Here is a 52899-nt window from a genome sequence, read left to right on the forward strand (position 1 = left end):
GAGGGCTCCAGAGCCTTCGAGAACCGAGGCTAGGAGCAGAGGAAAGCCAGAGGGAGGGGTGGGCCCAAGGGCCCCGATCACGAGGCCTACCTGGTCCCCCTACCCCTGGGGGACCAAGGGCCACTTTGGCCCAAACCCTCCTCAGGGCCCAGCAAAACCCGCAGCCACTCCTTGCCATGGATTGACCAGGTTAGACCACACTAGACAGAGAGGTCTCTGGGCTAGCCCCACTGACCTACTGCAGGAAACAGGCCCAGCTGATGAGGCTGTCCTGCTCACATCCTGCCAACTGGCTTTCCTAAGTGGAAGAGAGCGCAAGAGAGGCCAAGGGACCCCAAGCTGCACATCAACACCGCCTGTGTCCTCTGTTTCAAGGCCCAGGCTCTGGCAGAACCAGCAGCCATTACACATTAATTCATGATTGCACGTTAATTTGCCCCATGGATTTCTGGAGCTATTTGGTCAAATTCCAGGTGTTATGGACTAAACTGTGTCCCTACTCCCCCGCAATTAACTTCTCAAAGCCCTAATTCCCATGCGACTGTACTTGAAGGTAGAACCTTTTTTTGTTTTTGTTTTGTTTGTGGTACTGGGGATCGAACCCGGGGTGCTCTGCCCCTGAGCCACATCCCCAGCCCTTTTTCATTTTTTGTTTAATTTTTTTTAATATTTATTTTTTAGTTCTCGGCGGACACAACATCTTTGTTGGTATGTGTTGCTGAGGATTGAACCTGGGCTGCACGCATGCCAGGCGAGCGCGCTACCGCTTGAGCCACATCCCCAGCCCCCTTTTTTCATTTTTTATTTGGAGACAGTCTTACTATAGTGCCCAGGCGGGCCTCAAACTCGTGATCCTCCCACCTCAGCCTCCTGAATCACTGGGATTACAGATGTTCACCCAAGCACCCAGAGAGAAAGAATCCCGTGACTCAGGAGGCTGAGGCAGGAGAATCCCAAGTCCAAGACCAGCCTGGGTAACTTAGTGAGACACTGTCTTGAAAATAAAATTTATGAAGGGCACCCTGTGAAAAGCTCAGCGCGATCCTCCTGCTGGACTGAGGAGGGCCCACAGGGGGCTGCGTGGATCAGGACTCCGCACATCACTAAGGACACCCAACAGCAGCTACCACAGCACCTGCGTCTGCAGCGCAGGGTGTGCAGAGACACCCCCCCCCCACCCCCCACCCCCCGAGATCTCTGCCCACAGCGTTGCTGCCTGAGGTCCAGGGATGAAAGCTGGTCCTGGTCCAGTCTCTCTCCTGCTGCCACACCTAAGAAAGGGTGGGGGACAGTCTGCTGGCTGGAATCTGACACCCCCTGGACCTTTCGCCCTGGGTTTGGGGTCAGCACACCACACTAGCCCTGGTCCCATCCCGGAGGCCCCTAGAAATACTGACAGCCAAGTCAAATGGGACGGGAACTCTTGTTCAGGAGAGGATGGGGGTGAGGGTCTCTAGGGAAGGTTGGGAGTGGGGCAGAATCCTGGGCTCTGTCCCCAACTCTTTTGAGTGGCTTTGGACAGGTTCCTCCCTCTCCCTGACCATCCTTGTCCTTGATTCATAAAGTTGAGGATGGGGTCCTGCATTTGCTTAGTAAACTGCTTTGGATTCAGATTATAAAATATTATGCATATAACACAGCCAGGCGAGGTGGCACACACCTGTAATCCCAGCAATTCAGGAGGCTGAGGCAGGAGGATCGCAAGTTTGAGTTCAGCCTCAGCAACTTAGCAAGACTCTTCCTCAAAACAAAAATGTAAAATATGATGTTGGCGTAGTTCAGTGTAGTGTGCTTGCCAGGCATGCATGAGGCCTGGGGTTTGATCTGCAGTATTGCAAAATAAATGAATAAATAAATAAACAAAACCCAAAACCTTCTCTGTGCAAGTGGCCTGCCTCAGGCATTGTGTTGCAGCTACGCAAGCCGGACCACCACGGGTCACTTCCGCTTTGGCTTGGGCTTCTGGTGTTCTGGTTTTGCTGTTGGCAGGAGGGTCATCTCAAGGTCCCAGAGAACATGTGCCTTCCCTGATAATTCCACAGTGTTTCCCAAGTGGTGTTCTGGTTGACATTCTTGGAACAGAACGTGAGCTCCTTTCTCTAGAATCCATGACACTTTGCAGATCTTTTCATTTGTTCTGGTCTAAAGTGCCAAGGTTATGGGCTGGGGATGTGGCTCAAGCGGTAACGCGCTTGCCTGGCACTGGGTTCAATCCTCAGCACCACATAAAGGTGGAATAAAGATGTTGTGTCCACCAAAAACTGAAGGATGAATATTGAAAAATTCTCTATCTTAAAAAAATAAAATAAATAAATAAAGTGCCAAGGTTGGCCTCAAAGTTATGATCCTCCTGCCTCAGCCTCCCCTGGCTGGGAATACAAGGTGTGTGCCACTGTGCCCAGCAGTTTCTAGGAATATTTATTCCTCCATTAGTTAGAAGAGTCACCAATAACATCCCTGGCATGAGGCTGATCAATTTTACTTTGTTTATTGTGTCTCTGGATGGACAGACGTTTTTAATTTTAAGTGTAGTTAAATTTACCATCTTTTCCTTCATCGTCACAGTCTCTGGGGCCTTGTTGAAATCAGAGGTTTCCAGTGGATTTTTAGCACCATGTCTCTGTGTTCAAAAAAACCCTGCAAATGGATCCCAATAGAATGCCCACCCAGCTGCAGGAAATTCCTTCCTCAAGGGACATTTCTTGGCCAGAGCTGGAGAAGCAGCTCAGTGCTAGAGAATCTTAGCTCGCATGAAGCCACGGTTTAATCCCCAGTTTGCCATTAAAAAGGGGGAAAAAAAAGAAAAAAAAATTAGGCAAAGTATCATAAATCAAAGACCCAATATTTAAGTAATTATTAAACCTTTTTTTTTTCTTGTTTGTTTTTGGTGGTGCTGGGGATTGAACCCAGGGCTTTGTGCAATAAGGCAGGCACTCTACCAACTGAGCTATATTCCCAGCCCAAGTGATTAAACCTTCATTGCAATAATAACAAAATTCAGAAGAATAAAAACAAAAGAAAGCTATTACTGCAGGCTCTGTGGCACAGGCCTGTAATCCCAGCAACTCAGGAGGCTGAGGCAGGAGGATCACAAGTTGGAGACCAGCTTCAGTCACTTAGGGAGACCCTGCCTCACAAAGGGCTGGGGTGTGGCTCAGTGAGACAGCACCCCCACTGGCCCTCCTCACCCCCCCAAAACAAACATCAACTAAAGAAGGAGATTACTGTCCTGCCAGAGCCACAAGAGTTTGCCCAGTGGGCTGGGGTTGTGGCTCAGTGGTAGAGCGCTTGCCTAACATGCATGAGGCACTGGGTTCGATCCTCAGCACCACATAAAAATAATAAAAGATATTGTGTCCACCTAAAAACTAAAAAATATTTTTTTAAAAAAGAGGTTGCCCAGTGCACACCTGGCCACCCCAGAGGCTAGCCACCAGCGGACTGTTTCTTCTTCTGCCACTTTTGTCCAGATAAAATTAAGTTTGTGGATTTTACAAAATCATTCTTTCATCTGCCGAGTGATTTCTTTTTTTTATAATTAAAATTTTTCAGTATAGGTGGAAACAATACCTTTATTTTTATGTGATGCTGAGGGTCCAACCCAGTGCCTCACACATGCCAGGCAAGTGCTCTCTGAGCCACAACCCAGCTGCAGAGTGATTTCTGAACACAGTCGTCCTTTGGTATCAATGGGGGATTAAGTCCCCTTCAGATCTGAAATCTGAGGGTGCTCAGATCCCCTATTTTTTTTTGTGGTGCTGGGATTGAACCCAGGGCCTTGTGCATTCGAGGCGAGCACTCTACCAACTGAGCTACATCCCAGCCCCAGATGCCCTATATTTAATGGTATAGTATCTGCATAGACTGATGTACCTCCTGCTGCGTACTTTAGTCTCTAACCTAAAATCCTTAATGAAATGTAAAATGCAAAAATGTTTTTTGCATTGCTTTTCTCTTTTTTCCCCCCAAATATTTTAAACCTGCAGTAGGTTGAATCTGAGGTTGGGTGAACCCACAGATACAGAGAGTTGGTGGTAAATAAGTTAGTGGTCAATAAGCTCTGCTCAGGCACTTTAAAATATAGATTTGTCACCAGATGCAGTGGCACATGCCTGTCATCTCAGTGACTTAGGAGGCTGAGGCAGGAGGATCCCAAATCTGTGGCCAGTCTCAGCAACTTAGCAAGCCTCTGTCTCAAAATAAAAAATCAAAAGGACTGGGGATGTGGCTCAGTGGTAGAGCACCCTGGATTCAATCTCCACTCACACACACATATAGTGTGTGTGTGTGTGTGTGTGTGTGTGCGCGTACACACACGTGCACATACGTTAGTCTTTTGTGTTTTCTTTTTTTTAAAGCAGGAGCAGGAACACACAATGTACTGTGTGCCTAAGGCCTGGAGCACTAGAATCCTAGGTTTATTTTTAATTAAAGCTCACAGAAAGTGATTTAGAGGAGACACGTGCTTTAAATAACAAACTGTAAGTGCCATAAAGCTAGGACCTTGGGATGCCATGGCACTGTGGAACATTTGGGCTAGTGCCGCAGTCTGGCAGGGCACAATTCACGAGCCACTTATCAAGCAGGAACGAACTTTATTTTTAGAACACACGTGCACCACACAAGCTCTTCAGGAATTCCCTCAGACTCCAACTGCCACCAAGGGCTCTTCCAGCGAGCCTCCCAACCCCCCACCCCTCCAGCTCTTGAGGCCGATTGGCTGGGTCGTGTGGGTGGAGCCAAAAGAGTCCCCCAATGAGCAGCTCTGTGGTCTGAAAGGGCGGGGAAACAGCCCAATGAGCATCACCGCAGAGGAGCCAATCAGCTGGCAGCTGGAAGTTTACTGGGGGCACGTGAGCCAATCAGCTGGAAGTTTGCTGGGGCTCCTTCGGCTGTGGCTCTCAACAGGCCAGCTTCCTCATTTTCATCATAGGGGACTAAGGGCCACCTGTGGCCACCTTGAAATGGAAGAAACCACTCTGGGATAATGGAAGCTTCCTGGAAACCAGGGCCCGTGGTAAGTGAAGCCCAGCCACTTAGGTGGGCTTCATGGCTCATGTCCGGGTGTAATGGACTGTGAAACGGACCCTCTTGCAGGGCAGCAGTGGCCAGCTCAGCCCCTCACTCCTTGGGGGGGGGGCGCCTGACCACTGTCCTCTGGCAGTGGACGTGCTTGGAGCCTGGTCATCCTGGCCGCCCAGCAGCGCCCCCTGCAGGCAGAGCTCTGTTCCATCTGACTCACATTCTGTTAAAATCTAGATTTGTCTTCCTGCTGGGTGGCTCTGGGTACAAGGCTGGCGCCTCTGTGTGTGGGGCAGGATGGAGAGGGCTTGGGCCCGTGGGTCAGAGGACGCCAGGACTGGGATAGAAGCCATGTGTCCTGTCTCCCCAGGAAGCGTCTCCCGTGGCTGCACCTGGCTCTCTGGAGGACTCCTTCCTGTACCCAGCAAGCCACCACTGAGCCAGGCTGAGGCCACAGACATGGGTAGCCCTCACCTGCTGTCTCCGCCTATTTTTAGCTCAGGAAGGAAATGGGGAGACACTTGAGACCCAGGCAAGGGTACTTCCTGGGAAAGCAGGCCCTGGGGAGGTCCTGGGGGTCATTTCAAAGAGAAGGCTTTAGGGTGAGGTGAGAGCCTTCAGGGAACCTCAGCCTCCATGGGAGCCCTGGTGCCATCTGCCATCTGTGCCACCTAGAAGAAGAGCCTTCCCTGTGCAATTCAGTTTCCCTTTGTATAAAATGCGGCTATGATTGCACTCACCTTTTAGGGACATTGGGGGAACAAACTAGATAACCCCTTCTCTAGAGTTCTGCACACCACAAGTACCATTGAAGCCAGATTTAAAGTTAGGTAGTCAGTGTAGTTAGGTAAATCGGGTCCAATATCGAGTAAGATCTAAAATGGAGGCCATGTTGAATGAATTCCGGGAAAGCAGGACAACTCATGGAATGTTAATGAAGTCCCAAGAAAAGCCCTAGGCCCAAAGTCCATCCAAAAGGAATGTTAATGGAGCCCAGAAAATAGCCCCCAACAGATTTGGAGATAGCCCATCCCAAAGAAGTGTTAATGAAGTCCTTCCTGCCCAGATTACTTCTTTGGCCCACCTGTGTCCCACCCCTCTGGCCTTCCAACCTACCTTCCATCACTGAAAGAACTATAAAAAGGGGAAACAACCGCACTTCCACGGATTCCACCTCTTGGTCCCCTTCTTCCTCTGGGAAAAGTCTTTTCTGCTGTCCTTTAATAAACTTCTAATTTCCACTCTGACCTTGCCTCGGCGTGCTTCTCTGGTGTTATTCTTCAACATTGGGGAAGCAAGGACTTGTCACCGGTCAACAGCAGTAACACCATCCACCCCCCATCTGTATTTCACTTTGAGGTTTCAGTTACCCACAGTCAACTGTGGCCCAGAAATATTAAATGGAAAATTTCTAGAGATAAATAATTCATAAGTTTTCAATTTGTGCTGTGCTAAGTAGCATGATGAAACCCTGCACTGTTCCCCTCCACCTGGCCCGGGATGTAAAGCATTCCGTTGGTCCAGTGTTTCCCCACTGTATATGCTACCTTCTTGTTAGTCACATGGTACCCGGCCCAGCTATCAAATCCACTGTCCTGGTGCTTCTATTTTTTTTTTATTGTTGGTTGTTCAAAACATTACAAATTTCTTGATATATCATATTTCACACTTTGATTCAAGTGGGTTATGAACTCCCATTTTTACCCCATATACAGATTGCAGAATCACATCAGTTACACATCCATTGATTTACATATTGCCATACTAGTGTCTGTTGTGTTCTGCTGCCTTTCCTATCCTCTACTATCCCCCCTCCCCTCCCCTCCCCTCTTCTCTCTCTACCCCCTCTACTGTCATTCATTTCTCCCCCTTGTATTATTTTTCCCTTTCCCCTCACTTCCTCTTGTATGTACTTTTATATAACCCTGAGGGTCTCCTTCCATTTCCATGCAATTTCTCTTCTCTCTCCCTTTCCCTCCCACCTCTCATCCCTATTTAATGTTAATCTTCTTCTCCTGCTCTTCGTCCCTGCTCTGTTCTTACTCTCCTTATATCAAAGAAGACATTTGGCATTTGTTTGGTGCTTCTATTTTATTATTAGTTATTACTGCTGATCTCTTGCTGTGTCTGACTTATAAGTTAAACTTTATCATAGATATGTATTGTAGCGGGGGAAAACAGCATGTGTAGGGTTCTGTAACTATCTACAGTTCCAGGGATCCACTGGGGTCTTGGAATGCATCCTTGAGGATGAAAGGAAATAACTGAAATTCTATAGGAAGCAGTAATCATCACTGTCACAGAGGGAGGGTGGTCAGGGACATTTTTATACCAGAGGCTAGAAATGAGGATAGGTAACCACAGGACAGAGTCCCTGGGAGAGAATGACATGTGCATTCCAGAAACCACGGCCAGACGGCTCCCATCGGTCCTTTTGGTGCATAAATCTGCGGTTCATGCCTCCCCAGCAGCCCTGAGGTCTGCTCTCCCAATCCCCAACCATGTTGTTGCCCCATTAGCACGGTGGCCCCTGGCCTCCCACCTTCTTGCTTCCCTCCATGAGGACCTCAGGCCCACCGCCCCCTCCCCCCGGGGGAGGGCACACACACACACATATACACACACACACACACACAAACACAGCCTGGTCCACAGCAGGACTGATTCTAGCACATTCCCAGATGGTCCTCTAAGCTGGGAATGTTTAACTTCCTGTTTTGTTTTTCATCAGCAATTCTGAACCAGAACTTTTATTTCCCATAAAAAGAAAAAAAAAATGAGATTCTCGGGTTACAGACTCTTTGAAGGAGGGAAATTGGAACACTTTATTTGGCTTAAAATTAAAATGAGGGCTGGGGTTGTGGCTCGGTGGCAGAGTGCTTGCCTAGCATGCCTGAGGCACTGGATTCAATCCCCAGCACCACATAAAAATGAATAAATGAAATAAAGGTATTGTGTCCACCTGTTACCGCTGTTGACTTTGCTTCCCCAATGTTGAAGAATAACACCAGAGAAGCACGCCGAGGCAAGGTCAGAGTGGAAATTAGAAGTTTATTAAAGGACAGCAGAAAAGACTTCTCCTGGAGGAAGAAGGGGACCCAAGAGGTGGAATCCGTGGAAGTGCGGTTGTTTCCCCTTTTTATAGTTCTTTCAGTGATGGAAGGTAGGTTGGAAGGCCCGAGGGGTGGGACACAGGTGGGCCAAAGAAGTAATCTGGGCAGGAAGGACTTCATTAACACTTCTTTGGGATGGGCTATCTTCAAATCTGCTGGGGCTGTTCATTAACCTTTCTTTGGGATGGACTTTGGGCCTAGGGCTTCTCTTGGGACTTCATTAACATTTAAAGAGTTGCTCAACTTTCTGGAATTCGGAAATTCGTTCTCAACACGGCCTCCATTTTAGATTTCACTGGATATTAGACCCGATTTACCTAACTACACTGACTGCCTAATTTTAAATCTGGCTTCAACCTTAGGCAAGCCCTTCGCCCTCTGAGCCTCAGTTTCCTAACCTTTAAATGAGGGCACTGAGCACGTCCCTCTTCAGGGCTGGGAAATGCTCCACCTGGATTATAACACTTTAGAAGGATAAATGAAAGAAAGCCTGCATTTCTCAGGAAACAGATGTATAAATAAAGCTTAGTGGTTTTGTTCCAGGAAACCCCTGCAGTATCAGGAAAAATAAAAAAAGATAAGAAAAAAAATTCCCGCCTTTGGTCACCTTGACTGGCCAATTACAATTTTCTCCAAACACCACGCGGGAGGCCACGGCAACCCAAACATTAAACTGCCTGCAGTCCCTGCCGGCCGCGGGGGTTTCTTCCCTTCTAGGCTGGGCCTAGAGACTCATATTTTATTCATGAAAATCGAGGCCCTGGGAGGCCTGGGGATAAACAGGATGTAAATATTTGCGGGTGGTGTGGGGGGGGGGCGATGATATTTGAGCAGAGGTCTTCCAACGTGGGGACGTCCAGGACAATGCTCACTTGGGGACCCGCCCACCTGCATCCGTGTTGTAGGGTGAGGGTGGGGGCCCGTGCAGGCTGCACCCCTGATTGGAGAGGGGTTTGGGATGCCGTGCCCTTGAGGGGAGCAGGGAGGTACTGTGGGACCCCTTGCATTCCTTCCCCTGATCCAGGGGTCTCCCCTGCCCCCTCCCCCAGCCTCGGATTTGGGATTGGCTTCCTGTCACTTGGAAAAGTGTCCCTACGCTTCTGCAGCCCCCATCTGCCTCTGTGCACCGGGCACCCTTTATCTCAGCTGCCCCCAGTTGCCGGGGTCCCGGTTGCTAGGAGGGTGTGACCCTAACCCTGCAGGGCCTGGGCTGGGCTCCAAGACTCCTCCAGGTCTTTGCATGGACTCCACTCTCTCTGGGCACCTTGGCTGCTCAGCCATCAGCCTGGCCCAGGCGTCACTTCCTTCCTCCAAGAAGCTGTCCCCTGTAAACCTGGGTTCAGAATCCCCTGCATCCCCACAGCCCCCCAGAGCCTGAGATCCCCACATGTTTTAGCATGCACTTCGCGGTACAGACAGCCCCACAGGATCCAGACTTTTCTGTCCTGTTCTCTCAATAAGTACTTGTTGAACAAGTGGATGGGTGGCTGGTTGGGCGTCCCTGGCCCACTCTGATTGGCCACCACCTCTAGAGGCACATTGTGTATGGATTCCACCTGGGCCCAGGAGCTCAGATCTCGGCCTGTGTGCTCTTCCCAGGCCCAAGACAGTTCCTGGAGAGTGGGAGTGGCAGTCTGCTTGGGACCCGGAAGGCAGCTAGGATTTTCACAATTACACCCTGCACCCAGCAGCCTCAGGTATGAGGAGAGCATTCCTGTCTGTGACGCACCTTGGAATTGACACCCTCAGGGCTTCCGAAGAATGAAGAATGAGGTGAGCTGTTTGTGCACATGTGTGGACTCACAGGACTAGGCTTTTGAAACACTCCCAATATGGCATGATGAATCCCACTCTTATGTTTAATTCTAACACACCAATACAAACAGATAAATAAATTTAAATGGAATTAAATGCTTACAATGCCTTTTCTAGGTAATCTCACTAAGGGGTTTTTGGGATTAGGGAAAACACCAACTATTCCCTCCCAAATTGGAGTAACAGCTGGCCAGATTGGACCCAGGTGCATCACCCCATATAGGGTGGATGTGGTGCTGGAAGGGTGGTGTGACCTCACCTTGAGAAATCAGGAGATCTCTGTTGAAAAGGAATGTCACACAACTCAGGTGAGGTGTCGTCTTTTTAGAGTGTAGTCCCTCAGCCAGGTGCAGTACACCTATAATCTCGGTGATTTGGGAGGCTGGGGCAGGAGAATGGCAAGTTTGAGGCCAGACTCAGCAACTTATCGAGGCCCTAAGCAACTTAGTGAGACCCTGTTCTCAAAAATTAAAAAGGGCTGGGGATGTGGCTCAGTGGTTAAGCACCCTGGATTCAATCCCTAGTACAAAAAAAAATATATGTATATATATATATATAATTTATATATATAAATAAAAATATGTTTTATATATAAAATATTTATGTATAAATAAATATATATATATATATTTTTTTCAATATCAAGCTTCCTTGCTTAAAATGGGTTCTCTCTTCTGTGCTCATATATGAATGCACGACCACTGTAATGTCACATTATAGACACCACAAGAATGGGAAGTCATATTCCATACATGTATAATAGCTCAATTACATTCTATGTCATGTATAACTAAAAAGAACAAATTTAAATTTTTTTAAAAGTATTTTTTAGTTGTAGTTGGACACGATACCTTTGTTTTATTTATTTTTATGTGGTGCTGAGGATCGAACCCAGGGCCTCGCACATGCTAGGTGAGCACTCTACCGCTGAGTCACAACCCCAGCCCCTAAATTTTTTTTTTAAATAATAAAATTTTTTAAAAGAAAAAAAAAAGCACTCTCTCCTCTAGCCACTGAACCACTCCATGCCCCAGAGAACCCAAAAGGAAGCAAAAATTGACCAGGGAGCTACCTTAGAGCTGCCTTAGGGCATGCCCTGGCACTTGGGGTCTCGCTGGGAGTCCCCAATCCCCTTCCCGTGGCCCTGAAACACAGCAGGGTTCCCCAGGCCAGGGCCCCCAGAGCTGTTACATCAGAACCTTGGTGCAGCCCTGTGTACCTGGTTCCAGCTACAGGAGAGGCTGGGGTGGGATGATCCCTTAGAGGACCCAGGGCTTCAAGGCCAGCCTGAGCAGCATAGACCCCGTCCCCAAACTAACCAACCAACCTGAGGTGTGGCTCAGTGTTAGAGCTCATACTTAGCACGTGTGAGGCCCTGGGTTTAAGCCCCCACACCAAATAAATAAAAGTTTAAAAAATCAGAACCTGCGGGGTGGAACACTGGCCTTAGTCTATGTGACACTCAGCTGGGAGCCCATGGCTGGACACACACTCCCTGGGATTCTGTACTCCAAGGAACTTCCAGTGACGCCCATCTGCCCATCTGCTGATCCCCAGCCTGCATGTGATGTGCCAAAGATTAGAATATTTTTTACCTGTAATGTTCACAAGTAATTCCTGCCCAAGGAAGTGCACAGAGGGGGCCACCATGGATTGGATTTCCCGTCTCCCCCGCCCCTGCCCCTCCACGCCCCCCTCCTCCTGAGGGCCTGCTCCCGGAGGACTTATAATTTCTAATGTATGTAATTAGGGTTATATGCTTTTTTTGGCGGGGAGAGGGGAGGTTTATAGCTTTGCTGGCAAAGAAGCAGCACAGGAGCCTCCTGTCCCAGAGGCTGGGATTCTGCCCTTCAGCAGGAACAGGGGGCTTTTAAGAGGTGACTCAAAGGCCACACTCCAACGTGTTCTCTGTCTGGAGTCGTATGTCACTTGTTAGTTTGGGAGATGGTCATTTCTGAGACCTTCTGGTGCCATCCCCAAGTCTGGATGGCTTTGTTCCCATGGTGGGTGGTGCTCAGGACAGAGAACTCTGCCTTGGATGGGGAGGAAGGTGACCTGTTTCCCCTGAGACTGGGGACAGGGAGGTTAGGGAGGATCAGGGAGAGGAGGAGAAAGAAGTGCGTCCTTTTTTTTTTTTTAAAGAGAGAGAGAGAATTTTTTTTAATATTTATTTCTTTTAGTTATTGGCGGACACAACATCTTTGTTTGTATGTGGTGCTGAGGATCGAACCCGGGCCGCATGCATGCCAGCCGAGCGCACTACCGCTTGAGCCACATCCCCAGCCCCAGAAGTGCATCCTTTTAAAAATCAGTTGCAGTGGCAGAGAAGCAAGGGCTGTGTTCAGAGCGTAAAGAGGACACTGTCATGTTCCCCACTGTCAATCTCTATATTCTATTTATGTTGAAAAATGGGCAATGACATCTCCAAGCTGCTTCCTGCTGAAAGAGGGGGAGGTTGGGGGAGGTGACCCAAGTCCTTGTTTTCCACCAGGAGGGATGTGGACAGCTAAGGGCATTCAGCATCAGTCCAGAGGTCCCCAGGGGCAGATGGCAGGTGACTGGACAAGGCCTGTGTAGGCCGGGCTCATGCTTGGGGAGGCTCTGCCAGCTGGGAAAGACCACCTTGCTTTGGAGCATCTGTCTTGCGTCAAGTCAGCCCGAGTCCACATAACGCAGAGTTTGTGGTGGCTTGTTTTGAAAAGTCAAGGCCAGTGCTCTGGGTTAGATGCTTTTTTTTCTGTGACTTTTTATTTATTCATTTTTGCAGTGCTGGGGATGAGCCCAGGATCTTGCCCGTGCTGCACAGGCACCTTACCACTGGCTACCCCCTGGCTCCAGTGTGACAGGTGGCTCCCCAACAGGGCTTTGTTTATAGTTTGTATAGAAAGGAAACATGGATAGACGGATGGGTCACAAAAAAGAAATACAAAAGGCCCACGCACATAATTAATTGTGCTTATCAAGAAAATAAAAATTAGCTGGGCGTGGTGGTGCCTGCCTGTCATCCCAGTGACTCAGGAGGCAGGGGCAGGAGGATCCCAAGCTTAAGGATAGCTTCGGCAACTTAGCAAGGTCCTTAGCAACTCAGCGAGACCCTGTCTCTAAATAAAATATAAAAAGAGGCTGAGGGCGTGAGGCTCCCTGGTTAAGTGCCCCTGGGTTCAATTCCCAGTACCAAAAACAAAGTGTAGGGCTGGGGTTGTGGCTCAATGGTAGAGCACTCGCCTAGCATGCCCAAAGCCATGGGTTCGATCCTCAGCACCACATAAAAATAAATAAAATAAAGATATTGTATCCAACTACAAAAAAATAAATATTTTTTTAAAAGTGTAAATAGCAATTATATGTACACACATGTGATAATATTACATGTACTGTGTACATTACATCACACACACAAAGTACATATGTTTGCATAGCAGGTTGGCAAACAAATAAATATGCACCCCTGTCACTCGTCCAGCACTGGTGGGGGAATAAATGGGACATGGGGCCAGGGCAGGCAGGCTGGCTGAGGACAGGAAGAAGGGAATGAGTCAACAGACCAAAAAGAGAAGTCAAGTTTCCGCCAGCTTTGCACCCCGCCCCCAGCCCGAACAGCGGCAGGGGCAGTCAGCCCACCCACCCACAGGCTCTGGGTCATCCACTGCCACGTGGCCTCTGAGCGGGTGACACTAAGGCATTTGGAAAATTTGTTCTTTTAAAAAGGATTATTAAAGAGGGCCAGGAAGTGTGAGTGAGGCCTTTCTCAGAGTTTCCAGATTGTTACAGTCGAACAAAGCAGCGAAGAGGAAGACCTTGGCATGTCTTCTCGCCACAGGCTCCCTGCTCCAGGAGGTGATCTAAGAAGCGCTCCTGTGGCTTACATGGAAAGCAGGACAGGTGCCCTCTGAAATCGCCAGCCTTCACTGCTTTAAAATGCCACCTTGGAAGCAAAGTGTCTTTTAAAAGATGCATCTGAAGATGGGGCTGGCCCTTCCCTGTCCTGCAAAATGCAGGGCTCCTGCAGATAAGAGGTGCTGAGGCCATTGAAATGGAACAACAAGGGGCTGGGGCTAGGGCTCAGCAGCAGAGTGCTTGCCTTGCTGTATGGGGCCCTGGGTTCCATCCTCAGCACCACATAAAAATAAATAAATAGAATAAGGGAATTGTGTCCATTGTGTCCATCTACAACTAATATATACATATTTTGTTTTTTTATGGAAAAACAAGCCAGGGGAGGTGGCACATGCCTGTTATCCCAGCCACTCAGGTGGCTGAGGCAGGAGGATCCAAAGTTCAAAGCCAGCCTCAGAAATTTAGTGAGGCCCTAAGCAATTCAGTGAGACCCTTACTCTAAATAAAATATTTTTTAAAAGGGCTGGGGACATGGTTCAGTGGTTAAGTGCCCCTGGGTTCCATCCTCAGCATCATGTAGGGTGCAGCTCAGTGGTGGGGCACTTGCCCTATCAGGCATCCCCCTGGGTTCCATCCCCAGCACCACATTAAAAAAAAAAAAAAAAAAAAACCAAACCACAGAGCAAGAAGGTTTGCTTTACTTTATCACATGTGTGCTCCTGCAGTGCCCTGATTAGTCACCCACTCAGCAGACCTCTGCTGATGTTTGCTGAGGCCCAAGCACTGTTCAAGACCTTCAGCAAGAGCAGTGGCCAAGATGAATAAAACCCTTATTGTCTCGGAACTTCTGTGTTAGTGGGGACGCACACCACACATACAAACATATTTACCTGCTATGGGTGCATCTTATAGAGAAAAGAAAAGGTAGACAGGAACACAATGGCTGGCAGGGAATAGGGGAATCTCAATGAGCCAAGTCCTGAGTGGGACCAGGGCACAAGCCACATGGACATCACAGGAAAGGACATTCTAGAGTGAGGGGACAATGCATGCAAAGGCCCTGAGGTAGCTTAGAGCAAGCAGGCCTGTGTGGCTGGAATGGAGAATGTGAGGGTAGGGGAGCTGGAACTGGAGGCCAGGGAGATGCTGTGTGGAGGCCAGACCTTAGGGGCCTCGTGGGGCCTGGACTTTTGCTCTACCTTGACCCTGAATTTTTCTTTTAGAATTTATCAAAATCAGTTCTGCAAAACGTCATCCTAACAACACTTATTAAGTTGAAGGTGTCTGTCCCTGGGGTCCAGCAACTCCATTTCCAGGCATCTGCCCTACATTTACTATCTAAGAAGCACAGTGGACCCCAGCACAGGACACAGGCTCATCCATTCATTCAGCAAGTGAGCAGGAGGTGACAATTCATAGAACTTACACTCTACAAGAAGAAATACACCTACACACGTGTGTCAGAGACAGTGATAGTGAAATGATTCAATTTGTAGAAAATCTGAGTACATCATAGGGATGGATCATCTGCCTCAAAGTACAAAACATACAAAACATCCAGCCCTAGCCCTCCACAGAGACTCAGGAGGCTGAAACAGGAGGATCACATGTTCGAGGCCAGTCTCAGCAACTTAGAGAGGACCTAAGCAACTCAGCAAGACCCTGTCTCTAAATAAAATATAAAGAGGGCTAGGGATGTGGCTCAGTGGTTAAGTGCCCTGGGTTCAATCCCTGGTACCAATAAAGAAACAAAAAGAAACATGCAACCCTGGGCTTGACCTCCTGGTGACATCCAGACCCCACCTCACACTCCCCAGGAGACCTCAGGGACCAGAGTTTGACCTCCTTGTGCTCAGTTTCCTCTTTCTTTTGGCGCCGAGGATTGAGCTCAGGGGCACTTGACCATTGATTCCCTCCCCAGCCCTATTTTGTAGTTTGTTTAGAGACAGGGTCTCACTGAGTTGCCTAGCACCTTGCTGTTGCTGAGGCTGGCTTTGAATTCGTCATCCTCCTGCCTCAGCCTCCGGAGCTGCTGGGATTACAGGCGTGCCCACCGCACCTGGCTCAGTTCCTTTTCTGTAAAGTACAGGTGGAAAAAGGAAGAGGAGCCAACTGGCTGGAGAGCTTCAGTGGTATCCAGGAGGCGTTACCTCTTGGTTGTTGGTTTTGTTTTTTTGTTTGGTACCTTGGATTGAGCCCAGGGTGCTTAACCACTGAGCCACATTCCAGCCCTTTTATTATTTTATTTTGAGACAGGGCCTCACTAAGTTGCCAAGGCTGGCCTCAAACATGCAATCCTCCTGCCTCAGCCTCCTGAGACACAGAGATGACAGGCGTGCACAACTGTACCCAGCCACCTCTTTTTTTAAAAAAAGGAAGCAAAATTTTGCAGGATCTTGTTGGTAAGGCGCAAGAGTGTTGGTGTGACTCTCAGGAGGCCTGAAAAGTCTCATAACTGTAAACTCAGAGACTACGTGATCTAGCAGGGCGTGGTGGTGCTTGCCTGTAGTCCCAGCCACCTGGGAGGCTGAGGCAGAATGGCAGGGGCCCAGGAGTGCCATGCCAGCCCGCAGCACAATGAGACCCCCTTTCAATCAGTCAACATCCCACAGCAAACACAAACTTGTCCACACATAGTTCCTCCTTGCTTCCCCCAGGCCACTTGCCACCGGAAGGAGAGTGATCTAAAATACAAACTGGGTCAGTGCCTCTGGCCTGACACCCTCAGGGGCATCTGGATGCTCTTAACAGGCCATGGCGACCTTGCTGGCCCCCAACGGCCCCCTCTCTTGATCCCCATCTGCCCTCCCCAGTGATCTAGCCATGATGTGCTCCAGGACCCTCTTGCTGAACGATCACTTCATTCATTGATTTGTTGGTGCCTTCAGGAGACAGGCAGCTCCCTGACACTGGGCCAGGTGTGACAAGGACCCAGGGCACAAAGGTGCACAGGACCAAGAAAGTTCCGTCAACCAGGGAGAAGGCCACCATAAACAAGGTCTAGATCATTATCGACTGGGGCAGGTACAGTGAAGGAGAAGCCAGGGTCACGGGCAGGAGCAGGGCAGGCCGCGGCTAGCAGGCCTTCCAGGCAAGCCACCAAATTCCAGATGTGCAGTTCAGATCTCAGGTGGGCGGCCCTCCCCACAAAGCCTTTCCCACCCTCCTCAGCAGGGCTGTTGACTATTGCTGACACTAACAAACAGCCAGTCCCTTTTCTAACTCTTAGGTAATTAGAATTAAACAAAAATCTGGTTGCTGCTTGGACTGGCTGTCCCTCCCTACAATGGCAGTGGCCACTTGGCCAGAATGTGTTAAAAGGCAGAGAGCAAGACCCAGGCTAAGCGATTTTTAACCAGCTTCTAAGTGCCATAACCCTGATCAGAGCAAAATTCAGGCGCAGTTTACCCAGATAAGAAGTCCTTGTACTGCAGTTATATTTAAGAAATAAGATTTTTCACTTCATGACGAACCTTTAATATTGAAAATGCGAATGAGAATACTAGAAAACTTAAGGACATGGGACACTGTTTAGGGGAAACATTTTATTTTATTTTTGATACTAGGGATCTAACCCAGGGGTGCTTAACCGCTGAGCCACACCCCAGCCTTTTTTATGTGTTATTTAGAAACAGGGTCTTGCTAAATTACTTAGGGCCTTGCTAAGTTGTTGAGGCTGGTTTTGAACTCATTATCCTCCTGCCTTGGCCTCCTGAGCCCCTGAGATTTCAGGCGTGCACCACTGCACACAACTAGTATCACCATTTGAAAAGAAAATTAGCTCAAAATCATAAAAAACTAGATAACAAATTTAAAACTCCAATGTACACAAGGCCAGCAGCCAACCGGCTTGGTGTCTGGGCCAGAGGAGGCTGCAGTGGGCAGGAAGCAGGGGAGTCTGGTAGCCCTGGGTTTGGGACGTCAACAGATTTTTAGCGCTGAATTCTGCAACATCACCCAGGAAGGGGGCGATACTCTAATGGTGAAAGTTAAAGTGTCATTTTAACCAAGATCTGCTGCCTGTCCTATTTGAAAATATTACTGGGCCAGGCACCGTGGGGCACACCTGTAATCCCAGTGACTTGGGAGGCTAAGGCAGGAGGATTGTAAGCCAGTTCAAAGCCAGCCTCAGCAACTTAGTGAGACTCTGTGTCTCAATAAAATATAAAAGGGACTGGGAATGTGGCTCAGTGGCTGAGCACCCCTGGGTTCAATCCCCAGTACAAAAAAATTATTGGAAGTTCTGGTTTAGGTTGAGGGCTCTGTTTTTCAACCCCAACTCCTATCACCCTCTTCCCCTTTTGTCTGCTTTGCCCTCTGGTGATGAGAGCCTGGGAGCCCAGCTTCGGGGTGATTTCACAAGAGTTGTGGTCTCCCAACACTCCTGGGTCCCCAATATTGCTGCCGTGTGGCCCTGGGGGAGTGGCTGAAGTCTTCAGCTCCCAGCTCTGTCTGGGCCCAAGTCCAGGAAGTGGGGAGGCTCAGTCTAGGGAAGAGAGGAATGTCCTGAGAGTGCAGTTCTGCCCCAGAGGTCACCTCCTCCCCAGGCTCTCCTAGAATTCCAACACATCAGGGATAGGCTCTGAGTCCCTGCAGCTCTAGGGGGCCTCTTGTGGAGCAGGGGCTTTGGAGAAGAGCCATGAAAGGAGAAGGAAGTACACACCATTTTTTTTTTTTGGTACTGGGGATTGAACCCCCGGGGTGCTTAACCACTGAGCCACATCCCTGCCCTCCTCCCTTTTATTTAGAGATAGTGCCCTTGATAAGCTGCTGACACTGGCTCTGGACTTTCGATCTCCTGCCTCTACCTCCCTAAACACCATTTTCTGCAGACTGAAAGTGTGTTATGTGGTAGGAAGAGAACGTGTGACAGTTGATTTATAAGGGAAATATGAATATTGCTACATGGGAACCATCCCAAGGACAAGCCACAAAGAGGAATTTTAAGCAATGTTTACATTTAAGAAAAATGTGTATTCCCCCCCCACCCCAGAATGGCGAATGGCGACTTTAAAGCCATCCAAGACAGCTCCGTCAGTTGAAAGGGGAATATTCGGGAGAGAGTCTTCATCAAGCCTTATTCTTTTTTTTTTTTTTTTTTTTTTAATTTTTTTAGTTGTTGAGTGACCTTTATTTATTTACTTATATGTGGTGCTGAGGATCAAACCCAGTGCCTCGCCTGTGCCAGGTGAGCGCTCCACCGCTGAGCCACAACCCCAGCCTCAAGCTTTATTCTCTAATCATAAAAAAGAAAAAACAGTTGGGGCTGGGGACATAGCACAGTTGGTAGAGCGCTTGCCTCACAGGCACAAGGCCTTGGGTTCAGTCCCCAGAAACAAGCTGAGAGTCCTGGATCTAGAGACCTGAATGATTACTGTCATTAAAAAAATGCTCCAGAATGTGAGTCATTTGAGGTGTCTGCCCAACTGGCAAAAATGTGAACAGAATGAAGAAGCACATTGTTCCCCCACACCTGGGAGGACACAAAGGGAAGCTGTGCCCACCTCTTGCCAGGCTGTGCCTGCTGCATATAGAGGAGCAGACAGGGTCCAGGGTCTGTGGCCAGTCTTCCAGGAGCCACACAGCTTGGAAAGATGAAGCACTGATTTAGGCGTGAAAACGTATGACAGCAGCCATGTTCTCTCCAATACACTCTAGAATAAACGGACATTTCTTGGCAGGGGTAGGGGGAGAAAACTCAAAAAAAGGGGTAAAAATAGAAAAAGATCTGCAGTACAGATTCTGGAACCCATTATTATTTGAATGACTAATCAGCTGTCTGTGAGAGAAGGTCAGCTACCTCTATACATGAGAATTCTGAGGATGGGGATGTGATCTGTCCTCTCTGGTCAAAGCGACCCAGTTCTTCCCTGTAGATCTAGTTTATGGAAACATAGTTCTCATTGATCACTAAGGACACTGAACATTCAGGGCTCTCCAGGCCTGTGCTAAGCACTGCGCCTCAACAGGTCCCAATCCTTGCTTCAATTCAGAAACTAACATTCCCTCATTTTCACAGGTGTGAACCCAGGGTCGCAGGTATGCTGGGCAAGTGCTCTCTTATGGAGTCACTCCTAGGACAACTAGTACTAATTTTTATCAGGAAATTACGACGCAGCCAGGTGACTCGGGAGGTTGTGGCAGGAAGATCCCAAGTTCGAGCCAAGTTCGAGGCCAGTCTCAGCAAATTAGCAAGAGCCTCAGAAATTTGGAGACACTTTTTCAAAATAAAAGGACTGGAGATGTAGCTCAGTGGTAGGGTGTCCCGGGGTTCAATCTCCAGGGCCTCCCTCTCTGCAAAAAAAAAAAAAAAAAAAAAAAAGACAAAAATCACATACAACATGCTAAGTGCAATAAAACAGAATTTTACACCAAGAGCTTTGGCGCCGTGGTGGGGAATGAATGCTGGCTCCAACACTTACAGCCCAAATGACAATGGACAAATTAACTACTGCCAATCTGGATGCTGGTCTGCCAGCTGGGCATAACACGAGCACCCACCCAGCATGTACGGCACAGCAAGGGCGCAGTGACAGTCACTTTCATCATCGTTCATTATCGTTCCTGTGACACTTGAGCTACGGTAGAAATCAACCCCGAAGAACTGTGCATGCGAAGCGTCCGCTTCTCGGGAGTGACCGCCGAGCCCTCTGCGGGGCAGTCTCCCGCTGCGGACAGGCGGTGCGGGCTCCCACCTCGCGGCCGGGCGGGAACCGCGGAGAACCAGCGTCCGGCGCAAACGCAGCCGCGGCGCAGACGCCACCTCCGGGAGCTGCCCGCGGCCGCGCTCCCGCCTCCCGGCGCCGGACGCCCGCGCCCTCCCGTCCGCGTGCCGGGCGGCGGTCGGGCAGCGCCGCCCACAGGGCGTCGCAGGCGCTGGGAAGACGCTCTGGGCCCGCGGCGGGGCGTCTCGCGCCTAGTCACGCGGTTGTCAGTTCGCGGAGCGACCTGCCTTCCCTGAAGGCGGCGCGGGCGGAGCTTGGCATCCGGGGCTCAGCATCCGGGGCTCCCGGGCAGGCGCCGGGTCTCCCATCGCAACTACGGCCTCTAGCGGTCGGCGCGCCGGCGGGCCTGAGCCGTCTGCGCAGGCGCGGAGACAGTGGCGCCCGCATCCCCTGGGGAAGGGGGTGGGCGTGCGTGGTGACGTCAGGAGACGGGGTCTCGGGCGGCGCGAAGTGGAGGCGCGAGAATGGAGGCGCAGCCTGGCGGCAGTGGCGCAGCAGACCGCGGGGCCGAGGACTCTGCGCCTGGCCCCAGCAAGGCCTCTGGGGGCTCCGGCCACTACGAGCTGCCGTGGTGAGGGCCCAGGGCGTAGATAATGGGCTCATATGGACGTGAGGATGGGCGAAGAGCGGGCCGTGCCCCGGGGGAACACGATGGGGGACCCGGGCTGGTCCTGGGGACCCTTGGAGAGCCGGAGGGCCGGGGGGCGGCGAAGGGATTGTGGTTTGCAGAAGGCGAGGGACACGGGTCTCCGAGCCCACTCGGGGTCTGCAGTGGCCGGTCCTGCACAGCAGTGCTAAGGACAGTCAGGACTACCCGGGTGATCACCCACTTTTTTGTTTTCTTAGTCGCAGTTTGTTTGTTTTTGTTTTAATATTGGTTGCATGTTGACAACGAGGGTACTCTGATTGCGTATTAGGGTCGGTTAATGGTACTGTGAAAGTTAGCTTTACCCATCTTCTTTCTACCTGTTAATACGGCCACCAGAAAACTTTACACACACGGCCCACGTTCTGTTCCTCTTGCACAGCGCTGTCCAGATGCCTGAGAGACTCGGGAAGGGCACATCCACTGCTGTCAAGGAGCTCACAGTTGACAGAGAGGCAAAGCGAATAGACAGACAAGGGCAGGCTGGGGGTGCAGCTCACCTTCACTGGCTGGGTCAGGCCCTGGGTTCAGTCCCAAGCACCGATAAATAAATAAACCAATAAACAGACCAGTAAATGCACTGTGTGTTTGATAAGACAGGTGCTCCGAGGGAGAAATCAGTAGCTCTGGTGGTCAGGAAGGCCTCTGATGAGGCTCTGACAGGTGAACAGGTTGTGTGCTGGAGGAGCTTCCAGCAGGGGCAGCCTGCAGAAAAGTGGACTTGCCCTTCAGGGAACAGGTCCAGGTCTGCTCCTGATGCACCCAGGACTAATTCTCTCCCTCCTCTGGGACTCCACAGCCCTTGGTTTATGTAACCAGACTGGCACTGTAGTGGGCTCTGCTAAGCTCTGTCTCCCTGTTGGTGGTGAAGTCTTGGGGGCAGGAACATGTCCTGCTCATCCCTGTGTCTTCTGCTTTCCTCTTGTTGAGCCCCTACCTAACTCCTTCACAGTGCTTGGCCCCTGGAAGAGGCGGAGTCTAGAGAATGAGTGGGTGGGAGCAGGTGCTCTCCTGCTAGCCTCTGAGAATAGCTGTCTCTGGAGCTGGAGTAGACCCTCCTTACCTGTACAGGGTGCAACACAAACCAGGGAGTTTAGTAATGGGCAGGCTGGGGTGTAGCTTGGTGGTAGGGTGCTTGGGGAGCCAGAATAAGGGCCTGCACTTGATCACCAGCACCTCATTAAAAAACAACAAACAAAAAATATACAATGCAAAGGAGGGGTCCTGATGGTTAAATTGTTACAAATACACTGCCACACCTATGCTCAGAGCTGGGGCAAGGCATTTTCTTTCCGCACATGGTTTGCTTGTTTATTTCTTGTGGTTCCCAGGGGTCCTCTACCACAGAGCTCTAGCCCCAGCCCTTTCTTATTTTTATTTTGAGATAGGGTCTCACACAGTTGCTCAGGCTGGCCTTGAACTTGCCATCCTCCTGCATCAGCCTCCTGAGTCGCTGGGATTACAGGTGTGGGCCATTCAGCCCTGGCATAGCTTCTTATTTAAAAGGCCAGTGGTGTGAGTAGGCCACTTTCCTGTCCACTTCACAGGCTCATGGGATGACAGGGTGGCCTTGGTTTCCATCTAGCCGTCATGGCTGTGTGTATGGCACCTACCTGTGGAAACTGGCAGGTAAGGGATGAGAGAGTTCCAGGTGCGCCACATCTGTCAGACCTGACGATGTCGGGCTGCATGTGCAGACCGTGTCACCTTGCACTGTCACATTGCTCCATGTAGTCGGTGCTGGCCCCTGTCCAGCTGTAGCGTGTTTCTCTGCCTTGATGGGCGTCGGCTGTGGTGGACGGACCATCTTCATGCACTTCACTTTTCAAACGAAACTTGGACACCTCACTAAATGAAACTTGTGTCCATTGGCTCTGGTTATTTCTTTGGTAGTGGTGATTGGCCCAGGGTGCTCTACCACTGAGCTACATCATCAGCCCTTTTTCATTTTTGAGACAGGTTCTTGCTCAGTTGTTAAGGTTCTTGCTAAATTGTTGAGGCAGGGATTGAATTTGTGATCCTCCTGCCTTAGCCTCCAGAGTTGCTGGGATTATAGGCATGTACCATGTTGCCTGTTCCTTTTAATGATTTCTTTTGGGTTGCATGAAGATAACCTTGTCGGTATTTTTATACATTTTCTTAAAAACAGGGTTGAAAAATACAGGCCAATAAAGCTGAATGAAATTGTTGGGAATGAAGACACTGTGAGCCGGCTAGAGGTGAGTGGCTTTTAAAAAATGCTGTCTTTTGATGTCCTTCTTTGACAAGCTCAAAACATTTAGAGGAAGACGGTCAACTCAGTGAGGGAAAAGTAGACCAGGAATCCAGAAGAATCAAGGGATAGAAGACATTCAATCTGAGGGACACTGGAAGCTCTGGTGGCAACCATCAGTGGTTTTAAAGGACTGGCTTTTCAGAAGTTTCAGACTTGATCTTATCCATCTCTAGCAGAAGAGCCAAACTTTTTCTGTAATGCCAGATAATATCTTCAGCATTGAGTCCCCAGCACCCTCGTAACAAAACAAAACGAAATAACAATGCTTTAAAAATGTGAAAACCAGGGCTGGGACTGGGGCTCAGTGGTAGAGCGCTTGCCTAGCAGGCGTGAGGCACTGGGTTTGATTCTCAGCACCACATACCAATAAATTAAAGTCCCTTGACAACTAAAAAAAATATTTTTAAAAAAATGTGAAAACCATTCTTAGCCAGGAGACTTACAAAAACAGACTTCGTGGAGGATTTGTCCACCCTCACCCCCAACTGGCTATCCTTTGCCAGCCCCCTGCCTGGAGGAGCTAGATGGCTAAGTGACAAGGCAGCCTCCTTCAGGACGACACGAGGAAGAACATGCAGAACCATTTGGCCGTAGAGCAGGCTTTGAATTCTCAGCCTTGGAGGTCTTTCCGTGCAATCTAGAAGCCCAGCTGCTTGAGAAATGACAGAGATCGTCTCTACAGTAAGCGGGGGCTTAACTATCAGGTTTATTTTGATTTATTAATTTTACAAATACTTGAAGCCAGGCACAGTGGTGAGTGCCTATAATCCAGCAGCTCTGGAGGCTGAAGTTCAAGGCCAGCCTTAGCAACTTAGAAAGGCCCTAAGCAACCTAGCAAGACCCTATCTCGGAAAATTAAAAAAGGCTGGGGATGTGGCTCAGTGGTGGACTGCTTGCTCAGCATGCGTGAGGCCCTGGGTTCAAGCCCCAGTACTGCAGCTACAATAAAAAACGTTTGGGCTTCAGGCCGAGGGAGCTTAGTGGGGAGCACCTGCTTGGCATGTAGAGGCCCTGGATTCTGTTCCCCAGCACTGAAAAAGAAGGTGAGGACAGGAAGGAGTCACCCCAGGGTTTCAGTTAGGTAAAATTGGAGTTTGAATGGGTTGGTGGGTGGGCTTTGCTATACTGCAGATTGAACCCAGAGCTTGTGCGTGGCAGGCAAGGGTTCTGCTACTGAGCTGCGTTCCTCAGCCTTTATTTTCCTTTGGTCTTAGTTTGAGACGAGACCTCCTTAAATTGCCCTGGTGGTCTCGAATTGGCCATCCTTCTGCCTCAGCTTTGGAGAAGCTGGGATTCCAGGTGTGAGCCAACGCGCTTGGCAAAGCTTTCAGTGGTTGTGTAGTTTAGAAAAATAATTGTACTTACAGCATGAAAAATGAGTTGGCCTGGGGCAGAAGGAGAAGCAGGAGACAGTGACCCTCCTCCAGGAGGGGACAGCGGGCGCCACAGGGAGAGGAGCTGGGGCGCAGGAGGGAAGGCAGGCCGCAGAGCTGTGGTGACGGTGCCGTGAGGCCAGGGGCGAGTGTGGCCTCCAAGCCCATCCAGGTCCCATCTGGATGGGCCTGGAGGGCTGGAGAGTCCGTGGGAGAAGAAGCACAGGCTGGGCTTCAAGTTTGTAGGGCTGATGAGTTCCGTTTTGAATGGGCTGAGGTGCAAGTCCCACGAGCCATCCTCCTGGAGAGGTGAGTCACACGTGTTTCACCACATGGGTCTGTGCGCTGGGAGACTCGGCCCCTGGGCCTACGGGTTAAGTGTTATTTTTTTTTTTCTTTTTAAATATCTTTTTTATTTTTCTGTGGTGCTGAGGGTCGAGCCCAGTACCTCACAGGTGCAAGGCAGGCGCTCTACCACTGAGCCCCAGCCCCAGCCCTTTTTAGTTTTCATTTTGAGACATGGTCTTGCTAAGTTGCTGAGGCTGACCTCCAACTTGCAGTCCTCCTGCCTTAGTCTCCCAAGCTGATGGGATTACAGGCTTGTGCCACTGTGCCCAGCTTGGATTAGCCAATTCTAATCAGCCTCTTTCCCGCAGGTCTTTGCGAGAGAAGGGAATCTGCCCAATATCATCATTGCGGTGAGTGCCCTGCTCTGGTGCTGCCCACGGAGTGCCTCTGCACTCTGTCCTTCCTCCCCAGAAAGGCCCTGGGCCATTTCGATCCTGTTATGGGGAGGCCTGTGGGTCGCTTGCTGTACTGTGCGGTTGTGTGCTGAGGGTGGGGCAGGGTGGGAGTTGGGGGTGGCAGTGGCCCAGGAGCACCCTGGGGGCCTTCTGGTGGCCTGAAGCTCTGACAGGAGCCCTCATTCCCAGGGTCCCCCGGGAACTGGCAAAACTACCAGCATCCTGTGTCTGGCCCGCGCTCTGCTGGGCCCTGCGCTGAAGGACGCTGTCCTGGAACTCAACGCCTCCAACGACAGGTGGGCCTGGGCTGGGTGTGAGGTGGGGATGGCGGTGGGGTCCGCCTTCGCAGTTCCGGCTGCGCCTCAGCTCGCTGCCCAGCCCTGTGCTTCTGGTGCCCGCCTGTCCAAGTGCCGACTGAGAGTCTTGCTGTTTTCCTTTGTGTTTTGGTGGGAAGTTTTGAAAAATCATTTTAAATTGTGGTGAAGTAGACATAACGCGAAAATGGCCACCGTCACCCTGTGCTCGGTGTGCACCAGGCAGGGCCAAGCATGTCCCCAGGATTGCACTCCCTGCAGGTGGCATCTGGCAGAGCTGGAGCCCTGTGCCAGAACCAGCCTGCTCCCCGCCAAGCCCCGCTGCCTGGCTGCCTGCTAGAGCCCACAGGTCTGAGGAGTGGAGGAGTCGCGCCACCGTCCCTGGTCCCTGCTTGGTCAGGCCATGTGGCCGGAGCACCAGCGAGCTTGCCGCCCTCCTCTTGGCTGGGGAATGCCTGCCCCGCGTGTGTCCTTCCAAGTTGTGTTTATTGTCTCTGAAAAGGACAAGAGCTGCCTCTGTCCTTTGGCAATGGCAAGTGGCGGCTCTGTGACCCTGGGGGACAAGCATCTCTTCAAGTCCCTACCTTTGATTCTATGGGGAAAGGGTTGACACCCAGAGTGGACCTGCCTCGTCCTGTGGCTTGTTTGGTTTTGGTGGTTGAGCGGCCGCCTTGCTCTACCAGGTGGCTGTTCACACCCCTGCCAGCTGTGCACAGGGTCCCCATGTCCCCACGTCCTCACCAACACTGGGTATATCTGTTTAGGGTTTGCTCCGTCCTCTCAATGGCGGGCATCTGTTCCCTTCCTGTCACCTGTAGGGACACACCCGCTGCCAGCTCTCAGTCATCACACACCACACCACACAAGTGCTGGGCGGGAGCATCATAAAGACAGGGAACCCTGGCTTAGTCAGCTTTCGTGCTACTGTGACCAAAGATGCCACAAGAATCGTAGGAGAGGGAAAGTCCACCTGGGGCTCTCGAGCCATAGAGCCATAGACGGCTGACTCCATCACTCTGGGCCCAGGTGGGGCGGAGCATCATGGTGGGTGGGCCCAGGGGAAGAGAGCAGCTCTGGACATGGCTGCCAGGAAGCAGAGAGAGCTCCACCCACCAGGTACAAAATGAGTCCCAAAGGCATGTCCTGCCCCCAGTGAGCCACCTCCTCCAGCCATTCCCCAGCTGCCCACAGTCACCACCCAGCAGATCAGGTCACAGCTCTCTCATCCCCTCCCTCCACCTCTGATCCCTCTAGTGCTGTGTCACTGTTAGCTCCTGGGGGACACCTTGGGTCTAGCCCACAGCCAGCACACTGGTCAGCAGACTGTGAGTGCTGATTCATGGGCGTCCTGAGGACAGAGGAGGACTATCGTATGGGTGAGCAAGATGCGGTGTCCAGGGGGTGGTGTGACCAGGTCCTTCCTGTCCTGTGTCTACAGAGATGGAAAGAGATTTGTTTTTTCTCTTTAGAAATACATTGTTTGGGGCTGGGGACGTTGTTCATGGCTGGGGACAGAGCACTGTTGGTCGAGCGCCTGCCTTGTGTGCACAGGGCCCTGGGTTCAGTCCCCAGCACCACACAAAAAGGAAAAAAGAAACATGCTGTCCAGCCTTGATTGAGTTACTGGAGTCACGGCCTGAGGTGGGGCCACCCGTCAGTGTCACACCAGTGGCATCCCTGGTGCTGCAGCCAGGGTCTGGGCAGCCTTTGGTGATTATCTGACCGTTATGAAAACTGCTCATTTTTCCCTTTGCTGAGGTGAACAAGGCCTCAGTGTGCTGTTCTGGTGGCCAGGGCCTTGCTCACCCGGCACACCCCACCCATGAGCCCAGGCCCGGGCAGTGGCCATGTAAATTCTCAGCCATGGTCCACGAAACCTCCCGGACCACGAAGATGGCAGTCTAGGGCTGGGTGTGGCTCGGTGGCCTAGGTGGCCTGGTGTGTTTGAACCCTGATTCCGTTCTAGCACCACAGTACAGGCTGGCCCAGCCCCTCCCGCACCAGGAGCAGGCCCTGCGGGGCGAGCACCGCCAGCGTCCTTCCCCGCGGTGTCCTCGGCCGCCCTGGCCTCCTTCAGCACAGTTGGGAATAAGCGATGGAGCAGTCCCTGGCATGACGGGTGGCCAGCTGCTGCGCCAGGGCACAGGAGGAGTGAGCACTGAGACCCAAAGGGACCCTCGGCTGTGAAGGGCCCCGGGGTCCCGGTGGTGGTTCAGGATAAAATGAGTTTTATTTTGTCCAAAAGTCAGGACATGGTGGTTTTGGTCCTTGGAAGCCCTGCAGGGGAGAAGAGAAGCCCTGAAATATCAGTCCTCCTGAATCGTGAGAATTAACCCAAAAAGAAATTAAAAAACTAAAATTGAGTCCTGTAGTCCCTGGTGGTTGAGAAGGTTTCAGAGTCCCTGTGAAGGGGACTGAATTTGCCTCAAAAGGTGACTTACAATTCTGGTTTATTGTTCCAGGGGCATCGACGTTGTGAGGAATAAAATCAAGATGTTTGCTCAACAGAAGGTCACCCTTCCCAAAGGCCGGCACAAGATCATCATCCTGGACGAGGCAGACAGGTGTGCACCTGGCCGAGGCTCCTGCTGGGCTTTGTTAGAACAGGAGAAGAATCACCTTTGTGGGGACTGGGTACATACTGCAGTTGGTAGAGCGCCTGCCTCACATGCACGAGGCTCTGGGTTCAACCCCCAGCAGCACACACACAAGAAAGAACCACCTTTGAGGTGGGTTTGCTTACCACATCTTCAGACAGCAGTTGACCAGGGGCCTCAGACCTTGGCTTTGTAGCTAACTTAAAGCCACTGGTCTAAAAGCCGGGCATGGTGACAAACACCTGTGATCCCAACAGCTCAGGAGGCTGAGGCAGGAGAATCTTGAGTTCAAAGCCAGACTCAGCAAAAAGCCAGGTGCTAAGCAACTCAGTGAGACCCTGTCTCTAAATAAAATACAAAACAGGGCTGGGGATGTGGCTTAGTGGTGGAGTACCCCTGAGTTCAATCCCTGGTACCCCCACCCCCCAAAAAATGTCATCATCACCATGCATTATTTCTTTTTCTGCACTTTTATTTTTACTAGTCGAATATCTCTCATTTGTGGGTCCTACATCTTCCTTTTAACGTTATAAGCCATGATCCACACCCTTAGAATCTTTTTTGTTTGTTTGTTTTTAGTACCAGGGATTGAACTCAGTGGCTCTCGACCACTGAGCCACATCCTCAGCTCTGCTTGTGTTTTATTTAAGACAAGGTCTCACTGAGTGGGTTTAGGGCCTCACCATTGCAGAGACTGGCTTTGAATTTGTGATCCTTCTGCCTCAGCCTCCCAAGCTGCTGGGATGACAGGCGTGTGCCACCGGGTCTTGCCCATCATTATAATCTCATTATGGATGTGTTTTGTTGTCGTTCTGTTTTGTTCTTTTTTTTTTTTTTAATTTTATTTTTAGTTGTAGTTGGACACAATACCTTTATTTTATTTATTTACTTTTACGTGGTGCTGAGGATTGAACCCAGAGCCTCACATGGGCTAGGTGAGTGCTCTACTACTGAGCCACAACCCCAGCCCTTGTTTGTTCTTGTTTTTGAGACAAGGTCTTTCTGTGTTGTCCAGGCTGGCCTCATTTCCTGGGCTCGGTGATCCTCCTGCCTCAGCCTCCTGAGTAGCTGGTACTGTGTATGTGCACCACTGTGCCAGCTGCCAGTTGCAAACAGATTTTTTATTTTTTTTATTTAACTTTTAAATTTGTTTTTAATATTTTTAGTTGTAGCTGGACACAATATTTATTTATTTACTGTCATGCTGAGAGTTGAACCCAGTGCCTCACATATGCTAAGGCAAGCGCTCTACCACGGAGCCACAATCTCAGCCCTATTTTTTATTTTTTGCGGTACTGGGGGCTGAACCCAGGGCCTCATACATGCTACTGCTGAGCTACACCGCCAGCCCTTTGCATTTTATTTTGAGACAGAGTCTCGCTAAGCTGCCCAGGCTAGCCTTGAACTTATGATCCTCCTGCCTCAGCTTCCTAAATAGCTAGGATTTCAGGCATGAGCCATCACGTCCAGCCATGGTTTTGAATCGTCATGTCATATTCTATGGTGTGGATAGATGCTAACCATTTCACTGTCTAGAGTACTAATGACAGATAACACCTATTAACACTTGGGTGTTAATTTACATTACGCTGGGCGCTTGCTAATCACTGCACACAGCAGTATCTCATTTAATTGACAACCTCTGAAGTAGGCAGCCTCATTATCTCCGACCTGTAAGTGGTAACACTGAGGCTGGGAAGATCTGCCTGAGTCCCAGGTCCAGCAAGTGATGGACGCAGGGCCTCTGCACTGAGGCCTGTGTGTAGCCTGCCCTCCTGAGGCCCAGACAGATCCTGGGCAGGCATGGCGGCAGCAGCCCTGGAGACAGTGGCCTCATGCGTTCACCAGGGCGCTATTTCTGGTGCTGCAGGCGCCGGGTGCCATCTGACCCGGAGAGTGGCTCGTGGGCTTTCCCACTGGGGGGGGTGGCCTGGTGCTGGAGACCCCTGCCCAGGGCTGGGGTGTGTGGTGCATGCTGAACTGTTGTGGGGAGGCTGTGGCCTGGGCCCGAGCCCAGGTGTAACTTCCTCCTCGTGTGTCCCCTCCCAGCATGACGGATGGAGCCCAGCAGGCCTTGAGGAGGACCATGGAGATCTACTCCAAGACCACGCGCTTCGCTCTGGCCTGTAACGCCTCCGACAAGATCATAGGTGAGCTGAGCCTGCGTGGCCGGGCCTGCGGCTGGTTCCCTGGGCAGACTCAGGCCCCGGCGTGGGGCGAGCTCTGCCCCGCAGGCTGCACCCCTGCTCTGGCCGGGCTTCAAGCAGCAGAGAGGCCTTCTTGCCCGCCAGGCCCAGCCGCCGTGGGATCTTCACAGCCAGCTCCCCTGGATGTCCTCAGAACTGAGAAGTGACGCGTCCATCACGTACGCGTGACATTTTGAAATGCAGTCAGGCCTTAGGTGGAGCTCTTTGTGGCGACGCTGTCAGCTTCACTTCCTGTTCTGTGGCCGAGCTGGGGACTGAACGCGGGTCCTCACAGGCCAAGCAGCGCTCTCTGGCCGAGCCACACCCGGCCTTCAGCTTCACTTGATTTATGTATTTTTTGTGGAGCTGGAGATTAAACCTGAGGACTCCAGCATTGGAGGCGAGCACTCTGTCGCGGAGCTGCGCCTCTAGCTCCTTAGCTTCTCTTTGTAGAGGAGAAAGCAGGCTCAGAGGGGCTGAGTAGTTTGCCCAGTCACACAGCACAGAGGAGAGCTGGGGTTGAGCCCCTGCTCCGTGTGCTGCCCTCTCCCGCTTCTGCGTGTGTGCGAGGTATGGGATCAAACCCAGGGTCCCGCGGGTGCTGGACAAGCACTGGGCCACATCCCCTGCCCTTTTTATTTTGAGACAGGGTCTCACTAAGTTGCTTAGGGCCTCTCTACATTGCTGAGGCTGGCCTTGAACTTGAGATCCTCCTGCCTCAGCCTCTCAGCTGCTGGATCGCAGGCGTGTGGCACTGCGCCCAACTTTGCCCTGGATTCTTACACTCGATCCTGTCTCTGACCTCAGCGTCCGCCTGCCCCCTTGCTCAGGGCCTTTCAGTTGCCGCAGCTCCAGTGGGTGACCTCAGCGTCTGCCCTGCCCCCTCGCTCCTGGGCCTTTCGCAGTTGCGGGGGGGGGGGGGGGGGGGGGGGGGGGTGTGTTCACTTCCTCCCCTTTATGCTGCAGGCTTCACGCTCAGCTGGTGTCCTCAGGGCTCTCTTGTCCCCGTACCTGTCTCACTTCTGCCCTGCTGATCCCCAGCCATGGGAACTCACCTGGCACTCCCTTCTCCACCCAGGCCGTGCGTGCAGCTGCGTCCAAGCCTGCCGGCAGTGCCTGGGATTGGGGCTCTCAGCCCAGGATCAGGGCTCCCAGCCCCGGCGCCCAGTGCTGCTGGAATGCTCTGTTCTCCCACCTCCCATGGGGCTCAGAGATGCGGGAGCAGGTCTGAGTGTGGAGGTGTCTCCCTGACGTTGCAGGGACCGGCCTCTGAGGGCAGAACCACCCCTCCGTGCAGCTGCAGCGGCCTGTGCTGCCGAGCTCGCTGGGTGCTGGGCAGCTGCATTGGTGGTTGGGAAAGGCTCTGGCCTCCCCTTCCCGGAGATTGATCTCCGATACATTCGCATTCAGACTGTTTGATCATTGTTTCTTTCTTTTTTTTTTTTTTGGTGGTGCTGGGGATGGAGCCCAGGGCCTGAGCCTCTAGGCACTCCTTGTGCGACTGGGCTGCAGCCCCTGCCCCCGTGACTATTTTCATTTTCAAGAGGGGTATACAGACATTTGGGTTTTTGCCTCAGAGGAAATGGTCCATGGTCCGGCTGCTGCAGAGCTTGGGGGGCTGGGGGCGGCACCAGGGATTGGATTCAGGGGGTCTCAACCACGGAGCCACATCCCCAGCCCTATTTTGTATTTTATTTAGAGTCAGGGTCTCACTGAGTTGCTTAGCACCTTGCTGTTGCTGAGGCTGGCTTTGCACTCACGATCCTCCTGTCTCAGCCTCCCAACCCGTGGTGCTTTCTTTAAGGAAGGCCATGCCTGCTTGATTCCTCGTCTTTTTAAAATTTCTGCGAATTAAGCTTATGGTACATCTTAAAAGAAAAATCACACAGAGGGAAGTCCCAGTTAAAAGAGGCTTATTTCTTTTTCTTTATTTTATTTACTTATTTTTATGTGGTGCTGAGGATTGAACCCAGCGTCTCACAAGTGCTAGGCGAGCGCTCTACAGCTCAGCCCCAGCCCCAGCCCCAAAGAGGCTCATCTTAAGAGAGAGAAAGAGCTCTATCAAAGGAAACTTCTAGAGTAGCTTGAATATTAATTGCTTTTTTTTTTTTTTTTACATGTTTGTTGGTGGTGGTGGGGATCAAACCCAAGGGCATTCTACCCCTGAGCCACGCCCCAGCCCTTCTCATTTTATTTTAAGATGGGTTTGCTAAGTTGCCAAGGCTGGCCTCGAGCGAGCCTCCTGCTTCAGCCTCCCTGTCTCAGGGGTCACAGGCGCACATCACCACACCTGGCCTTAGGCTTTCTCAAAGGTCTCACCCCATCTGCAGCTGGTCGCATTTTACGTACAGACCCCATGGTGGAGGCCACCTGCCTGCTGTGGATGGACGTGGTAGAGCGGAGCTGCCCCAGCACTTCTGTCCCCACAGGCCACTCCCCAGCCGGACGAGCCAAGTCCCCCCATGTTCTCCTTCCAGTGCTCACGTCCCCTCTGTCCTGGTGCAAGTCAAATCTGAGGGTCTCCCGGTGCAGTGGCCTCCCCAGCCCCTGTTGCCCCCAGCCCAGGCCGGGGCTCCCTCCTTCCTTTCGACCTGCTGCTGTGGCCCAGGCTTCTACCCCGGTGGCTGCCAGGGTGGCCCTGGAGCTGCTGGGACCCTCTGCCCCGCTCACCTTCCCATTGCTGCTCAGCGGTGGCCTGGCACGAGGTGTGTCTGCCCCAGCCTTGGCCCCTCCCCAGCTCCTGTCCCCTGCCCTGGGCTGTGCGGGTCCCTCGTCCAGCCTGGGGCCCTTAGCCTGGGGCACAGCTCTGCTGAAGCACCGTCTCCAGGCTGTTCCAGCCTCCGCGGCTCCAGAGCCCGCGCTGAGGGAGGCCGTGGGCGCATCCTGCACCCACAGAGCAGCAGGGTGCGTGACCTGGGGTGTGAGGACCTTGAGGGGCGCTTCAGACTGGAGATCGGGTTGGCCAGTGTTACGCCATGTGTGGGAGCCGGTGTGGGGGTGCTGTGTGAGGTGGTTGTGACTTGATGGGACAGACTGGGAAAGGGGACGTCGTCAGTGGGAAGAGCCCTCAGGGAGGGAGGTGGGGCGAAGAGCGAGGGGCCAGCGGGAGGTCAGGTGCAGGGTGAGAGGCAGAGAGTTGGCCTTGGGGACTGGTGAAGCTTGTCCTTGGCAGAAGCGCAGGGGTCGGGGGACCTTGCTGGTGTGGACAGGTGGGTGGCCCCGTGTCAGCCTAACACGCAGGACAGGCAGAGCTGCAGGGGGCAGCGCTCATCTCCGGCCCTCGGCCCTGCCACGCAGAGGCTGCGTGGTGTCCGCTGCCACCCCCGCCTGGCCGAGCTGTAGGCCACCTGGGGGCCTGACTCTGGAGGCTGCTGGGTGGCTGGCACTGGCCTGTGGGGCTTGTGGCATGTGGACTGTCTCGGAGGCCGGCTGCCCCTGTGGGAGGCTGAGCTGGACACGGTTGTGCTGCTCAGTGGACACTGGCGGCTCTGCCTGGCCTCCCCGTGGCTCCTGCACACCCACCAGCCGGCAGCAGGGAAGGCGCAGCTGTCCTTGTGACCGCAGTCCTCAGGTGGTGCTGGCCTTTGCCGGGCCTCACCCTCCCCTCCCTGTCTCCGCCCAGAGCCCATCCAGTCGCGCTGTGCGGTGCTCCGCTACACCAAGCTCACGGATGCGCAGGTGCTGGCCAGGCTCGTGAGTGTCCTGGAGAAGGAGGAGGTGCGGTACACGGACGACGGCCTGGAGGCCATCATCTTCACTGCCCAGGGGGACATGCGGCAGGTGTGTGGGCGCCGGGCTGGAGGGCGGGCGCCGCCTCAGACTGCAGGAGGGGAGGCGGGAGGTCACCGTGCCACACTTCTGTCCCCCACAGGCTCTGAACAACCTGCAGTCCACCTTCTCGGGGTTTGGCTTCATCAATAGTGAGAACGTGTTTAAGGTACGGGACCCCGGCAGTCCTCACCCGCGCTCAGGAAGGGACAGATGCCTGGCCTGGGACGCGGGGCTGGCCTCGGCCTCTGCTGAGGAGGACCCCGGGGCACATGCACGCCTTGCTCTCCTGTGACCTCCTTGTCACTAAGTCCTCCCCGTCCTGGGAGGCAGGAGGAGCTGGACGTGTCCCATGGATGGGAATCTATGAGCCCTGGGTCGGGGAAGCTGCTCTGTTTGGGGACTTCTTTGGTGGCGACAGGGATGTTCCCAGAGCTCCTTCTGTTGCCGGAGACTTTGGTGTAAGCAGCGAGGGCCTCCTGACGCCTCTCTGGTTCGGCAGGTCTGCGACGAGCCGCATCCGCTGCTGGTGAAGGAGATGATCCAGCACTGCGTGCACGGCGACGTCGACGAGGCCTACAAGGTGCGCCCACCCCGAGGCTTGGCTTCTCCTGGGCCCCAGGCTGGAGCGCTCTGTAGACCAGGGCCCCATGGTCTCTCGGGGCCAGTCCTTCGCCCACACTGCACTGGCTGGTCAGCCTGGGGTTGAAAGTGTGTCTTTCGGCTTTAATGACATCCTCCCGTGGGGAAATCTGTCACCCAGAGTCACCAGCCCAGCACCTTCCCCAGGGACACCATCTTCCCCAGGGACAGGGGGACCTGTGTCCCTCATCCTCCTGGGGAGCATGAAGATGGGCACTGTGGGGCTGAGCCATCCCCGTCAGCCAGGAGGGGCCTTATCTATCAGGGCCTGGTCCCGTGGGCAGAGTCTGTGGGCACACTTGGGGTCCGGGTGACCTGTAGCTGCCCGCCGGGCCATGGTGGGACTCAGACACTGGTCTGGCCACAGGATTCCCTTTCTAGGCCCAGCACACGCAGTGGAGCGTGCCTCGGCTTGGGCAGCTTGGTGGGAAGGTGGAGCACCAATCGGGGGCTGAGGTGCGCGCCCTGGCTGGGCCTGAGGAGCCTCCGGATCTGTGGACGCAGAGCAGCCCACCTCGGGTTTGCCCCAAGACATAAAGGCAGCGGCTGTCTCCAGGCCCTGGTTTGCGTGCAGGAGGCAGGAGGCCGGAGGCCGAGACTCCCAGGTTGCTGCCCGGCAGGCTTGGTTCTGCCCTAGGTTCACCCATCAGCAGGAGCTGGTACAGTGTCGCAGGCTCCCGGCAGCCATGACGTGGCCAGGTGGTGGACCTGGTGGTGGACTGTCTTGCAGTACCTTCTTGGCGGCAGAGAACTGAGTTAAACTGGCTCCTGGGATCAGGGTGTGGTCAGCCTGAGGCCTGTGAGGCCCCCAGCATCCCCGTGGGGACAGGTGGTTCTCGGAACCTTGTGGGCTGTCTGGCCCGTGGCCTGCCCCAGCCCTGTGCTGGCCTGACTGGCGTAGGTTTGCCCGGCTCCCAGGTACCTGGCCGTGGACAGGGCTCTGACCTTGCTGTGTTCCGTCTAGATCCTGGCCCACCTGTGGCATCTGGGCTATTCGCCAGAGGATGTCATCGGCAACATCTTTCGAGTGTGTAAAACTTTCCAAATGGCCGAGTACTTGAAGCTGGAGTTTATCAAGGTTGGTCAGAGGGCAGAAATGCCTCAAAGATGCGCGCAGCGTTCAAGTTTCTTTGTTGTTTCAGGACTGATGTCGCAGAGATGTCTATTGTGTCCCCTGACACGGTGGGAGAGAGGGTGGCTGGCTATCTAGGGGTGGGGCAGTCATCTCGTTGGTTTTGCAGTCAGCAACCTGGGCACCCTCAGGTGGCTCTCTGCATCCCAGGTCTCACTGAGTGAGTGGCAGTGGGAGGGTTGACCCGTTGAGTGCAATGCTTGGGACACTCCCCAGGCCTTGTGCGTGCTAGGCAAGGCCCTGCCGCTGAGCTGTCCCTGGCCCTTTGTGTCTTAAGGTTGGGTGGATGGAGATGTCTTTCATGTAGAGGACAGTTCAGTCCTTTAGATATTATAGTGACGGACAGGCATGTAAACACGACTGCCATTCCCATCAGAAAAATCAATATGCCCCTCTGAAGTCACTTCCTTCCACACAGCCTAGAAACCCCCATGTCTTCTGTTTTGGAGACAGAAACTTCCAGAATGTCATGCAAATGGGATCTTGCAGAGCCTTCTCGCAAGTCTGGCTTCTGCACTCAGCGTCGCCTGTGGGTTCACTGAGCTGAGGCCCAAGGGCAGCCCAGCCCTCTCTGTTCTGAGTGTGTTCTGCCCCGTGAGTGTGCCCCCGCTGTCCGTCACCAGGCGAGGGACACTTGGGTTGCTGTGGACAAAGCCACCTGGAGGGTTTGCAGAGTGGATGCCATGTTGTCGTGTCTCTTGGATAGACCCCGGGTGCAGCTACGTGTCCAGTGGGACACAGGTCAGAGACCACCAGGCTGGGGCTGCAGCTCATGGGCACGGGGAGGTGTCATCCTCCTGCCAGTGGGGCCGCCTGTGGGTGGGCTGTGGAACCTCACCAGGCTCAGGTACACGTTGTCCAGCACACTCGCAGGTGCTTAGTGGCCATCTGTGGTCTCTGACAAAGCATCGTGCACATCTACCCATTTTTGAGTTTTTTTGTAAATAACTTTATTCTTATGTGGTGCTGAGGTTGGAACCTGTGCCCCCAAGTGCCAGGCAAGCGCTCTGCCACTGAGCCGGCCCAGCACGTTGCTGGGTTGGAGGGTTCTTTGCACGTCCTGGGTGAGAGTCCTCCCTCAGAGAGTCACATAGAGAACTTATGAATCTCCTAGCTTGGCTTTTCTTTTTCTTTTCTCCTTTTTTAAAATCTTCTTAACTGGGGCTGATGTGGCTCAGCGGTAGAGCGCTCGCCTAGCATGTGCAAGGTGCTGGATTTGACCTCAGTACCCCCTAAAAATAAATAAAGTATCATGTAAAAAAAAAATGTTTTTCTTAACAGTATTTTTCAAAGAAATATTTTTCATCCTTTTGGAAGTAAATTGAGCTTGAGTTGCACATGACCCACGACACCCTTGCCTCCCTCCCGGCTGGAGCAGGCTGTGAGCTCAGGCTAACAGCAAACCCTCCCTGTCTGTTAACCTGACTGGAATTGGGCTTGTTTTTCAGGAAATTGGATACACGCACATGAAAGTCACCGAAGGCGTGAACTCCCTCCTGCAGATGGCGGGGCTCCTGGCCAGGCTGTGTCAGAAGACAATAGCCCCTGTGGCCAGTTAGCGCGTCCAGGCTGCAGTTTGAAGAGGCCTTGCCCTTGCAACGCTGGGGTCTCCACCTTGCGACGGGGAGATGCCCCACGATGGCGCTGGGCCTCCGACTGAGCTCACCTGCTCCCATGTTCCCTGACCACTTCTGCAGGAGCGCCAGGCCCCGGATGTGTGGGCAGCGGGAGGGCCCTGACCCCTGTCCCGCTGGCCGGTGCTAATAAAGCCTTCCTGTATCTGCTGCGTTTGACTCCCGGGGCCTCCCGGAAAACCAGCCCCCTCTGTGTGCCCCCAGGTGGAAAGGCCACTTAGGTCACGGGCTGGACCAGCTAATCTCCGTTTTCTAGAAGCTGGAAGGGCCCAGGTCAGTGGGTGAGGGCGGGTTTGCTGTGGTTTCCTGCAAAATTAAGACTTCTCGGAACAGCAGGGGTGCGCTCTCCAGACAGGGGGTGGGCTGGGGGGCCTCTTGCCCCCACTGCAAAGCCTGATTCCACCAAAGCTCCGCTAAGTGGGTGAGGGATGATGAGATGGAGAGGGGAGGGGAGAGGGCTTGGGGGGCTGGGTCATCCAGCGGAAGGCCTAGACCAGAGAGCTCGCCCTGTGGCCTTTCCTGTGTGGTGATGTGTGCTCTCCTGTGGGCTTCAGGATACTGTAGGCTGCCACTGTGTCTGAACAGGCACTGTTTTCCTTTGTGTGTGTGTATGGTCGCATGCGGTGCTGTGGTTGAACCCAGGGCCTTCCATGTGCTTAATTATGGAAATTTTCAGTTGTATATAGAAGTAAAGAGAGCTGGGCACAGGGCTGCACACCGTGGTGTGATCCCAGCAACTTAGGAGGCTGAGGCAAGAGGCTCGCGAGTTCAAAGCCAGTCCCAGCAGCTCAGCAAGGTGCAAAGCAACTCAGCAAGACCCTGTCTGCAGAAATAAAAAGGGCTGGGGACGTGGCTCCCTGGTATCAAAAAAGAATAAAAGAGACTGCCTTGTGACTCTTGCCATGTTCATGCTCATTGTCCTGCCCGAGCACTGCTGTTGACACATGCCAGGCTCCTTGTGTCCCCTGCCCTCTCCCAGGTGATTTTGGAGCAAATCCCAGGCATTGTTTGTGCGTTGGTTTGGATGGTCCTGGGATTGAACCTGGAGGTGCTCGACCTCTGAGCTACAGCCAAGCCCTTTGTATTTGAGAAAGGGTTTCACTAAGATGCCCAGGCTGGCCTCCAGCTTGGGATCCTCCTGCCTCAGCCTCCCTCTCATTTCTTCTGAGTCAGATGCAACTTTCATTCAGGTTTTTCCCAGAGAGAGAAGCAGGCGTCGGAGAACTGCTGCTCCTGAGCCGCAGAGGTTTATTGGGGGGATTCAGTGGAGGGGACACACTTTGTTCCACAGGTGGCATTTGTGGCCTGTGAGAAGATCCCTTTTTAGCTCTTCAGCTCAGCCAAGGAGCAGAGGGCTCCGGAGGGTTCCAGGGCGTCCATTCTGACCACCAGGCTCCCAGCTCCCATGCAAGCCCTCCCCTTTTTTGTTTAAATGACAGTTGCAGAGGCTGGCCTTGAACTTGAGAGCTTCCTGCCTCACCCCCCCCCCACACAGCTCTGATCCCGGGTGTGCCAGCCCTGTGCCCCACCACAGGCACTGTGTCCCAGCAGAGAGCAACTCGTCAACGGAACTCCACGTGGGACGCCACACTGGCTTCATCTCTCCCCTGAGTGAACAGAAGCCCAGAGCGAAGAGAAGCCCCACTAAAGGGCAGAGGGGAGGGGGCGCCCTCACTGGAGAGAAGCCACCTGCGGTCAGAATGTCAGTATGTCCCCTCTGGATGAGTTAACTGCAGACCTGTGGTCACAGCAAGTCACAGAAGCCACATGAGTAAACAACTTGGGATCCAAATCCAGAGCAGAAAGGACGCGGAGGCCAGTGTTGCATGGTGTTAGATACGGTGCCGTCACCCTGCGTCCCTGGCGCTGTCACTCAGGAGCCAGGTGGCAGCAGGCCTGCCCCGAGGAGGTCCCAGTCGGGAGAGGGCACGGGGCTGGGGCTGCAGCTCTGGCTATTTACATACAACTGTTCCCCACGGACAGCAGGTCCTCAGGGGCATCTGTGGGTCCTCTCCAGGGGTAGCCCTGGCGGGGACCCAAAAGTGGAGCAGCACTGGAAAGTGGCCCTCGAAGGACAGCAGACGCGTCCGTGGTCTGGGGCTCCCTGGGCTCCTGCAGTGCATAGGGAGAGAGTGTCACACAGGAAGGGCGTGGCTCAGCTGGTGCCTGTTCCTCTGGAACCACGGCAGGTCCAGGCTCAGCTTTCAGGTGCCCCTGCAGTCTGGCCTTCCCTGGGTCCTGCCAGGATTTTGTTTTGGAGGGGGGAGTACTGGGGACTGAACCCAGGGGTGCTTAGCCACTGATCCCCATCCTCAGCCCTTTTTTATATTTAATTTGGAGACAGGGCCTCACTGAGTTGCTTAGGGCCTAAGTTGCTGAGGCTGGCTTTGAACTCGCGGACCTCCTGCCTCAGCCTCCCAAGCCGCTGGGATTACAGGCGTGTGCCCCTGCAGCTGGCTGGCACCTGGGCTTTAAGTTCGAGTCCCGCCTGTGCTGGTGGTGGATGGGGCACGTGGCCTTCACGTGCACAGGACTGTCCTGTGCTTTCCTCTGCACAGGAAGGACCTCCCCCATCCACCCTGGGCCAGTGGAACTCTCCTGCCTGGACTGGGGCACCCCAGGTTGGCTCTGCTGTCCCTGCTCTCCTCTGCCAGCTGTATCAGGATGCAGAGCCTCCACCAGCCTCTGCCTGACCCCAAGCCACACCTCCCAGAGGTGGTATCTGTCAGCAAAGGACATGCTGTCATGTCATCTTCTTTTTTGGGTCCCTGTTAGGGATACCCCTGGAGGGGACACCCAGACGCCCCCTGAGAACCTCCAGCCCTGTTCCCTTTCTCTGCCTCTCAAGTGAAACTTCTGGAATGATTGCCATTCGCGGTCTCTTAAAACAGGTATCCCCCCATGTCACCAAAACAGCCCTTGTCACCAACATGCGGCACTCAGCTCTGTCATCTTCTCACCTCCCCTGTGCCTGGCTGCCCCCTCCCTGAGCACTGTCACCCTCAGGGCCCCGGAAGCTGCCTCTGCAGCTGCTTTAACCATCACCTTCTGCCTGGGTCCCCATCTGCCTTCCTTCCCTTGGTGACTCTCTGCCAGTCATCTGGCTTTCAGAGCCACCTATGCAGTGACAGTCCCCAAGGCTGTCCAGGCCCAGCTCCTGGCCTGCCCACTCCATGTTGCCTCGACGGGCACCTTGGACTTGGGTGCAGAGGCTCCTGGCCTTCCCCACAGACCCGCTCCCTGGCGCCCAGGGGGCCGGCAGTGGCCTCCCTCCCGCTCAGGCCGACCCTGCAGCCCTGACCCTCGGGCCCCAGGCCCCAGTCCATCCATCCTTCGGGACACACCCATGCCAGGCCCAAGGCAGCCCTGTTGGGTTCTTCCAGGCTCCACCTGCTGCTGTCCCTGCGTCTACCAGGCCTCAGCTGGACTCGCAGCACAACCCGCTGGCTCTGCCCGGCCCTCCGCCTCCCAGGCACCTCCCTGCCCGGCTCCTCCGCCTTCTTGCACCTGCCCCCAGACTTGGGGCATCTGGGGTTGGCCCTGCTGTCCCTGCTATCCTCTGGAGAGCGGGCAAGGCCCCTCGGGCTGCAGTGCCCCTGGCTGCAGACCCTGTGCCACCAACCTGTCACCTGGGCTTGCAGCTGAGAGGTTCCCTGGGCCCACAGGAGAGGGCAGGGCACCAGGTGGGCTGGACAGAAGACAGCTGGGGACAGGGTCCCCCATTCTCCTGAGCACCCACAGACACGGACCATGGCCCCGCAGGGCTCCTCCAAGCTGTGGGCCCTTCCCTCAGAGCCAGGCGGGCCCCAGAAAGCTAGGGGGTGCCGTACCTTCCTTCCCGTCTCCCCTAGGCCTCCCCAGTCATGGTCACGTCCCCATTCACATAGTCGGGCTCCCCAGCATCCTCCTCTGGGCTTCCTGCTGGACAGGGATGTCCTGCTATCGGGCCTTGCTCTGTGGATGGGGACAGGTGGCTGTGGGAGGGCTCACACCACACACTACCACTGTCCCCAGCTGGGTGCCCAGTCTCAGACCCCAGACCCCACAAAGTGGCCTGCAGGAGACGTCACACTGGAGGGGACTCGCAGCATGCATCTGTCTGTCACCAAGGCTCTCCAGAGTCCCTCGGAGACCAGGCATGCTGCTGGATGGGCAGCCGGCCCAGGAGGGGAGTCCAGGCAGGACCAAGGCCTCTGGGGCTGCTGTGTGCTGGAGGCTCTGCTGTGGAACGAGGGGTGTGGCCGGAGGGAGGCCCACCCCGTCCACCCTCGCAGGCCAGTCCCCAGCCTGCTCAAGATGCACCCTGGGCCTCTGTCCCGGGCCACATACCCACGGCCCTCCTGGATTCCCGCCACTGATGAATGGATGCTGAGTTCTGATAATCCTCAGTCTCCTCGCTGCTCGCAGGGACACAGGGATAACCTGCAGGAGGGCCCGTGAGGGGCAGGCCTCCCTTCACAGAGGCCTCCTGTGCTGGGAGCCCACCCAGGGAGGGATCCCCCTGCTCCCTCCCCCAAGGCACAGGAGCTCATGGGCCTCCTTGAAGGACACGGGGGCACCCAAGGCACCAGAGATGGAGAGATGGCAGCCCCCCAGCAGCAGGGACCTCAGCCCCAGCCAGGCGGGGCCTGGCCGAGGATTCACCCTGCCCTGGCCCAGCCCTTGGGGTGGGGCAGCCTCACCTGACTCCAGGGCTCTGGGCTTGCAGATGAGGACGTTCTCGTAGGAGGTGGCATCGTCGTCATCTGCCAGAGAGGGCAGGCATGTGGCCTGTCAGGCGGGTCTCCTCCCCCCTGTGCCAGTGTCTGCTGGGGCCCCAGGACATCAGGCGTCCTCCCTGTCTCCCGAGGTCACAGCCAGATGCACGGGGAGGGCTGAGAGTAGGGGCTGCAGCTGGAGGGGGGCCAGGGGGGCGGGAGGGGGGCAGCAGGGCCTGGCTGCTGGAGGGGCTGGACCCTTCTGATAGGGTGGGACAGGCCGAGGTCATTGGGCTTGGGGACCAAGGCTGGTGTGGCGACCCAGCCTGCACTGGGAGGCTTCTGGCCTCTGCCTCTCCCAGCGTCCATTTGTGGTGAATGGACACCAAGAAACAAGCCCCCCCAACCTCAGAAGTGTGTAGGGGACCCCACATTGGCATGGGCGAGCGTCCTGTTGGGGGCCCTCGGTGCTCACCAGGTGCCCCCGGCCCTGGGAGTTGGGAAGCCAGGCTGCTCACCCCCTCCCTGGCTCCCTGCTGCTCCCCACCATGGCTCTCCCCTGCCCCCGCTCTGCCCACATCCCCACCCTCTGTGGCTGCCCCATCTCCCCAGCAGCCTCTGCACATCTCCAGATCCACTCCAGCCTCCTCCCTGTCCTTCCCTTCCCCTGCCCTGCCCTGGACCGTGGCCTCTGAGGTCAAGTGCCCACCCCACTGCACCCACCGCCCTTCACCTAACCTTCTGGGGACTTCGTAGAGCACCCCCAGTTGTAGTAGTCTGCGGCAATGGGGTCTCTGGCCAAGAAAACAGACGCAGCACAGGTTGTAGGGTGACCCCACGGGGGACAGTGGGGCTGGGGCAGCTCTGGCCATCACTCCCCTAGGAACCCCGGATCCCTCCCTCCCCTTTTCCTGAGCACCTGCGTCACCCTGGGGCCTGAGGGGTGGCAGCCAGGCTACAGGCACCTTGCTAGGCCCTTGGCAAGTCCCCACCTGCCCGGGCTACAGTTTGCACATTGGTGACATGAAGAGGCACCTGAGGGCCCTCCTCTCCCACAGTCACCTGAACAGAGACAGTGCCCTCCAGCCCTGCCCAGAGCTTCCTCCACTGTAGAAGCAGTTCACGGTTCACAGGCAAGGAAGGGGGGGGGGCAGTGGCAGGGGGACAGGGGAGGCGTGGCCAGGGCAGGGGAGGCCACTCACATGTAGGCTGCATCCGAGTCCCCACCGTCCCCTGGAGAGGAGCAGAGAGTCAGGCCTGAGCCCCAGGCTGGGCACCCCCCGCCCCCAGCCAGCCACCCACCTTTGCTGAAGTTCTGGTACCTGGGGGACACGGGATCTGGAAGAAAGGCCAGGCTGTCCTCCCCTGCTGACCTTGCCCCTGCCCAACTGGTCATCCCCGTGCTCACACCAGGCACTGCTCTGTCCCCTGTGCCATCAGCCCCAACCCCAGCTCCAGTGCCTCCTGGAAAGGCGGCCCTGGTCAGCAGGACTCCTGCACAGGAGGGTCCCAGGAGGGACCGCCTGGCCCAAGCCCCTCGCTGGGCTCCCCTCTCCCCCCTCTGCTGTCACTCACCGTCCAAGGGGCTGGAGAAGTGCAGCAGCTTATCATTCCTGCAGGGATGGGACAGGCGGGGGCTGGGGGAGGCACTGGGGGAGGCCGGGCCTTCCGGGGGTCTGGAGGCCACAGCCCCACAGCCCTGGGTGAAGCCCTCAGAGTCCAGCCCTGGGGCTCTGGGGCCTGGGAAGGGAGTGAGGTCTGGGCCCAGCAGCAGCCAAGTGGGGACCCCCAGGGCTGCAGGAGCCCAGGGCCTGTGACAGGAAGCCTGCCCTACCTTGCAGGTGCCATGTCAGGGTTCATGCCCGTCGGTGGCCCTGGCCAGGGCTGCCTGACCACTGCAAAAGGCAAAGAGGTGTCGGCCAGGCCCCCTGGTGTGTGTCCAGGCCACGCCCAGCCTCCACCCCGGGACTCCTGTGCCCAGGGACTCACAGGAATACGTGCGCGCCACTGCAAAGCTCTGCCGGTTCTCCTGCCTGGAAAGGTGGGGAGCTGGCTGAGCGGGCTTGGCCTCCCACAGCCCAGGGACACAGGGACAGATCGGGAGGGGACACAGAGCGCAGGGTTGGGAGCTCCACAATGGGCGGGGGCTGCTGCCCCCCAGGCCTCAGACCAGGGTCCTCCTGCCTCCACCAGCAGGCCACGCCCCTCCCACTGGGCCCCCTTCCCACGGCCTTGGATGGAAACCAGCCACCAGCCAGACCAGTCCCCCAACAGGGCCTCCACCTAGCCACATCCTGCTGGGCCCCAGGGCCCAGAGATGGGGAGGGGTGTCTGGCAGGGCTATGGAGGCCGCCCTAGGCTTCTAGGGCCTCAGGGTTGGGCTGCTCAGGGACTCGTCAGTGACCAGGGGAAGTGATTTCAGCCACAGTGACCAAGAGCCTGCCCCCTGCCTGATGCCCTAGGAATGTTTGTCCTCCCCAAGACGATGTCCCCCCTGGGCATGTTCAAAGCTGCCATTTACTCCTCAATAACTGGTGAGCCACATCAACGCTCAGCTGACAACCAGGTACCCCACCACCACAGGGCTCCCCATTTCCTTTGCAGAACGCTGATTTTGTTTAGGGGGCCATGAGCCCATCTAGAAGACTGTTTGCCAGCCTTTCTCACACCTAGGTGTAGCCATGATTAATCTCCGGGCAACAAGATATCCTTACACAGAGCACTTCCAGCTGGGGTCCACCCTTTTTATCTTTATCCCTTCTTTATTCCTACTGCTTAGAATGCAGAGATGAGGGACGGAGCTCCAGCTGCCACCTTGGACCATAAAGCACCCTTGAAAATGGTTGCTGCCCTTACAGATGAGCCATGGCTACCTGGTCCAGACTACCCGGAGCCAAATCAGGGAGGCCTGATTTAGGAGGGATGTCCTAAAGCCACATGACAATCTGGCACAGTTTCCTAGAGAAAGGGACTGGGGAGCTGGGCCTGGTGACAGTTGCTTTGGGCAGTCCTGCAGGACTGACCCAACTGAGGTGAGAGAGGAGGGCAGGGGAAGGTGCTCCAGGGAGGGGACAGTCCAGGAGTCCCCCCCCACCACGAGGACATTTAGCCTCTGGCCCTGGCCATCTACAGCTCTGGGATCCACTGGGGACGGAGACCATCAGGGGCTGAGGGGGCAGGGTGGAAGAAGGAAGGGGCTTGGGGGCCACAGGGGAATCTGCAAACACATGGCTCAGAAATCAAGTGTCCACAAGAGGCCAGACAGGCCTGGCCCTGCCCTGGGTGGGCAGGAGGGGGGATTCTATTTCCACACCTCACTGTGGTTTTTCAGTTGCAAAGGGAAATGAGGAAGTGTGTGTGCGTGCCCCCCGGGTGTGCCCATGAGTGTCGTGATGCTGTGTCGGGCTGTGCATGTCCCTGAGTGTGGTCTGTGGTCACTCTTACTCAATCACAGGGACACTGAAGGCTACTGCCCAGCGTTGTTCTTGGGTCTCAGTCCCACTCTGGTTCTGTCACATCCAGCAGGCAGCCCCATGGGGCCTTCTCTCCCAATCCTGCCCCCTCTTGGGCCTTCCTTGATCCCCCAAGGGTCATAGCCATACCCCTTCCTGAGCCCCTTGAGCATTTCCAGGGGGCCTGGGACTTTGCTCACTTCCTGTGCCCAGCTCTCCCGGGGGCCATGGCCTGTGAGGCTGGGCTCCCCTCTGCCCAGCCCAGTGAGAGCTGCTGGGCTGAGGTCAGAGTGAGGCGAGGACAGGTGGCCTGGGCCTCTGAAGCTGGAGGTGGCTGGTCCTGCCCCAAGCCTTCCCTGATCCAGGCTGGGGTGGGGCCTGGACAGCCCCTGGGCCCTTTCTTCCCCTGCCCTGACTGCTGGGGACCCTCTGGAGCCCGCCCCGGGGTGGGGTGGGGCAGGGAGGAGCGGGGCGGGTGGGTGCCCACAGGGAGGCCACTCACAGGCTCCTCTGCTGGTAGATCTTCTCGGCCTTCTTCAGCCCTGCGGGAGAGGTGGGGTACTGAGCCCCAGGGACAGGTCTGCGGCCCCTCCTCTCACGTCTCCCGTGCCCTCTGCAGGACTCAGGCAGGACTCGGGGCCCAGCCAGCCATGCTGTGGGCCACCGGATGTCAGGAGAGGAGGGCGCAGTGCCGGGCATCCCAGGCACCCCAGCCACCCTCCCGGTACAGAGTGACTTGCCCGCCCAGAGACCACCCTTGACTCCTCAAATCCAAAGCCCCCGTGAAGCAGACCTGTGGTCCTCAGAGGGCAGCTTTGCGGCCAAGCCAGCTCTTGGCCTGGGAGGTCTCTGGGACATTCTCACTGTCCCCATCCCCTTACCTGGGCGCGAGCAGCGCACACACAGCCCGGCCGCGGTCCCCAGCAGCAGCAGCAGCGCGGACCCCAGCCACAGCAGCTCGGTCCCGGTGCTCATGTCCGCCCTGGTGACCCACCGGCGCCTGCAACAGGCCCTGAGTCAGGCCGGCCCCCACTCAGGCTCCTGGCCCCACTGGGCCTGGACAGCCCTCATCGGTAGGCCACAGCGTCTTCCCTCCCTGCTCCCGGGACTGATGGGCCGCTGTTCCCCATGGGACCAGCCCCCAGGCCCTGCCACTGTCACCATGGTGTGAGCTGGGGACCGAGCCCATTAACGGACGCAAGCACACCTGCGTGCAGCCCAAAGCCACTGCCCCTGCCCAGCCAGCCCCGAGGGACAGGTCACCCCGATTCACAGATGGAGAAACCCAGGCTGGGGTGACCACTCGTGGCTACCCTGGCCCCAACCCGGGCTCAGCTGGCCACGACCTGCCACGTGTCCTGGGCTCCATGGGACCCGGGGTCTGAGGTCCCTCCTCCCACCTCTGAGAGCCCAGGTGCCCACCCGACACCCCCACACTGGCGCCCGGGGCCACCTCTGCCTCCCAGGACCTGAGAATGGCACTTCCTCCCCCGAGCACCTGTGATCCTGAGTCCCCGCCCCAAGCCAGGAGGGAGGTCAGGAAGGGGCCCCCAGGGGAGGGAACAGCTGCCCACAGCATCTGGCAGTGGGCTGCACTGGGGTGGCAGGGGTGGAGGGAGGACAGTCGGGGTGAGGAGCTGGCAGAGGGCTGCCACACAATCCGTGACCCTCCCTGCCTCTGGGCCTTGGTGTGCATGCCACACGGGGAATGAACTATAATGGCACTCGGCACTGGCAGGGACACAGGGGGGCTGAGCCACTCTGTGCCCACCAGTTCTCCCCACCTCGTCCCCAGGGGAGGGCTTGGAGTGGGCACAGGATGGAAGAGGGCTCTGTGCCACCCGCCTGCTGCCCCAGGCTGGGGCTGGGGACTAGGGCTGTCCCCTTGTTCACTCTCTGTGCTTCCGGGGTGATGGTGGCAAAGATGAGGAATCTCCATGCAGCCCTGAGCCACAGGGGGGCCGTCACGATGGCCTCCTCGCCCGCCCCAAGGCCATGTGAGTCAGTGAGCACAAGTGGACCCACAGACCTGTGACCAGCAGAAGCCGCGTCACCCGGGACGGTGCCCAGGGGAGCTCGGCTCCCCTGCCCTGGCCTGCTGTGCCTTGACACCCCTCCACCTGGGCAGCCGGGGCCACCTCTTCTCCAGCTGTGTGAAGCGGGAGCACCTAGCCTTGGGGAGGACTCCTGGGACCAAATCCCGCCTGTGCCCAGAGCCTCCAGGCCTCTGTTTCCTATCTACAAAATGGGGATCAGCCCCAGGCCTACCCACGTTGCTGCTGGCCGGGCCCGCTCTCCCAGGGGACACCAGCTCGGGTCCCTCTTACTTCTGGTTGCCTGGCTTGCCCTCCCCTGCTGACCCCAGTCATCTTTGTCCTTTGGTTAGGACAGTGACTCTTTCTACCTCCTAAGACTCGGACACAGGCACGTTGGTGGGCTGGGGGCCCCGCACCAGAGGGACAGAGGGCACACCACAGGGAACAGTCTGCTTAAGACCCCAGGAGCTGACCTGATCTCTGCTGCTGCCCTCCAGGTACCTCAGGCCTTCCCAGGGAAGATGGCCTTCCGCCACCAGAGCTGACTGTCCTGGGTGGGCACAACTGTGGAGTGCCCTCAGCCCTGGGCGAGGGACAGGTCAGGCCTGGTCCATGTCCTCTCACCTATTGGACAGGGGAGATAACGACACTTGCCCCTCAGGTCTGTCCTGAGGCCCGGCTTGGACTTGTGACAATGCATGTGGTGCAGGGCTGGACCTTGGCGGCTGTGACCACTGGGACTTTTGTCACCACTGTGGTTCCCAAGGACTGTGGTGTGAGATGCCACAAAGCTGAGGGTGGCCTGCAGCAAACGCTGTGGGCAGCTGTGCTGGAGCCTGCCTGCCTGGCTGCCCGCAGACACGGAGGTCGGAGCTTTCCCCCACAGCCATGAGGGTGAAGGGCCAGGGGCCTGGGGAGGGACAGGGCCAACGCCTGGGGCACCCGCCTGATCCGAGGCTGTTCCCCAGGGAGGCTCCTCCTTAGGGGAGCAGCGGGGCCAGAGGGTGCTGTGTCCAAGAAGGCAGAGGCCGGGTGCAAGCCCAGGGCCGGGGGCTTTGCATGCCCCTCCCTCCCGGTCCCCCTGTGCTCCAGGCTGACACTCCACCCTGTCCCTCGGCCTCCCACTGCCGTCCAGGTTTCCAGAGAAGGTGGTGGCAGGCAGCAGGCTGGGCCCCTGCCCCCCCCATCCCCCCCCCCCCCCAGCCCTAAAAGCCCCAAGGGGCCAGGTGGGGCTGGGCGGGGTTGGCCTTGGCTCTGGAGGCCAAAATAGCGCAGAGGGAAGTGGGCAGTTTTCATATGAGCAGGGTTTGCTGAGAGCCGCTGTGGGAAAGCGCTGGGTGGCGGCACCAAGGCCCCCAACCCGGAAGGGCCTCACACACCATCCGTCCAGTCACCCAGCCTGCTCCACGTGCTGGGGACAGGGACTCGGGCCCAAGGGCCAGGGCAGTATGAGAGGTGGCACCCGAACTCCAGGCTCTGGGCCGGCGTGATCACGGGCGCTGCCCTGGGGTCTGTCTCTTGGTCCAAATAAGCCTGGGTCTCCAATGAGGCTGGGGAGAGTCCTCTGCAGGGGAGGCCGTCCGCCCAGGTAGGGGCAGGGGGAGGAGGGGTGGTCAGGCCCGGCAGCCCTTGTCCCAGGGGCTGTGATGGTGGTGACGGCAGGGTGGCTGAGAGGCTGGCCAGCCACAGCCTCCTGTCAACAATGCTGGAACAAAGAGGCCTCCAGCCCCACCATGGCTGTCCCCTCCAGCCCACCACAGCTGTCCCCTCCAGCCCCTGGCTGAGCTGCAGGAGGGTGGGCCTGGCACACTTGCCTGGAGTCCCACAGCAGAGATAGTCCCACTTCTGGACAGTGACAGAGCCACCCTGGGGGCTCTCAGGGCCATGCTGGGCTGGGATGGCGAGGGCAGGAAAGGGGCCAGAGCCACAGGGACAGCTGCTGAGGGCCCTGGCCACAAGTGCCAGCGTAGGAGGCGCCAGGCGTCCCTGCCTGTTCCCACCCACCCAGTGGCCACCAACTGCCCCTCTGGGGTTGGGGACAGCCTCGGGGCCTCTGCCTCAGCCAGGCTCCAGGCACCCTGGGAAACACTTACCTGAGAGTCAGGACGCCTCACTGCGGCCACCCCATTCTGTGCCCACACATGCACCCGCACACCTGCCCGAACTGCCGCCAACGCCACAGACTGGCGGGCAGCAGGCGAGGTGACGGGCTTCCTGTCAGCCACTGAGTCATGCTCACATCCGCTGCTCGCCGGACAGGCTCAGCTATTGACAGAAAGGGAGGGACAGAGGGCACAGCACAGGGAACAGAAAGACGCGGACACACATGGGCAAACACGTAAAGACCCACCGTCACACCCAGAGAGGAGACGCACCACGGGACGGGGACGAAGAAGGAAAGCTAGATGATGGTGGAGACAGGGAGCAGGCTCAGACACCACCACACACACGCAGGGACACGGGACGCTGGGGACCGGGTGGAGAGACGTGTGGCACATGCATACCAGGGTGGAGCAGATGAGGACATGTGTGCAGAGGACGGAGAGCCACTGGTGGCAAAGGAAGGCCAGGCCTGGCGCAGGCGGTTGGCAAGGACCTGCAGCTGCCCTGGATGAGGTGACCGACCTCTGTGCCCAGCGGCCCTGGTGGGGCCCACGAGAGCACATCCTCTGGAGTTGCCAGTGGCCCGGCCATCCAACCACCCGAGCCCCTGTGGCCTGGAGGGGACTGAGCCAGAGCTGGCGGTGGCTTGCAGCCAACACTGTGGGCAACTTGGCCCAGCCTGCCCACCTGGCCACCTTCAGGGAACAGGACCTCAGCTTCCCCGCAGGGCCCCGTGGGGACGCAGGGCCTGAAGGAGGGTGGATGCCTGCGTGCCCCCCCAGGTGGGTTCAGCGGCGCATTCCCCAGGGACGGCCTCTTATTGTTGGGATTCACTCGTACGCGGCACCCCGTGTGCCAGACACCAGGGCACGGGACAGGGGGTCCCAACCCACAGCAAGTTTGGCGTCTCAGAATCCAGGCCCCCAGCCCTGGGACACCACTAGGGTCTCTCAGCCTGGGTTTTGCCGTCATCCTGTCCAGGACAGTGCTGATGGGCAGCCAGACCTGCCTCTGCTGCCACCCTGTGGAGGAGGAGGGTAGCACAAGTCCAGGCCCTGGCTCAGGGAGACCCTTGGGCGCTGGCTCAGGAGTTGCCCTGTCCCACCCATGGGACAGACTGAAGCCAGCACCATCGACTCCCAGTTGGTTCCAGGGTAAGACCAGCAGCCCTGTTCCATGGGCATCGCCATGTGCACTGGGCTCAGACATCTTTCCACAGTGACACCCAGGGCAAGCTGGGGCGCCAGGCCAGTCCTCCCACTGGGACCATTGATCTGGCATCCACATACTTGAGGACATCCTGCATTGGTTCTCCCATCCCTGGACCGTGTGCCTGGCTGGGTCACCTCTGGCAGGGGCAGAGGAGTGACCCCAAGTGCTGAGGCCCACCATGGCTGGGGTTCTCCCTGGGCCCACTGGTTCCCAAGCCCAGTGGTGGTGGTGGTGCCTGCCAAGACGGTTCTAGGTTGGCCCCGCGTGGAGCCCCCACCTGGGCACTGCCACACTCCCCAGAGGCTGTGCGTAGGTGCTTTGCTTCGTGCAGGGGAAGGGACCCAGGGCCTCCCCATGCCAGCTCTCTGCCTCTGGGCTGCCAGGCCCTTCTCTAAGTTCCACACCTCACCTGCCATCCAGTGTCAGAGAACAAAACCTCCAGAAGAAACCAGAGGCTCGCTTTCAGCTGTAGAACGTCAGGAGCATCTTCCTAGTGGAGTCCTTTGTTATTTAACAGTCTGGGTGCAGCCGCCTCTGGCCAGAGAGGCCCAGCACCACTAGAAAGCCTTGATATACTTAAAATGTATTCAACACAAAATTTATGGGTTTTTGTGGTTTTGGTGGTGCTGGGAATCAAACTCAGGGCTCACACGGGCCAATACCACCACAGCCCCTCAGTCATTTAAAGTGTGATCAGAGGCACAGATGACCTCAAATGCTGCCCACTCTTTTTTGTTTCTCTGTACCCGTGCTTGAACCCAGGGGTGCTTTACCACTAAGCAACATCCACAGCCTTTATTTGTTCTCTTAATTGAGAAAGGATCTAAGTTGCTGACTCTGGCCTTGAACTTGCAATTCTCCTGCCCATCTCCCCAGTTGCTGGGATTACTGGCGTGTGTACTACGTGTGGCCCTCAAACCCTTTCATCACCCTGAACGGATGGATGATGATTTGGCTCTCAACTCACAGCTCAGTAGCTGTGCTATTATGCACATGTGCTGGAAAAGATGACTCCATAGTACAACCTCTCAGCGAGAGCCAGGAATCTTCCAGGGTCAGAACTTCCACAAAGGCTGGTAGAAACTGTCAGTTTTCTTTTTTCTTTAGAGAATTTTAATATTTATATTTTAGTTTTCGGCGGACACAACATCTTTATTTGTACGTGGTGCTGAGGATTGAACCCGGGCCGCACGCCTGCCAGGCGAGCGCGCTACCGCTTGAGCCACCTCCCCAGCCCCAACTGTCAGTTTTCTTGAGGAAAACATACTTCATGCCCACTGTGAACTGAATCTAGAACATTCCCTTATGTTCCAGATGCATTCTCTTCTCTTTTTGATCTTATTCTTTGGGTGTACTTAAACTTAGTTACACAGACATGTAACATGTTGTGCTTAGGCATTTGGAATTTCCCCTCCTGCGGCACTGCCACCGGCCACCCAGAGTCACGTAGCTACAGGTCAGTCCCCTAACTGCGGCACAACTATCCAATATTTGAATATAGTTTCTGTCTCAAATGGACATCAAATTTAGGTGTGGGGTGTGTGCCTGTCACCCAAGCCATTCAGGAGGTTGAGGCA

The 52899-nt window shown here is 55.3% G+C and overlaps 2 protein-coding genes across 6 annotated transcripts; one reads left to right on the top strand and one right to left on the bottom strand.

Moving 5' to 3' along the window:
• Positions 1-20869: 20869 nt before the first annotated feature.
• Rfc2 (replication factor C subunit 2) lies at positions 20870-37974 on the top strand. 2 transcript variants are annotated; one of them, XM_027948648.2, is made up of 11 exons: positions 20883-21083; positions 23308-23377; positions 25463-25504; positions 25739-25845; positions 28326-28427; positions 30510-30610; positions 34269-34426; positions 34518-34583; positions 34917-34997; positions 36021-36134; positions 37637-37974. In XM_027948648.2, exons 1-11 carry the CDS (start codon positions 20977-20979, stop codon positions 37745-37747), a joined length of 1059 nt encoding a protein of 352 aa, XP_027804449.2. In that variant the 5' UTR covers positions 20883-20976; the 3' UTR covers positions 37748-37974. The 2 variants fall into 2 exon arrangements, with proteins under 2 accessions (XP_071461659.1, XP_027804449.2); XM_071605558.1 differs by lacking the exons at positions 36021-36134; positions 37637-37974 and adding an exon at positions 35424-36014 and having other exon boundaries at positions 20870-21083.
• A 1079-nt stretch (positions 37975-39053) lies between these two features.
• On the bottom strand, positions 39054-50388 carry Lat2 (linker for activation of T cells family member 2). Of its 4 annotated transcripts, XM_027948651.2 has the most exons (14): positions 50101-50271; positions 48481-48631; positions 46853-46971; positions 46474-46513; positions 44509-44552; positions 44354-44414; positions 44095-44132; positions 43822-43857; positions 43722-43752; positions 43258-43313; positions 42505-42567; positions 42152-42244; positions 41653-41776; positions 39054-39934 (listed from the first exon to the last, which is right to left on the bottom strand). In XM_027948651.2, the coding sequence occupies exons 3-13, from the start codon at positions 46944-46946 to the stop codon at positions 41670-41672; spliced, it is 663 nt and encodes a 220-aa protein (XP_027804452.2). In that variant the 5' UTR covers positions 46947-46971; positions 48481-48631; positions 50101-50271; the 3' UTR covers positions 39054-39934; positions 41653-41669. The 4 variants fall into 4 exon arrangements, with proteins under 4 accessions (XP_027804452.2, XP_027804451.2, XP_027804454.2 ...); XM_027948650.3 differs by lacking the exon at positions 48481-48631 and having other exon boundaries at positions 50101-50270; XM_027948653.3 differs by lacking the exons at positions 42152-42244; positions 48481-48631 and having other exon boundaries at positions 50101-50388.
• Between the last annotated feature and the right edge of the window lie 2511 nt (positions 50389-52899).

Source organism: Marmota flaviventris, chromosome 19 (genome assembly GCF_047511675.1).
Source record: "Marmota flaviventris isolate mMarFla1 chromosome 19, mMarFla1.hap1, whole genome shotgun sequence".
NCBI classification, from domain to species: domain Eukaryota; kingdom Metazoa; phylum Chordata; class Mammalia; order Rodentia; family Sciuridae; genus Marmota; species Marmota flaviventris.

Coding starts and splice junctions, on each gene's coding strand:
- Rfc2 (XM_071605558.1), top strand. CDS start 20,977: ATGGAGGCGCAGCCTGGCGGCAGTGGCGCAGCAGACCGCGGGGCCGAG. Junction 25,846..28,325: donor CTCAACGCCTCCAACGACAG/GTGGGCCTGGGC, acceptor TTATTGTTCCAG/GGGCATCGACGTTGTGAGGA. Junction 28,428..30,509: donor ATCCTGGACGAGGCAGACAG/GTGTGCACCTGG, acceptor GTCCCCTCCCAG/CATGACGGATGGAGCCCAGC.
- Lat2 (XM_027948651.2), bottom strand. CDS start 46,946: ATGAGCACCGGGACCGAGCTGCTGTGGCTGGGGTCCGCGCTGCTGCTG. Junction 46,514..46,852: donor TGTGCGCTGCTCGCGCCCAG/GTAAGGGGATGG, acceptor CCTCTCCCGCAG/GGCTGAAGAAGGCCGAGAAG. Junction 43,314..43,721: donor GACTCGGATGCAGCCTACAT/GTGAGTGGCCTC, acceptor TTTCTTGGCCAG/AGACCCCATTGCCGCAGACT.